The 72,089-nt window shown below is 47.1% G+C and overlaps 2 protein-coding genes across 13 annotated transcripts in view; one reads left to right on the top strand and one right to left on the bottom strand.

Annotated features, from left to right (window-relative positions):
• FAM151A (family with sequence similarity 151 member A) overlaps positions 1–14,395 on the top strand; it is a 15,187-nt gene extending 792 nt beyond the window's left edge. For both annotated transcript variants that reach the window (XM_072126762.1, XM_072126763.1), the window contains exons 2-8: positions 3,905–4,045; positions 5,551–5,700; positions 5,799–5,961; positions 6,210–6,437; positions 7,194–7,333; positions 12,756–12,893; positions 13,587–14,395. In XM_072126762.1, coding sequence (XP_071982863.1) covers positions 3,905–4,045; positions 5,551–5,700; positions 5,799–5,961; positions 6,210–6,437; positions 7,194–7,333; positions 12,756–12,893; positions 13,587–14,254 — 1,628 coding nt within the window. In that variant the 3' untranslated portion in view covers positions 14,255–14,395. The remainder of the gene's footprint in view (positions 1–3,904; positions 4,046–5,550; positions 5,701–5,798; positions 5,962–6,209; positions 6,438–7,193; positions 7,334–12,755; positions 12,894–13,586) is intronic.
• A 1,925-nt stretch (positions 14,396–16,320) lies between these two features.
• Positions 16,321–58,898, bottom strand: ACOT11 (acyl-CoA thioesterase 11). Of its 11 annotated transcripts, none has more exons than XR_011850151.1 (17): positions 46,320–46,583; positions 43,664–43,827; positions 42,391–42,460; positions 41,481–41,541; positions 39,893–39,994; positions 39,651–39,786; positions 39,307–39,466; positions 38,329–38,448; positions 35,058–35,202; positions 22,120–22,175; positions 20,501–20,567; positions 20,288–20,371; positions 19,752–19,885; positions 19,551–19,682; positions 19,356–19,479; positions 17,274–18,900; positions 16,321–17,151 (listed from the first exon to the last, which is right to left on the bottom strand). XR_011850151.1 is itself a non-coding variant. In XM_072126768.1 (17 exons), the coding sequence occupies exons 1-16, from the start codon at positions 46,340–46,342 to the stop codon at positions 18,757–18,759; spliced, it is 1,722 nt and encodes a 573-aa protein (XP_071982869.1). In that variant the 5' UTR covers positions 46,343–46,583; the 3' UTR covers positions 16,321–18,422; positions 18,739–18,756. The 11 variants fall into 11 exon arrangements, 6 of the variants coding, with proteins under 6 accessions (XP_071982869.1, XP_071982872.1, XP_071982868.1 ...); XR_011850152.1 differs by having other exon boundaries at positions 16,321–17,273; positions 17,406–18,900; XR_011850150.1 differs by having other exon boundaries at positions 16,321–17,339; positions 17,646–18,900.
• Positions 58,899–72,089: the final 13,191 nt, after the last annotated feature.

The following is a 72,089-nucleotide window of genomic DNA, read 5'->3' as shown; positions in this document are numbered from 1 at the left end:
AAGTCCTCAGGGGGGGGGGGTCATTACAAGGGAAAAGCCAAGTCCTCAGGGGAAAGGGTCATCCCACGGGAAAAGCCAAGTCCTCGGGGGGGGGGGGGTCATCCCACGGGAAAAGCCAAGTCCTCGGGGGGGGGGGGGGTCATCACAAGGGAAAAGCCAAGTCCTCGGGGGGGGGGTCATCACAAGGGAAAAGCCAAGTCCTCAGGGGGGGAAGGGTCATGACAAGGGAAAAGCCAAGTCCTCAGGGGGGAAGGGTGATCACAAGGGAAAAGCCAAGTCCTCAGGGGGGGAGGGGTCATCACACGGGAAAAGCCAAGTCCTCAGGGGAAAGGGTCATCCCACGGGAAAAGCCAAGTCCTCGGGGGGGGGGGGTCATCACAAGGGAAAAGCCAAGTCCTCGGGGGGGGGGGTCATCACAAGGGAAAAGCCAAGTCCTCGGGGGGGGGGGCGGTCATGACAAGGGAAAAGCCAAGTCCTCAGGGGGGGAAGGGTCATGACAAGGGAAAAGCCAAGTCCTCAGGGGGGGAAGGGTGATCACAAGGGAAAAGCCAAGTCCTCAGGGGGGGGGGGTCATTACAAGGGAAAAGCCAAGTCCTCAGGGGAAAGGGTCATCCCACGGGAAAAGCCAAGTCCTCGGGGGGGGGGGGGTCATCACAAGGGAAAAGCCAAGTCCTCGGGGGGGGGGGGTCATCACAAGGGAAAAGCCAAGTCCTCGGGGGGGGGGGGCGGTCATGACAAGGGAAAAGCCAAGTCCTCAGGGGGGGAAGGGTCATGACAAGGGAAAAGCCAAGTCCTCAGGGGGGGAAGGGTGATCACAAGGGAAAAGCCAAGTCCTCAGGGGGGGAGGGGTCATCACACGGGAAAAGCCAAGTCCTCAGGGGGGAAGGGTCATCACATGGGAAAAGCCAAGTCCTCAGGGGGGGAAGGGTCATCACATGGGAAAAGCCAAGTCCTCAGGGGGGGAAGGGTCATCACCAAGGGAAAAGCCAAGTCCTCAGGGGGGGAAGGGTCATCACAAGGGAAAAGCCAAGTCCTCAGGATGGGGGGTCATCACACGAGAAAAGCCAAGTCCTCGGGGGGGGGGGGTCATCACAAGGGAAAAGCCAAGTCCTCAGGGGGGGAAGGGTCATCACACGGGAAAAGCCAAGTCCTCAGGGGTGGAAGGGTCATCCCACGGGAAAAGCCAAGTCCTCAGGGGGGGAAGGGTCATCCCACGGGAAAAGCCAAGTCCTCAGGGGGAAGGGTCATCACACGGGAAAAGCCAAGTCCTCAGGGGGGGAAGGGTCAGCTTCTTAGTGGGGGCAATTGGGGTAATAGCATCACTTGGAACTGGGGCATTTCTTACACTTTTGCCTGATAACCCGGGACATTCCTCCTGGATCCAGGCACCGGGACTGTGGGACCTTCTTATATTTCTTATTCAAGCAGAAGAATTTTTATTTATTAAATGATTTATTAAAGGAAATCTACCACCAGGATGACGGATCGTACACCCAGCACACGGACAGCCTGGGGTGCGCCCCCTCTGTCACAATCCGCTCTACTTTTAGCTTCTTTTTTATTTTTTTATATTAAAAAAAAGGCTTTAAAAATTATACAAATGAGCCACAGGGGCTCCAGACTCCATTAACATCTATAGATCCCAGAGCCCCTCAGGATCATTTGCATTATTTTAAGGCCTTTTAAAAAAAATAAAATAAAAAATAAGAGCATAAGAAGAAAAAAGAAGATAATGTCCTGACGGGGGCGCACCAGGCTGTCAGTGTTCTTAGTTTACAATCCTTCATCCTGGTGGCAGATGTTCTAAGCTACGGAATAAGATGGTGACATAGAAATATAGATTATTATTGTTATCTGTGGCTTGTTACCCTGCAAAATCTGCTTTTAATATTATGCTAATGCCTATAAACCAGAAGGAGGGGGTACCAGAGCCCCTCTGTGTGCTCTAACTTCACAGGCTGTTACACTGTGCAGGAGCACTTCCACCTCCCACTGTGTGAGATTACAGCAGAGAGAGGGAGAAAGAGTGTGACAACCTGTGAAGCTGCGGCATGGAGGGGCTCTGATGACACCCCCAGAGCCCCACGGGCTCATTAACATAATTATAAAAGTTGATATTAGAAGGAAGGAGGCCACGGATACCACATATAAGAAGATCCCACAGTCTCGGGGCCTGGATCTATGAGTGATGTATCAGGATCTACCTCTATCTAGGGGTAAGTGTCCCGGGTTTATCAGGATGGATTCTGATGGTCCCTGGAGAGAAGTGGCTTCTGTGCTGCCCTCCTGGACACCAGGCCTTGCTCCAGGAGTCTCCGCAGTGTCACAGTGCGTGCAGATGCCTCACACCTGCTGCTGCCATTCCTGAGCTCTGCGATGCTGGGAGCCCCATCCCCAAGCTGAGACACTTGTAAGAGACGCTCCTGGCGCTCGCTGGTCCTTCTTGGGCTCCTGGAGCCTTTTTGGTAACAATGGAGCCTCTCTCCTTGGATTCCTTGATGATGTGATAGATTGGTGACTGAGGTGACATCTTTCTAGCTGTGATACTCTTCCCTGTGGCCAGTTTTGTGCAGAGCAATGATGACTGCACGGGTTTCTTTAGAGATAACCATGGTTAGCAGAAGAGAAACAATGATGCCAAGCACCGGCCTCCTTGTAAAGTGTCCAGGGGTGTGATTGTTACTTAATCCTGACACATTGTCCCCCAGCCCTGTCCCCATCAGCCCCCGCACCTGTGTTACTGGAGACATCACTGACACCATGTTACCTGCTCCTATTATACTGCCCAGTGGTGATTGTTACTTACACATGACACATTGTCCCCAGCCCTGTCCCCATCAGCCCCCGCACCTGTGTTACTGGAGACATCACTGACACCATGGCCGCTGCTCCGCCTAAGGCGCCTGCAATGAAGGTGAAATGTGTTTTGGGGGAAAAAGTTCATTTTCTAGGCAAATACTGACTGTGTAATGAATTGCTGATAAGCTGATCCCTCTTTATAACATTCTGGAGTTTATGCAAATTACCATTATACCACCTGATGCCGGAGACTTTGTAACAATGACCATTTGTATCATTCTCAGACCTTCTGGCCAGGACTGTATGTATATATGGTGGGTGTATACTGTGTGTCTATATGGTGGGTGTATACTGTGTGTCTATATGGTGGGTGTATACTGTGTGTCTATATGGTGGGTGTATACCGTGTGTCTATATGGTGGGTGTATACCGTGTGTATATATGGTGGGTGTATACCGTATGTATATATGGTGGGTGTATACCGTGTGTATATATGGTGGGTGTATACCGTGTGTATATATGGTGGGTGTATACCGTGTGTATATATGGTGGGTGTATACCGTGTGTATATATGGTGGGTATATACTGTATGTATATATGGTGGGTATATACTGTATGTATATATGGTGGGTGTATACTGTATGTATATATGGTGGGTGTATACTGTGTGTATATATGGTGGGTATATACTGTGTGTATATATGGTGGGTGTATACCGTGTGTATATATGGTGGGTGTATACCGTGTGTATATATGGTGGGTGTATACCGTGTGTATATATGGTGGGTATATACCGTGTGTATATATGGTGGGTATATACCGTGTGTATATATGGTGGGTGTATACCGTGTGTATATATGGTGGGTGTATACCGTGTGTATATATGGTGGGTGTATACCGTGTGTATATATGGTGGGTATATACTGTGTGTATATATGGTGGGTATATACTGTGTGTATATATGGTGGGTATATACTGTGTGTATATATGGTGGGTATATACTGTGTGTCTAGGGATGTGCACATCGGGTCAGAAAACATTTGCGATCCATAAACGGAACTTTCCGAGGCTGAATATCTCCCGTTATTATTCTCTTATCTCTTAGATGCAGACGCTGCGTTCAGCACGGGAGGAGACATGTTGGATTATCTGCTGCTAAACAAACAAATCCCCTCCCGGGACGGACTCCTGGTCACATGGTACCACGCGGCCAATAACAGGAGCCAGATGCAGGAGGCGCTGAACAGTGAGTGTCCCCTCCCCCTCACTATTATAATCTCCGAATATGTTATACATAAATGGGGGAAGGGTCAGACGCTGTAAGTGCTGGTCAAAGGGGTGGAGTTTAAATAGAAGAGGTGTGGCCATACGCCTTGTGCCATCTATCCAGATGCCAACGTTGAAAAGCAAAATTCTACAATTCTTTCATATTGGACACATTGTAACATATTCCGGAATATCCGATGCCGAATTACAGGAATGTTACTGATCACACAAGTCCCAGCGTCCGGCAGAGGCTGCACAATCCCAGACACGAAACCTGAAAAGCTCCACAGGTGACGGATGTGATATCGGATTATCCCGGATTACACCGACTGCTGCCGCTCCATGAATCTTAACCCTTCAGTTTCCTGAGCCTTCAGCAGGTTCTTAAACTCCGCTATAACCCCGAGAACATCCATCGCCCTCCGAGATATCCACCTGCACCAATGTCTATTATACTCCAGAGCTGCACTCACTATTCTGCTGCTGGAGCAGTCACTGTGTACATACATGACATTACTTATCCTGTACTGATCCTGAGTTACATCCTGTATTATACCCCAGAGCTGCACTCACTATTCTGCTGCTGGTGCAGTCACTGTACATACATGACATTACTTATCCTGTACTGATCCTGAGTTACATCTTGTATTATACCCCAGAGCTGCACTCACTATTCTGCTGCTGGTGCAGTCACTGTGTACATACATGACATTACTTATCCTGTACTGATCCTGAGTTACATCCTGTATTATACTCCAGAGCTGCACTCACTATTCTGCTGCTGGTGCAGTCACTGTGTACATACATGACATTACTTATCCTGTACTGATCCTGAGTTACATCCTGTATTATACCCAGAGCTGCACTCACTATTCTGCTGCTGGGGCAGTCACTGTGTACATATATGACATTACTTATCCTGTACTGATCCTGAGTTACATCCTGTATTATACCCCAGAGCTGCACTCACTATTCTGCTACTGGTGCAGTCACTGTGTACATACATGACATTACTTATCCTGTACTGATCCTGAGTTACATCCTGTATTATACCCCAGAGCTGCACTCACTATTCTGCTGCTGGTGCAGTCACTGTACATACATGACATTACTTATCCTGTACTGATCCTGAGTTACATCCTATAGTATACTCCAGAGCTGCACTCACTATTCTGCTGCTGGTGCAGTAGAGATATAATGGTGATATGATGGAGATATGATGGCGGTATGATGACAGTATAATGGCGGTATAATGGTGATATGATGGCGGTATAATGGAGATATGATGGAGATATGATGGAGATATGATGGAGATATGGTGGTGATATGATAGAGATACTATGGCAGTATATTGGCAGTATAATGGCGGTATAATGGTGATATGATGGCGGTATAATGGTGATATGATGGCGGTATAATGGTGATATGATGGCGGTATAATGGTGATATGATGGCGGTATGATGAGGGTCTCTGTGATTTCGCAGGTCGTATCATGGTCTTAGAAGCAGATGTCAATGTACAAGGACATGGAACCCCGAATCAGACGGATCTTCCTATCATGGCGCATCCTCCTGATGTGTACAGCGACAACACCCTACAAGCCTGGCTGGACGCCGTGCTCCCTTCCTGTAAAGGTACTGGTTCTCCTGTAGTGTGGGCCGGACCCGGCAGGTGGTGGTCCTCTATATAGGATATTATTGTGATTGGTCTCGTTGTCCTCCGTGCTCTGCAGGCATCAAGTTGGACTTTAAGAGCATCGCGGCCGTGGGCCCCTCACTTGACATTTTACTCGCCACGTCCTCCAGAACCCCCATTAACCGCCCCATATGGCTGAATGCGGACATCGTGGCCGGGCCCAACGTCAACCATGATGTTTTCGGAGTGAATGCGACACAGTAAGTATCTAAGTGGAAACATGATGTAAGATTATTACAAGATTAGAGACTAGCAATAGCGTCTTATGGCCGGTCCCTACATCAGTCCGGAGTGAATGGGGCTCAATAACAAACATCTCACGAGTCCATATAATACATACAAGAAGGTGAGTACATAATCAGAATGAGCTGCAATACCAGCGGCAGCCAGAGGACACCGGTGGCGCTGTCTCACTCTCTTACCTTATCTTATGTAATTTGTATTTTAGGTTCTTAAATCTGATCCAGAATCGTTTCCCGGACATCACCATCTCTCCGGGTTGGGTGACGTTGTACTTACCTCCAATCATCTCCAATAGGACTTACTCTAGAGCAATGGTGGAGAAGATGTACGAGCTGGTGAAGGATCTGCCCCAGAGAATCACCTTCCCAGCTCGGGCAGTACTTACCCGCTCGGCCTGGGAGCATTTCTATTGGCTCCTGGAGCAGTCTGACCGGTAAGTGGACACAGATCCGTGGCGTAACTGGGAGAGACAGGACCCCCTAGGCTACTGCATGGGGCCCCCTGCCCACTTATAATATATACATATTACTATACGCACACATATAGATACACTCATGTGCATATACACACATACATACAGTGCCATATGCAACATACTGACATACCGTGTATACAGACATCATATACATCACAGATACTGCATATATACATCACACTATATGTTATATACATGTTATGCTGGACATGTGCAGTACAATATAGATATAATAGTGCACATCCTCCATTCTTTAGTGTCAGGTCGGATGCCGGGGCCCCCTGACACTGCAGGCCCCATAGCGGCTGCTACCGCTGTAGTTACGCCCCTGACACAGATGTAGATACGTTCTCTTGAGATCTTTGGGAGTCACAATAGATGGCTGTCGGACATGTTGGGGTGGGACCGCAGTATTGGTCCTGGGGATCTGCTTATTCTTAGCTTTTTATGGATTGTTAGTAGCAGCAGGACTGTGAAAATAGTTTTCCAATCTTGGATTGTACTAGCGCATATCCTAACACTGCTGTGCTCTGAGCTCTCACCTTGATTGCTCTGCTTGAATATTACAGCAGGGAGTCAGAGCAGAGGGGAGGGTCCTTGCAAGCAGCTGACTGCAGAGAGCAGAGAGCACAGCAGTGTGAGGACTCCCCAGAATGCACCTGGATAAGCTGTATAACACGGATCAGTGATAATATATCATCATCCTCTGCGCAGGTACAGCCTGACCTTATGGCAGGGCAGTTCTGATCCGCTACAACTGGAAGATCTTCTCTTCATCCGAGATAACAGCCGCCCGGAGAAGGTCTATTACGACATTTATGACCCTCTTCTAACAGAATTTAAAGAGATAGCGTGTAAGTTACCAGCGCACTATGAGTGTATTCATGTATAGGATGACCCCAGCCCTAAGGTCACATGATCCCGCCCCCTTCAAGGTTGAATCCACACACTGTAGATGTGATGATAACGTTTCAGACCCCGCAGATTGGTTCATCATGCGTCCAACTTACATCAAACCCAAACATCCGGCCCCATGCTGAGACACCGGACCTGACCCGAGCCGCTGAGTCCAGTTCTGGTTGTCAGTGCGTGATGTGAGTTGGAGGCTTGTGTGTAAGTGGCCTTAAAGGGATTGTTTTGGCGGATATTCGATCTGTACCGACTTCTCCTGCCCTGATTTTACCCTTCGCAGTACGTATTCATAGCTCCCAACCGTCCCGATTTTGCTGGGAAAGTCCCGTTTTTCTTACCTTTGCCCCGCGTCACGGGCAGCTATGAGATTGTCACGGATTCTCCCCCCAGGTCCCGCTGTGTCCCGGCGCTGTGTCCGCATAGTAAATACTTTGAAAGCCTGAACTCACAGTACAGAATGGCTTCTACAGACATCGGGCAGGGAATCCTTTTCAGAGAAGTGTCGGCTTAGCGGAGAGCAGGGACCACGTCATCAGGTCAGATCAGCATCTGTCCATATATGGTCACTGCATCTCCTAGGGTTCCCCAGAGCAGACATCGGGAGGGAATCCTTTTCTGAGAAGTGTCGGGTTAGCGGAGAGCAGGGACCACGTCATCAGGTCAGATCAGTATCTGTCCATATATGGTCACTGCATCTCCTAGGGTTCCCCAGATCAGACATCGGGCAGGGAATCCTTTTCAGAGAAGTGTCGGGTAGCGGAGAGCAGGGACCACGTCATCAGGTCAGATCAGCATCTGTCCATATATGGTCACTGCATCTCCTAGGGTTCCCCAGTGCAGACATCGGGCAGGGAATCCTTTTCAGAGAAGTGTCGGCTTAGCAGAGAGAGCAGGGACCACGTCATCAGGTCAGATCAGCATCTGTCCATATATGGTCACTGCATCTCCTAGGGTTCCCCAGAGCAGACATCGGGAGGGAATCCTTCTCAGAGAAGTGTCGGGTTAGCGGAGAGCAGGGACCACGTCATCAGCTTCAGATCTCTATCCATATATGGTCACTGCATCTCCTAGGGTTCCCCAGAGCAGACATCGGGCAGGGAATCCTTTTCAGAGAAGTGTCGGGTTAGCAGAGAGCAGGGACCACTTCATCAGGTTCAGATCTCTGTCCATATATGGTCACTGCATCTCCTAGGGTTCCCCAGAGCAGACATCGGGCAGGGAATCCTTTTCAGAGAAGTGTCGGGTTAGCGGAGAGCAGGAACCAAGTCATCAGGTTCAGATCTCTATCCATATATGGTCACTGCATCTCCTAGGGTTCCCCAGAGCAGACATCGGGAGGGAATCCTTTTCAGAGAAGTGTCGGCTTAGCGGAGAGCAGGGACCACGTCATCAGGCTCAGATATCTATCCATATATGGTCACTGCATCTCCTAGGGTTCCCCAGAGCAGAAATCGGGAGGAAATCCTTTTCAGAGAAGTGTCGGCTTAGCGGAGAGCAGGGACCACGTCATCAGCTTCAGATCTCTATCCATATATGGTCACTGCATCTCCTAGGGTTCCCCAGAGCAGACATGGGGCAGGGAATCCTTTTCAGAGAAGTGTCGGCTTAGCCGAGAGCAGGGACCACGTCATCAGGTTCGAAGCTCTATCCATATATGGTCACTGCATCTCCTAGGGTTCCCCAGTGCAGACATCGGGCAGGGAATCCTTTTCAGAGAAGTGTCGGCTTAGCGGAGAGCAGGGACCACGTCATCAGGTCAGATCAGCATCTATCCATATATGGTCACTGCATCTCCTAGGGTTCCCCAGAGCAGACATCAGGAGGGAATCCTTTTCAGAGAAGTGTCAGGCTTAGCGGAGAGCAGGGACCACGTCATCAGCTTCAGATCAGCATCTGTCCATATATGGTCACTGCATCTCCTAGGGTTCCCCAGAGCAGACATCGGGCAGGGAATCCTTTTCAGAGAAGTGTCGGGTTAGCGGAGAGCAGGGACCACGTCATCAACTTCAGATCACCATCTGTCCATATATGGTCACTGCATCTCCTAGGGTTCCCCAGAGCAGACATCGGGCAGGGAATCCTTTTCAGAGAAGTGTCGGGTTAGCAGAGAGCAGAGACCACGTCATCAGGCTCAGATCTCTATCCATATATGGTCACTGCATCTCCTAGGGTTCCCCAGAGCAGAAATCGGGCAGGGAATCCTTTTCAGAGAAGTGTCGGGTTAGCAGAGAGCAGGGACCACGTGATCAGGTTCAGATCTCTGTCCATATATGGTCACTGCATCTCCTAGGGTTCCCCAGAGCAGACATCGGGCAGGGACTCCTTTTCAGAGAAGTGTCGGGTTAGCGGAGAGCAGGGACCACGTCATCAGGTTCAGATCTCTATCCATATATGGTCACTGCATCTCCTAGGGTTCCCCAGAGCAGACATCGGGCAGGGAATCCTTTTCAGAGAAGTGTCGGGTTAGCAGAGAGCAGGGACCACGTCATCAACTTCAGATCACCATCTGTCCATATATGGTCACTGCATCTCCTAGGGTTCCCCAGAGCAGACATCGGGCAGGGAATCCTTTTCAGAGAAGTGTCGGGTTAGCGGAGAGCAGGGACCACGTCATCAGGCTCAGATCTCTATCCATATATGGTCACTGCATCTCCTAGGGTTCCCCAGAGCAGACATCGGGCAGGGAATCCTTTTCAGAAAAGTGTCGGGTTAGCAGAGAGCAGGGACCACGTCATCAGGTTCAGATCTCTGTCCATATATGGTCACTGCATCTCCTAGGGTTCCCCAGAGCAGACATCGGGCAGGGAATCCTTTTCAGAGAAGTGTCGGGTTAGCGGAGAGCAGGGACCACGTCATCAGCTTCAGATCTCTATCCATATATGGTCACTGCATCTCCTAGGGTTCCCCAGAGCAGACATCGGGCAAGAAATCCTTTTCAGAGAAGTGTCGGCTTAGCGGAGAGCAGGGACCACGTCATCAGGCTCAGATCTCTATCCATATATGGTCACTGCATCTCCTAGGGTTCCCCAGAGCAGACATCTGGAGGGAATCCTTTTCTGAGAAGTGTCGGGTTAGCGGAGAGCAGGGACCACGTCATCAGGTTCGAATCTCTATCCATATATGGTCACTGCATCTCCTAGGGTTCCCCAGTGCAGACATCGGGCAGGGAATCCTTTTCAGAGAAGTGTCGGGTTAGCGGAGAGCAGGGACGACGTCATCAGGTTCAGATCTCTATCCATATATGGTCACTGCATCTCCTAGGGTTCCGCAGAGCAGACATCGGGCAGGGAATCCTTTTCAGAGAAGTGTCGGGTTAGCAGAGAGCAGGGACCACGTCATTAGGCTCAGATCACCATCTGTCCATATATGGTCACTGCATCTCCTAGGGTTCCCCAGAGCAGAGATCGGGCAGGGAATCCTTTTCAGAGAAGTGTCGGGTTAGCGGAGAGCAGGGACCACATCATCAGGTGCAGATCTCTATCCATATATGGTCACTGCATCTCCTAGGGTTCCCCAGAGCAGACATCGGGAGGGAATCCTTTTCAGAGAAGTGTCGGGTTAGCAGAGAGCAGGGACCACGTCATCAGGTGCAGATCAGTATCTGTCCATATATGGTCACTGCATCTCCTAGGGTTCCCCAGAGCAGACATCGGGAGGGAATCCTTTTCAGAGAAGTGTCGGGTTAGCAGAGAGCAGGGACCACGTCATCAGGTTCAGATCTCTATCCATATTTGGTCACTGCATCTCCTAGGGTTCCCCAGAGCAGACATCAGGCAGGGAATCCTTTTCAGAGAAGTGTCGGGTTAGCAGAGAGCAGGGACCAAGTCATCAGGTTCAGATCTCTATCCATATATGGTCACTGCATCTCCTAGGGTTCCCCAGAGCAGACATCGGGCAAGGAATCCTTTTCAGAGAAGTGTCGGCTTAGCGGAGAGCAGGGACCACGTCATCAGGCTCAGATATGTATCCATATATGGTCACTGCATCTCCTAGGGTTCCCCAGAGCAGACATCGGGAGGAAATCCTTTTCAGAGAAGTGTCGGGTTAGCGGAGAGCAGGGACCACGTCATCAGCTTTAGATCTCTATCCATATATGTTCACTACATCTCCTAGGGTTCCCCAGAGCAGACATCGGGCAGGGAATCCTTTTCAGAGAAGTGTCGGCTTAGCGGAGAGCAGGGACCACGTCATCAGGTTCGAAGCTCTATCCATATATGGTCACTGCATCTCCTAGGGTTCCCCAGAGCAGACATCGGGCAGGGAATCCTTTTCAGAGAAGTGTCGGGTTAGCGGAGAGCAGGGACCACGTCATCAGCTCTGATCAGCATCTGTCCATATATGGTCACTGCATCTCCTAGGGTTCCCCAGAGCAGACATCGGGAGGGAATCCTTTTCAGAGAAGTGTCGGCTTAGCAGAGAGAGCAGGGACCACGTCATCAGGTCAGATCACCATCTCTCCATATATGGTCTCCAGGGCTTCCCCAGACACAAGCTCTTTATGTAATTAAATTTAATAAAGTTTTGGCCAGGCTGAGATTCGAACCTGGGACCCTCTGCACTGCAGACAGAAGCCTTAACTAACTGAGCTATAAGCCCAGTGATACAGAGCTGAGGATTTCTGGTAACTAAGACATGTTATCTGCCAGTGTTACATTGTGATACAGACTAATGCACTGATATATAGAGAGGGATCTTCTCAGAGATTATTATTGTAATCATTGAGACTATTATTATTATAAATGTTATTATTTTTTATTATTATGGAGATGATTATTAATCATAGTAAAAGTAATAATAATCATCTCAATAATAATAAATAATAATAGTCTCAATAATTACAATAATCTCTGAGAAGATCCCTCCCTATATACTAAGGCAGTATATAGTCATAGTTCTTAGTTACCAAAATTCTCCACCTTGTTAATCACAGAGGTTATAGCTTAGTTGGTTGAGGTGCTGTGTTATTATTGTACATGGACACTGCAGGTTCTGGGTTCAAATCCCAATGAGGATAATTTTTTTTTTTCATTGAGATGATTTTTATTATTATAATATGGCTAAAATTTGGGGCATGGCCAGGGAGTGATTGGGGGTGTGGCTTAGGGGGATCGCCGCGGCACGCTTCTGTCCCTCTTTCCCTTTCACAAATGTTGGGAGGTATGCGCATTCCATGTTTTTTGACTTCCATAAAGGAGAAACTCGGAGAACATATAGAACTATAAGGCAACATTTGAGTTTCTTCCCCTAGTAATTGGCACCAGGACTGCGGCGCCTCCCTGTGGACCATCCTGGAGCTGCAGGTGACGGCGGGTGTTATTTGCACTCACCACAATCTTTACAACTTTCACGTTTCCGTTTTTGTAGTCAATCCAAACAGGAGGCGTCTGTTCTACCCCGGGGGCAGTCTCCAGCTCTACTTTCACCCCGATGATGATGATGGAATATCCGTCAAGTGGTTTGATGCCGAGGGAAACGTCTCCACAGTCCGGAGTCTCTTAGCAAGTAAGAAAAGTCCAACATCCACAGAAACCTCCTGTGTAACTCTCCGATAATTGTATTCACTGACAGCAAGCAGAGATGTACAGATAGTTACCTACCGGGCAGCACCTTGGCTCCACCTTGGCTCTACAACTATGTTAGGTATTGGGTCCCTGGAGAGCCAGGTAGTGATACCTTTACATTGTTAGTAGCAGCAGAACTGTGATTTATATCCCAGCATTATAGCTTCACGGTTGAAGTGTCACACTGCTGTGCTCTGAGCTCTCTGTAGTCAGTGTTAGGTATTGTCCCTGGAGATCTATGTCCTTAGTAGCAGCAGGACTGTGAAATATGGATTTATATTCCGGTATTGAAGCTTCTCCAATCCTGCTGGAAAGATCAGTCCACAGTCGTCTGAGTCGAGTGACTGCTGAACCATAATACTCCTGCAGCACTTACGCAGAGCAGTGAGAGGTCATATCCCCGGTGCAGGTGGAAGAGCTACAATCCTGGGATAGAAATCCATTTTTACAGTCCTGTTGCTACTAACAACATAATGAGTGAGAAGATGATGGTTCAGGGGAGGAGAGGGGAGGAATGTGATGACACAACCTTGGACCACAATGTCGGCCCGTCTATAAGATGAATCCCTCAGCAATAGGAATATTCTAGAAACGTTGGACGATTACGACCTCCTCTTCTTCTCGTCTCCTACAGATAATTTTGGGATGCTCACGCTCCAAGTAGAGGTCCAGCCAGAAAGTCCTCCCGCCCCCGTGGTGATCTTCACCAAGTCTTCGGCATCTTTTCCACTGGAAGATCTTCTCAAGTTGATTCCAGACAGTAATAATCCATGGGGGGTGCTCCTTAAACCCAAAGACCCCGTCTCCCTCAACGAGACCCTCCACGTCCTGAAGAGACTCCACGAGCAGGAGCTCCTGTACCTCCCGGTGTGGGTGGCCATGGACGTGTCTTATGGGAGTTTCCGTACAGCCGGTTATATCCGCGGAGAAGACTTCATCGATAGCATCAGGGACATCTTTTCGGGTGTGACCATGGCTCCAGGTTGGCCCTCAGAGCGGCTGGGAGCCGGTTACACCGAGGCGATGGTGCAGGACATGCTCAGGCTGTGCAGAGGGGTCTGGCAGGAGGTCTCCTTCCAGCTCCGGGCCGTGCCTCTGGGGAAGGCTTGGCTGAGTACCATGAATCTGATGAAGGCTTCTCCTATGTACTCGCTTACTGTGGAGCACAACGCGGATCAGGGGCCGTTCATGGACGGGTATCACGGACTGATGACCATCAGGTCCCACACGGCCAATGGCGTCTACTACAAACTACCCCCAGAGTATCGATACTCACTCATGACGAGTATCTACAGCTCGTAGACCGTAGGAAGGACCAGACTGAAGTCTATGGACTGTTGGAGTGAAATTGATGATAAATTGGTTACTTAGGATATATTATTTATATGTCCGTTCCTCTACAGCTCTGCAATACTGGACTATCAATACTGGACCATGGGGCGATGGTGGGATGTGGCCTGGGGGGGGGGCGATGGTGGGATGTGGCCTGGGGGGGGGCGATGGTGGGATGTGGCCTGGGGGGGGGCCATGGTGGGATGTGGCCTGGGGGGGGGGCCATGGTGGGATGTGGCCTGGGGGGGGGCCATGGTGGGATGTGGCCTGGGGGGGGGCCGATGGTGGGATGTGGCCTGGGGGGGGGCCGATGGTGGGATGTGGCCTGGGGGGGGGGCCATGGTGGGATGTGGCCTGGGGGGGGGGCCATGGTGGGATGTGGCCTGGGGGGGGGCCATGGTGGGATGTGGCCTGGGGGGGGGGCCATGGTGGGATGTGGCCTGGGGGGGGGCCATGGTGGGATGTGGCCTGGGGGGGGCCATGGTGGGATGTGGCCTGGGGGGGCCATGGTGGGATGTGGCCTGGGGGGGGCCATGGTGGGATGTGGCCTGGGGGGGGCCATGGTGGGATGTGGCCTGGGGGGGGGGCCATGGTGGGATGTGGCCTGGGGGGGGGCCGATGGTGGGATGTGGCCTGGGGGGGGGGCCATGGTGGGATGTGGCCTGGGGGGGGGGCCATGGTGGGATGTGGCCTGGGGGGGGGGCCATGGTGGGATGTGGCCTGGGGGGGGGGCCATGGTGGGATGTGGCCTGGGGGGGGGCCATGGTGGGATGTGGCCTGGGGGGGGCCATGGTGGGATGTGGCCTGGGGGGGGCCATGGTGGGATGTGGCCTGGGGGGGGCCATGGTGGGATGTGGCCTGGGGGGGGCCATGGTGGGATGTGGCCTGGGGGGGGCCATGGTGGGATGTGGCCTGGGGGGGGGGCCATGGTGGGATGTGGCCTGGGGGGGGGGGCGATGGTGGGATGTGGCCTGCGGCTTTGGCTACAATCTGGGGAGAAGGTCTAGATGACATTTTTTTTGAGATGTTGACAAATATGTAAATTGGGCTTTGGTAAAAAATCTTCTGATCCATCACTGAACTCAAACTGCATTGATTGGCAATAATAAGAAATAAAGTTCTGTCCCAAATGAGAATCTTTCACATAAATCTGCATATTACAAAGCAATTAGACAAAATGATGCAAAGTCTAAATATTTGGCTCCTCCCTGGTCACAGCATTGTTACGGAGGTTCCTGCTCACTCTGGAAAAGACTTTGTGATCTTCCTCTCTGTAGCTAGCAGGAGAGCCTTGTGTCTGTGGAGCTCTGCAGATGCAGAAAATCCCTGCAATGACTGATTATAAGGGGCTTCCACTACTAGTCATCCATCCCAATCTGTTATCCTGCACCACATACTATTTTACACCCTGCAGCACCTGCTCTCTGGACACTATCTTCACAGCAGGAAAGCTGTTAACCTTTAATGTTCAACCAGCACAGACTACACTTCATGTAACTCTTTCACTGCTTGTTTCTACTACTTATTCCATGCTGCTTCATGTGATGAAAGTTGTCAATCTAGTCACTGTATAGATCTTGTATACAGACTAAGCAGAACTCAGAGGATTTACTTAAAAACTATCAGGACTGAGTGTTTAGCTCCTTCATAAGAGAACACAAGGCACCATGGGAAGTGAGGGTAGTGTGCAGTTGACTCAGTTTTAGGGTAAAGATATGTAGGAGTTAGACAATGTCCAGGGAAATGACCAGAACTCGAAAGAAAGAAGCGAGGAAGAAAGATGTGAGACACAATACGGACAGAACCGGGGGATCGGATCATTATAAAAGTGCAGGTTCAGAATATAGAATGTAACTTGTGTCTCAGTGGATTCGCTGTTGACCTCCTTCATAAGGTGAGTGCGGGCAGTGGACAAGGATTTGTAGCAGTTGGACCCTGATCAAGGAAAATGGCAGAACCAGGGGAAGAACAATGTGAACGACACAAGACGGACAATGTCCTGCCCGGAATCAGGAGAAATCGGATTTATGAATCATTATAAAACTTCCACACGACTTCTGCTACGAGTCTCTTCTTTATTATAAGAATCCCACTAATGACATCACAAATCCCACTAATGACATCACAGATCCCACTAATGACATCACAGATCCCACTAATGACATCACAAAAACCAAAGTGCTTGATGTGCAAAGTGTCTCCTATGTCTAGAATAGTAAAACATCAGTGACAGCCTCCGCCATTAGTGGCCCATACAGGAGGGTGGTTGTACACATTGGGTGGTCCCCTATAGGCTGCAGGGTGATGGGGGGGCTGTGCACTGAGCCCACCTATAGATTCTATACACTTTATGGCTGCAGGGTGATGGGGGCTGTGCACTGAGCCCATCTATAGATACTATACACTTTATGGCTGCAGGGTGATGGGGGCTGTGCACTGAGCCCATCTATAGATTCTATACACTTTATGGCTGCAGGGTGATGGGGGGCTGTGCACTGAGCCCACCTATAGATTCTATACACTTTATGGCTGCAGGGTGATGGGGGCTGTGCACTCAGTCCATTACACACTTATAGATACTATACACTTTATGGCTGCAGGGTGATGGGGGCTGTGCACTGAGCCCACCTATAGATACCATACACTTTATGGGTGATGGGGGCTGTGCACTGAGCCCACCTATAGATTCTATACACTTTATAGGCTGCAGGGTGATGGGGGGGGGCTGTGCACTGAGCCCACCTATAGATTCTATACACTTTATAGGCTGCAGGGTGATGGGGGCTGTGCACTGAGCCCACCTATAGATACTATACACTTTATGGCTGCAGGGTGATGGGGGGCTGTGCACTCAGTCCATTACACACCTATAGATTCTATACACTTTATAGGCTGCAGGGTGATGGGGGGGGGCTGTGCACTGAGCCCACCTATAGATTCTATACACTTTATAGGCTGCAGGGTGATGGGGGCTGTGCACTGAGCCCACCTATAGATACTATACACTTTATGGCTGCAGGGTGATGGGGGGCTGTGCACTCAGTCCATTACACACCTATAGATTCTATACACTTTATGGCTGCAGGGTGATGGGGGGCTGTGCACTCAGTCCATTACACACCTATAGATACTATACACTTTATGGCTGCAGGGTGATGGGGGCTGTGCACTGAGCCCACCTATAGATACTATACACTTTATGGCTGTAGGGTGATGGGGGCTGTGCACTCAGTCCATTACACACTTATAGATACTATACACTTTATGGCTGCAGGGTGATGGGGGCTGTGTACTGAGCCCACCTATATATACTATACACTTTATGGCTGCAGGGTGATGGAGGGCTGTGCACTGAGCCCACCTATAGATTCTATACACTTTATAGGCTGCAGGGTGATGGGGGGGGGGCTGTGCACTGAGCCCACCTATAGATACTATACACTTTATGGCTGCAGGGTGATGGGGGCTGTGCACTGAGCCCACCTATAGATACTATACACTTTATGGCTGTAGGGTGATGGGGGCTGTGCACTGAGCCCACCTATAGATACTATACACTTTATGGCTGCAGGGTGATGGGGGCTGTGCACTGAGCCCACCTATAGATACTATACACTTTATGGCTGCAGGGTGATGGGGGGCTGTGTACTGAGCCCACCTATAGATACTATACACTTTATGGCTGTAGGGTGATGGGGGCTGTGCACTGAGCCCACCTATAGATACTATACACTTTATGGCTGCAGGGTGATGGGGGCTGTGCACTGAGCCCACCTATAGATTCTATACACTTTATGGCTGCAGGGTGATGGGGGGGCTGTGCACTGAGCCCACCTATAGATACTATACACTTTATGGCTGCTGGGTGATAGGGGGCTGTGCACTGAGCCCACCTATAGATTCTATACACTTTATGGCTGCAGGGTGATGGGGGCTGTGCACTGAGCCCACCTATAGATACTATACACTTTATGGCTGCAGGGTGATAGGGGGCTGTGCACTGAGCCCACCTATAGATTCTATACACTTTATGGCTGCAGGGTGATGGGGGCTGTGCACTGAGCCCACCTATAGATACTATACACTTTATGGCTGCTGGGTGATGGGGGGGGGGCTGTGCACTCAGTCCATTACACACCTATAGATACTATACACTTTATGGCTGCAGGGTGATGGGGGCTGTGCACTGAGCCCACCTATAGATTCTATACACTTTATAGGCTGCAGGGTGATGGGGGGCTGTGCACTCAGTCCATTACACACTTATAGATACTATACACTTTATGGCTGCAGGGTGATGGGGGGGGGGGCTGTGCACTGAGCCCACCTATAGATACTATACACTTTATGGCTGCAGGGTGATGGGGGGGGGGGGCTGTGCACTGAGCCCACCTATAGATACTATACACTTTATGGCTGCTGGGTGATGGGGGGGGGCTGTGTACTGAGCCCACCTATAGATACTATACACTTTATGGCTGCTGGGGGTCCTTTATATTTTCAATAAGGAATCTCTCGCAGGCCTGGTAGGTGTTGGCGAAATCAGAGGACAGTCCGGTCATGTTGGTGGTCACCCGAGAGACGATACCCGGGGTAAACTGATTGTAATAGGAGATCTGGAAAAACAAAGATTAAATTATAATGAAATAGAATCAGCATTTTACTGATATTACGGCTGAAATGCAGAACTACACGACCCCTCGTATAAGGCTCAGACCCGTGCAGAGACCCCTGTAGATGCCCATACACCTGCAAGGGAGGTCCTGCTGACTACACAATATACATGCACCCTCGGTGTTAGTGGAAATGCAGCAGCCCTGATGCTTCTCCGACTCTAATCTAAGGACTAGTGGCCAGAAGCTGTAACTACAGGTGCAGCTCCCCCTTCTCTGAGGGCCCCATAGCGCCCGGATTTGTCCCTTCCCTTGGATGTAAGACGTGTAGCAGATTTATTGTCTGCAGCAGATACTGTTATCACTAGGAGCCTTTGTACCCCCCATGATACTTGCACCCCCTGCCCTCCATAGACGTGCACTCTTAGCCCTGGTGTCCCGGCTGTGAGGAGCATTACCTTTGTCTTCGGTCCTTGTGACCAGATACAGAATCCAGAGCAGAGGGTCTCCCCCCGGGTGTACTCCTCACAGGGGGGGTGCGCGGGAAGGGACACAGAGCGAAATGCCACAACATAAGGGTCTCTATAAAGAAGAAGAAGCCATAAGTATTGTGGATGTGAGGATGCGGACACTCCGGGGGTCTGAGCCCGTACCCGGTGTCACAGGGCGGCCGGCGGGAGGCCAGGATGATGAAGTCTTGTAGTTTGCCCTCCGCGCTGCTCACGGTGCTGACCACATGGTAGATGGCGTCGTCCTCATTGACCTTCTGCAGGAGCCGGGATTCCCTGTAGAGAACAGACCGGGGGTGAGACGCAGGGGAAGGACACGAGGATTTCGGGGGCTCATTCACTCACTTGTAATTATTGTCCCACTCGCTGCGGCGGCTCATATCCGACAGGAGGTTGAAGCTTTGTCTCGCGTCCGTGGATACAGTCACTTCCACCTTGAAGGACAGAAACTTTCCGTCTTCCAGCGTGTACAACCGGACCTGAGCAGGAGAGGACGACTACACTTACATCAGGTCACCAGCCCCCGGAACATCCAGGGGTCAGAAATCACAGGAAACTATCATCACAATCCAGCATGATAAACCATAGAGCAAGGCACCGTGAAAAATGAGTTTTTAAATCAACTTTTAAAATTATTCTAATGAGCCTGAAGCCCCTTGTAGTGTAACTTTACAGGATCTCACACCGTGCAGGAGCACTACCCCCCTCCCACTGTGTGAGATTGCAGAAATTAGAGGGAGGGGGAAGAGCATAGGGAGCCAAGAATGCCACAGTGTAACAGTCTGTGAAGCTACAGCATGCAGAGACTCTCTCGCATTGTCCTTCTGACTGGTAGGTTTCCTTTAAGTGAAGTTTGATGGATTATTATTACTGGCTTGTACCTTTTTTATTTCGGATGCCAGGACCCAGTCCGTTTTGGACACCAGCATTTTCAGGGCCGACACGTTGTTGTAGCTGAGATAAACCTGTAGGAGATGGGAAGCAGCGAGATAAAGCGTCTCCTTCCAGGAGGAATAAGGGAGGAGCCGCACAGAATCCCAGCATTCAGACGCGTGCAAAGCATCGGCGCCTGTGTAATAAGCGGAGAGACTTACCTGGTTACAGGGGTCCCAGGGGACGGACAGCGGCACCTCCGACTGCTGACAGGAGATGACGTATTTACTGGCGACACAAGAGAAACCGCGTGACCATCATAACGCAGCGCGATTACACGAAAATCTACAGGACTGGTTGTTTCATTATATGGGGACACACGCAGGTTCAGACACAACAACTGGGAAGACACTTACGATCTGTATAGAAAGTTTTTGTCAAACAGTTGGAAGTTCTGGAAATATAAGAACTTATTTAGCCTTGAAGGGGTTTTCTCTGTCGTCTGGGCAGTCACATTCAGTGTCACTAATCTGCCATATATAAACATTTCTGCAATTAGAGGTCATTAAAAAAAATGTTCCTGTGTGAAGACAATTTCTCATAAATGTAGTCATATAGTCCCTTAGAAACAAGACTGACTCCTTGGATACGACCACCTCTGCAGGAGGGATTGCACAAAGACACAAAGGGTGTTTGTATATGAAATGTCTGGGAGTAACTGTATACACTACATCCACGAGGTCAGGCAGGACTCAATAGTGCATGTCTGGCCACCGCTGCCAGGGTGTGGGGTGGTCGTATCCAAGGAAGCCCTCTCATTTCTAAACGACAACATGACTACATTTATGAGAAATTATCTTCACACCGGAACATCCAATTGAAGAAATGTTTAAATGTGGCAAATTAATTAAATTAAATGTGACTGTCCAGATGGGAATAGCCCTTTAAGGAGAACCTGTCACCAGGGTTTGCCCCATTAAACTACTACCCCCCTCAGGAAGGGGTGAAATGTCCTTTCCAGAATTCCCTCTTTTATGTGAAATCTCACCCGTTTACTATAGCACCTGTACATACTATGTGCTGGAGACCAAAGATAAGGATCTCATCTTTCACATCACATCCGGCTCATGGCTACAGAAACTGAGACACAGCTAAAGGCAGAGTTGTTACTGCAAACTGCAGATAAAGATCCAGTTCCCGCTTATTTTCTAACTCCTCTATGTCCAGTTCTGTAGCTCTCAGAACCTTAAGCTTGATGGGATCTACAAGAGGAGTTTATTATCTTTAATAGAGAACAAAGAGAATGTTTCTAGATAGAAGAGAACCAAAGATAATGAATTGACGATCCCCCAGAAACCACAAAACTTGACTCATCTCATGTGGGACTGAGGGGAGATGAGTCATATTTGCCTGACCTTGGAGGAGATTCTTCATACAGCTGAGATTTCACATAAAAAGGGAATTCTAATAATAAATCATTTCATTTCCTACCTGGGGGCGGATAGTTTGATGGGATAAAACCTAGTAACAGGTTCTCTTTAAGGGTTGGACAATCTCTGAGTGTTTTTGGGGGTCTGACAGTCAGATCAGATATTAGTAGGAGATCAGATATTTTGGCTTCCAATGTCCTATAGGTACTCGCCATCACTTGTAGCAGGTCACTTCCATACCGCATATACATACAAGGGGGATGTAGCCAATCACTGCCCAAAGCAACTAATCAGATACTTTCTATTTTCAATAGTTCCAGAGAGTTTGGCTCTGATTGGTCCCTGCAGCAGTTCTGATGTCTCCCCTGCATAGAGCACAATACAGAACCGCTCCGGGCGCTCGTTATTACCGGTCCAGACGAATTTTCCTGCGAGCGATTGCTTCACGATATCGTCTTTCTCCATCCTATACAAAGAAGCAAATAACCAAGAGTTTGATATAGAAGTACAATAGTACAGAACATACACAGTATACATTACAGCACATACACAGTATACATTACAGCACATACACAGTATACATTACAGCACATACACAGTATACATTACAGCACATACACAGTATACATTACAGCACATACACAGTATACATTACAGCACATACACAGTATACATTACAGCACATACACAGTATACATTACAGCACATACACAGTACACATTACAGCACATACACAGTATACATTACAGCACATACACAGTACACATTACAGCACATACACAGTACACATTACAGCACATACACAGTATACATTACAGCTCTATAGAGATATACATTACAGCACATACACAGTATACAGTACAGCACATACACAGTACACAGTACAGCACATACACAGTACACAGTACAGCACATACACAGTATACAGTACAGCACATACACAGTATACATTACAGCACATACACAGTATACATTACAGCTCTATAGAGATATACATTACAGCACATACACAGTATACATTACAGCACATACACAGTATACATTACAGCACATACACAGTATACATTACAGCACATACACAGTACAGCACATACACAGTATACATTACAGCACATACACAGTATACATTACAGCACATACACAGTATACAGTACAGCACATACACAGTATACATTACAGCACATACACAGTATACATTACAGCACATACACAGTATACATTACAGCACATACACAGTATACATTACAGCACATACACAGTATACATTACAGCACATACACAGTATACAGTACAGCACATACACAGTATACATTACAGCACACACACAGTACAGCACATACACAGTATACATTACAGCACATACACAGTACACAGTACAGCACATACACAGTATACATTACAGCACATACACAGTATACATTACAGCACATACACAGTATACATTACAGCACATACACAGTATACATTACAGCACACACACAGTACAGCACATACACAGTATACATTACAGCACATACACAGTATACATTACAGCACATACACAGTATACATTACAGCACATACACAGTATACATTACAGCACATACACAGTATACATTACAGCACATACACAGTATACATTACAGCACATATACAGTATACATTACAGCACATACACAGTATACATTACAGCACATACACAGTATACATTACAGCACATACACAGTACACAGTATACATTACAGCACATACACAGTACACAGTACAGCACATACACAGTATACATTACAGCACATACACAGTATACATTACAGCACATACACAGTATACAGTACAGCACATACACAGTATACAGTACAGCACATACACAGTATACAGTACAGCACATACACAGTATACATTACAGCACATACACAGTATACAGTACAGCACATACACAGTATACAGTACAGCACATACACAGTACACATTACAGCACATACACAGTACACATTACAGCACATACACAGTACACAGTACAGCACATACACAGTATACATTACAGCACATACACAGTATACATTACAGCACATACACAGTATACATTACAGCACATACACAGTATACAGTACAGCACATACACAGTATACATTACAGCACATACACAGTACACATTACAGCACATACACAGTACACATTACAGCACATACACAGTATACAGTACAGCTCTATAGAGATATACATTACAGCACATACACAGTATACAGTACAGCACATACACAGTATACAGTACAGCACATACACAGTATACATTACAGCACATACACAGTATACATTACAGCACATACACAGTATACATTACAGCACATACACAGTACACATTACAGCACATACACAGTATACATTACAGCACATACACAGTATACATTACAGCACATACACAGTATACATTACAGCACATACACAGTATACATTACAGCACATACACAGTATACATTACAGCACATACACAGTATACATTACAGCACATACACAGTATACAGTACAGCACATACACAGTACACATTACAGCACATACACAGTACACATTACAGCACATACACAGTATACATTACAGCACATACACAGTATACATTACAGCACATACACAGTATACATTACAGCACATACACAGTATACATTACAGCACATACACAGTATACATTACAGCACATACACAGTACACAGTACAGCACATACACAGTATACATTACAGCACATACACAGTATACAGTACAGCACATACACAGTACACATTACAGCACATACACAGTACACATTACAGCACATACACAGTATACAGTACAGCACATACACAGTATACATTACAGCACATACACAGTATACATTACAGCACATACACAGTATACATTACAGCACATACACAGTACACAGTACAGCACATACACAGTATACATTACAGCACATACACAGTATACATTACAGCACATACACAGTATACATTACAGCACATACACAGTACACAGTACAGCACATACACAGTATACATTACAGCACATACACAGTATACATTACAGCACATACACAGTACACAGTACAGCACATACACAGTATACATTACAGCACATACACAGTATACATTACAGCACATACACAGTATACATTACAGCACATACACAGTACACATTACAGCACATACACAGTACACATTACAGCACATACACAGTATACAGTACAGCACATACACAGTACAGCACATACACAGTATACATTACAGCACATACACAGTACACATTACAGCACATACACAGTATACATTACAGCACATACACAGTACAGCACATACACAGTATACATTACAGCACATACACAGTATACAGTACAGCACATACACAGTATACAGTACAGCACATACACAGTACACAGTACAGCACATACACAGTACACAGTACAGCACATACACAGTACACATTACAGCACATACACAGTACACATTACAGCACATACACAGTACACATTACAGCACATACACAGTATACATTACAGCACATACACAGTATACATTACAGCACATACACAGTATACATTACAGCACATACACAGTACACATTACAGCACATACACAGTATACATTACAGCACATACACAGTATACATTACAGCACATACACAGTACACATTACAGCACATACACAGTATACATTACAGCACATACACAGTATACATTACAGCACATACACAGTATACATTACAGCACATACACAGTACACAGTACAGCACATACACAGTATACATTACAGCACATACACAGTATACATTACAGCACATACACAGTACAGCACATACACAGTATACATTACAGCACATACACAGTATACAGTACAGCACATACACAGTATACAGTACAGCACATACACAGTACACAGTACAGCACATACACAGTACACAGTACAGCACATACACAGTACACAGTACAGCACATACACAGTACACATTACAGCACATACACAGTACACATTACAGCACATACACAGTACACATTACAGCACATACACAGTACACATTACAGCACATACACAGTATACATTACAGCACATACACAGTACAGCACATACACAGTATACATTACAGCACATACACAGTACACATTACAGCACATACACAGTATACATTACAGCACATACACAGTATACATTACAGCACATACACAGTATACATTACAGCACATACACAGTACACATTACAGCACATACACAGTATACATTACAGCACATACACAGTATACATTACAGCACATACACAGTATACATTACAGCACATACACAGTATACATTACAGCACATACACAGTATACATTACAGCACATACACAGTATACAGTACAGCACATACACAGTACAGCACATACACAGTACACATTACAGCACATACACAGTACACAGTACAGCACATACACAGTATACATTACAGCACATACACAGTACAGCACACACACAGTATACATTACAGCACACACACAGTATACATTACAGCACACACACAGTATACATTACAGCACATACACAGTATACATTACAGCACATACACAGTATACATTACAGCACATACACAGTACACAGTACAGCACATACACAGTATACATTACAGCACATACACAGTACACATTACAGCACATACACAGTACAGCACATACACAGTATACATTACAGCACATACACAGTATACATTACAGCACATACACAGTACACAGTACAGCACATACACAGTACACAGTACAGCACATACACAGTATACATTACAGCACATACACAGTATACATTACAGCACATACACAGTACACATTACAGCACATACACAGTATACATTACAGCACATACACAGTACAGCACATACACAGTATACATTACAGCACATACACAGTATACATTACAGCACATACACAGTACACAGTACAGCACATACACAGTATACAGTACAGCACATACACAGTACACATTACAGCACATACACAGTATACATTACAGCACATACACAGTATACATTACAGCACATACACAGTATACATTACAGCACATACACAGTATACATTACAGCACATACACAGTACACATTACAGCACATACACAGTACAGCACATACACAGTATACATTACAGCACATACACAGTACACAGTACAGCACATACACAGTATACATTACAGCACATACACAGTACAGCACACACACAGTATACATTACAGCACACACACAGTATACATTACAGCACACACACAGTATACATTACAGCACATACACAGTATACATTACAGCACATACACAGTATACATTACAGCACATACACAGTACACAGTACAGCACATACACAGTATACATTACAGCACATACACAGTACACATTACAGCACATACACAGTACAGCACATACACAGTATACATTACAGCACATACACAGTATACATTACAGCACATACACAGTACACAGTACAGCACATACACAGTACACAGTACAGCACATACACAGTATACATTACAGCACATACACAGTATACATTACAGCACATACACAGTACACATTACAGCACATACACAGTATACATTACAGCACATACACAGTACAGCACATACACAGTATACATTACAGCACATACACAGTATACATTACAGCACATACACAGTACACAGTACAGCACATACACAGTATACAGTACAGCACATACACAGTACACATTACAGCACATACACAGTATACATTACAGCACATACACAGTATACATTACAGCACATACACAGTATACATTACAGCACATACACAGTATACATTACAGCACATACACAGTACACATTACAGCACATACACAGTACAGCACATACACAGTATACATTACAGCACATACACAGTATACATTACAGCACATACACAGTACACATTACAGCACATACACAGTATACATTACAGCACATACACAGTATACAGTACAGAACATACACAGTATACATTACAGCACATACACAGTATACAGTACAGCACATACACAGTATACATTACAGCACATACACAGTATACATTACAGCACATACACAGTATACATTACAGCACATACACAGTATACATTACAGCACATACACAGTACACAGTACAGCACATACACAGTATACATTACAGCACATACACAGTACACATTACAGCACATACACAGTACACATTACAGCACATACACAGTATACATTACAGCACATACACAGTACACATTACAGCACATACACAGTATACATTACAGCACATACACAGTATACATTACAGCACATACACAGTATACATTACAGCACATACACAGTACACATTACAGCACATACACAGTATACATTACAGCACATACACAGTATACATTACAGCACATACACAGTATACATTACAGCACATACACAGTACACAGTACAGCACATACACAGTATACATTACAGCACATACACAGTACACATTACAGCACATACACAGTACACATTACAGCACATACACAGTATACATTACAGCACATACACAGTATACATTACAGCACATACACAGTACACATTACAGCACATACACAGTACACAGTACAGCACATACACAGTATACATTACAGCACATACACAGTATACAGTACAGCACATACACAGTATACATTACAGCACATACACAGTACACATTACAGCACATACACAGTATACATTACAGCACATACACAGTATACATTACAGCACATACACAGTATACATTACAGCACATACACAGTACACATTACAGCACATACACAGTACACATTACAGCACATACACAGTATACATTACAGCACATACACAGTATACATTACAGCACATACACAGTACAGCACATACACAGTATACATTACAGCACATACACAGTACACATTACAGCACATACACAGTACACATTACAGCACATACACAGTACACATTACAGCACATACACAGTATACATTACAGCACATACACAGTATACATTACAGCACATACACAGTATACATTACAGCACATACACAGTACAGCACATACACAGTATACATTACAGCACATACACAGTATACATTACAGCACATACACAGTATACAGTACAGCACATACACAGTATACATTACAGCACATACACAGTACACATTACAGCACATACACAGTATACATTACAGCACATACACAGTATACATTACAGCACATACACAGTATACATTACAGCACATACACAGTATACATTACAGCTCTATAGAGATATACATTACAGCTATACACTCACCGGCCACTTTATTAGGTCCACCTGTCCAACTGCTCGTTAACACTTAATTTCTAATCAGCCAATCACATGGCGGCAGTGCATTTAGGCATGTAGACATGGTCAAGACAATCTCCTGCAGTTCTCCCGAGCATCAGTATGGGGAAGAAAGGTGATTTGTGGCCTGTGAACGTGGCATGGTTGTTGGTGCCAGAAGGGCTGGTCTGAGTATTTCAGAAACTGCTGATCTACTGGGATTTTCACGCACAACCATCTCTAGGGTTTACAGAGAATGGTCCGAAAAAGAAAAAACATCCAGTGAGCGGCAGTTCTGTGGGCGGAAATGCCTTGTTGATGCCAGAGGTCAGAGGAGAATGGGCAGACTGGTTCAAGCTGATAGAAAGGCAACAGTGACTCAAATCGCCACCCGTTACACCCAAGGTAGGCAGAAGAGCATCTCTGAACGCACAGTACGTCCAACTTTGAGGCAGATGGGCTACAGCAGCAGAAGACCACACCGGGTGCCACTCCTTTCAGCTAAGAACAGGAAACTGAGGCTACAATTTGCACAAACTCATGGAAATTGGACAGTAGAAGATTGGAAAAACGTTGCCTGGTCTGATGAGTCTCGATTTCTGCTGCGACATTCGGATGGTAGGGTCAGAATTTGGTACAACAACATGAAAGCATGGATCCATCCTGCCTTGTATCAGCGGGTCAGGCTGGTGGTGGTGTCATGGATCCATCCTGCCTTGTATCAGCGGGTCAGGTTGGTGGTGGTGGTGTCATGGATCCATCCTGCCTTGTATCAGCGGCTCAGGCTGGTGGTGGTGGTGTCATGGATCTATCCTGCCTTGTATCAGCGGGTCAGGCTGGTGGTGTCATGGATCCATCCTGCCTTGTATCAGCGGCTCAGGCTGGTGGTGGTGGTGTCATGGATCCATCCTGCCTTGTATCAGCGGCTCAGGCTGGTGGTGGTGGTGTCATGGATCCATCCTGCCTTGTATCAGCGGCTCAGGCTGGTGGTGGTGGTGTCATGGATCTATCCTGCCTTGTATCAGCGGGTCAGGCTGGTGGTGTCATGGATCCATCCTGCCTTGTATCAGCGGCTCAGGCTGGTGGTGGTGGTGTCATGGATCCATCCTGCCTTGTATCAGCGGCTCAGGCTGGTGGTGGTGGTGTCATGGATCCATCCTGCCTTGTATCAGCGGCTCAGGCTGGTGGTGGTGGTGTCATGGATCCATCCTGCCTTGTATCAGCGGCTCAGGCTGGTGGTGGTGGTGTCATGGATCCATCCTGCCTTGTATCAGCGGGTCAGGCTGGTGGTGGTGGTGTCATGGATCCATCCTGCCTTGTATCAGCGGGTCAGGCTGGTGGTGGTGGTGTCATGGATCCCTCCTGCCTTGTATCAGCGGGTCAGGCTGGTGGTGGTGGTGTCATGGATCCCTCCTGCCTTGTATCAGCGGCTCAGGCTGGTGGTGCTGGTGTCATGGATCCATCCTGCCTTGTATCAGCGGCTCAGGCTGGTGCTGGTGGTGTCATGGATCCATCCTGCCCTGTATCAGCGGCTCAGGCTGGTGGTGGTGGTGTCATGGATCCATCCTGCCTTGTATCAGCGGTTCAGGCTGGTGGTTGTGGTGTCATGGATCCATCCTGCCTTGTATCAGCGGCTCAGGCTGGTGGTGCTGGTGTCATGGATCCATCCTGCCTTGTATCAGCGGCTCAGGCTGGTGGTGCTGGTGTCATGGATCCATCCTGCCTTGTATCAGCGGCTCAGGCTGGTGGTGCTGGTGTCATGGATCCATCCTGCCTTGTATCAGCGGTTCAGGCTGGTGGTGGGGGTGTCATGGATCCATCCTGCCTTGTATCAGCGGCTCAGGCTGGTGGTGGTGGTGTCATGGATCCATCCTGCCTTGTATCAGCGGCTCAGGCTGGGGCTGGTGGTGTCATGGATCCATCCTGCCTTGTATCAGCGGGTCAGGCTGGTGGTGGTGGTGTCATGGATCCATCCTGCCTTGTATCAGCGGCTCAGGCTGGTGGTGGTGGTGTCATGGATCCATCCTGCCTTGTATCAGCGGCTCAGGCTGGTGGTGGTGGTGTCATGGATCCATCCTGCCTTGTATCAGCGGCTCAGGCTGGTGGTGCTGGTGTCATGGATCCATCCTGCCTTGTATCAGCGGGTCAGGCTGGTGGTGCTGGTGTCATGGATCCATCCTGCCTTGTATCAGCGGCTCAGGCTGGTGGTGGTGGTGTCATGGATCCCTCCTGCCTTGTATCAGCGGCTCAGGCTGGTGGTGCTGGTGTCATGGATCCATCCTGCCTTGTATCAGCGGGTCAGGCTGGTGGTGCTGGTGTCATGGATCCATCCTGCCTTGTATCAGCGGCTCAGGCTGGTGGTGGTGGTGTCATGGATCCATCCTGCCTTGTATCAGCGGCTCAGGCTGGTGGTGGTGGTGTCATGGATCCATCCTGCCTTGTATCAGCGGCTCAGGCTGGTGGTGGTGGTGTCATGGATCCATCCTGCCTTGTATCAGCGGGTCAGGCTGGTGGTGGTGGTGTCATGGATCCATCCTGCCTTGTATCAGCGGGTCAGGCTGGTGGTGGTGGTGTCATGGATCCATCCTGCCTTGTATCAGCGGGTCAGGCTGGTGGTGGTGGTGTCATGGATCCATCCTGCCTTGTATCAGCGGCTCAGGCTGGTGGTGGTGGTGTCATGGATCCATCCTGCCTTGTATCAGCGGTTCAGGCTGGTGGTGGTGGTGTCATGGATCCATCCTGCCTTGTATCAGCGGCTCAGGCTGGTGGTGCTGGTGTCATGGATCCATCCTGCCTTGTATCAGCGGTTCAGGCTGGTGGTGCTGGTGTCATGGATCCATCCTGCCTTGTATCAGCGGCTCAGGCTGGTGGTGCTGGTGTCATGGATCCATCCTGCCTTGTATCAGCGGTTCAGGCTGGTGGTGGGGGTGTCATGGATCCATCCTGCCTTGTATCAGCGGCTCAGGCTGGTGGTGGTGGTGTCATGGATCCATCCTGCCTTGTATCAGCGGCTCAGGCTGGTGGTGGTGGTGTCATGGATCCATTCTGCCTTGTATCAGCGGGTCAGGCTGGTGGTGGTGGTGTCATGGATCCATCCTGCCTTGTATCAGCGGCTCAGGCTGGTGGTGGTGGTGTCATGGATCCATCCTGCCTTGTATCAGCGGCTCAGGCTGGTGGTGGTGGTGTCATGGATCCATCCTGCCTTGTATCAGCGGCTCAGGCTGGTGGTGCTGGTGTCATGGATCCATCCTGCCTTGTATCAGCGGCTCAGGCTGGTGGTGCTGGTGTCATGGATCCATCCTGCCTTGTATCAGCGGCTCAGGCTGGTGGTGCTGGTGTCATGGATCCATCCTGCCTTGTATCAGCGGTTCAGGCTGGTGGTGGGGGTGTCATGGATCCATCCTGCCTTGTATCAGCGGCTCAGGCTGGTGGTGGTGGTGTCATGGATCCATCCTGCCTTGTATCAGCGGCTCAGGCTGGTGGTGGTGGTGTCATGGATCCATCCTGCCTTGTATCAGCGGTTCAGGCTGGTGGTGGTGGTGTCATGGATCCATCCTGCCTTGTATCAGCGGCTCAGGCTGGTGGTGCTGGTGTCATGGATCCATCCTGCCTTGTATCAGCGGTTCAGGCTGGTGGTGCTGGTGTCATGGATCCATCCTGCCTTGTATCAGCGGCTCAGGCTGGTGGTGCTGGTGTCATGGATCCATCCTGCCTTGTATCAGCGGTTCAGGCTGGTGGTGGGGGTGTCATGGATCCATCCTGCCTTGTATCAGCGGCTCAGGCTGGTGGTGGTGGTGTCATGGATCCATCCTGCCTTGTATCAGCGGCTCAGGCTGGTGGTGGTGGTGTCATGGATCCATCCTGCCTTGTATCAGCGGCTCAGGCTGGTGGTGGTGGTGTCATGGATCCATCCTGCCTTGTATCAGTGGCTCAGGCTGGTGGTGGTGGTGTCATGGATCCATCCTGCCTTGTATCAGCGGGTCAGGCTGGTGGTGGTGGTGTCATGGATCCATCCTGCCTTGTATCAGCGGCTCAGGCTGGTGGTGGTGGTGTCATGGATCCATCCTGCCTTGTATCAGCGGCTCAGGCTGGTGGTGGTGGTGTCATGGATCCATCCTGCCTTGTATCAGCGGCTCAGGCTGGTGGTGCTGGTGTCATGGATCCATCCTGCCTTGTATCAGCGGGTCAGGCTGGTGGTGCTGGTGTCATGGATCCATCCTGCCTTGTATCAGCGGGTCAGGCTGGTGCTGGTGGTGTCATGGATCCATCCTGCCTTGTATCAGCGGCTCAGGCTGGTGGTGCTGGTGTCATGGATCCATCCTGCCTTGTATCAGCGGGTCAGGCTGGTGGTGGTGGTGTCATGGATCCATCCTGCCTTGTATCAGCGGGTCAGGCTGGTGGTGGTGGTGTCATGGATCCATCCTGCCTTGTATCAGCGGCTCAGGCTGGTGGTGGTGGTGTCATGGATCCATCCTGCCTTGTATCAGCGGTTCAGGCTGGTGGTGGTGGTGTCATGGATCCATCCTGCCTTGTATCAGCGGCTCAGGCTGGTGGTGCTGGTGTCATGGATCCATCCTGCCTTGTATCAGCGGTTCAGGCTGGTGGTGCTGGTGTCATGGATCCATCCTGCCTTGTATCAGCGGCTCAGGCTGGTGGTGCTGGTGTCATGGATCCATCCTGCCTTGTATCAGCGGTTCAGGCTGGTGGTGGGGGTGTCATGGATCCATCCTGCCTTGTATCAGCGGCTCAGGCTGGTGGTGGTGGTGTCATGGATCCATCCTGCCTTGTATCAGCGGCTCAGGCTGGTGGTGGTGGTGTCATGGATCCATCCTGCCTTGTATCAGCGGCTCAGGCTGGTGGTGGTGGTGTCATGGATCCATCCTGCCTTGTATCAGCGGGTCAGGCTGGTGGTGCTGGTGTCATGGATCCATCCTGCCTTGTATCAGCGGCTCAGGCTGGTGGTGGTGGTGTCATGGATCCATCCTGCCTTGTATCAGCGGCTCAGGCTGGTGGTGCTGGTGTCATGGATCCATCCTGCCTTGTATCAGCGGGTCAGGCTGGTGGTGCTGGTGTCATGGATCCATCCTGCCTTGTATCAGCGGGTCAGGCTGGTGCTGGTGGTGTCATGGATCCATCCTGCCTTGTATCAGCGGCTCAGGCTGGTGGTGGTGGTGTCATGGATCCATCCTGCCTTGTATCAGCGGCTCAGGCTGGTGGTGGTGGTGTCATGGATCCATCCTGCCTTGTATCAGCGGCTCAGGCTGGTGGTGGTGGTGTCATGGATCCATCCTGCCTTGTATCAGCGGGTCAGGCTGGTGGTGGTGGTGTCATGGATCCATCCTGCCTTGTATCAGCGGCTCAGGCTGGTGGTGGTGGTGTCATGGATCCATCCTGCCTTGTATCAGCGGGTCAGGCTGGTGGTGGTGGTGTCATGGATCCATCCTGCCTTGTATCAGCGGCTCAGGCTGGTGGTGCTGGTGTCATGGTGTTGTTGCTGCCCATGTCCATCCCTTTATGAGCACAATGTCCCCTGTAACATCTGATGGCTACTTTCAGCAGGATAATGCGCCATGTCATAAAGCTGGAGTCATCTCAGACTGGTTTCTTGAACATGACAATGAGGTCACTGGACACAAATGGCCTCCACAGTCACCAGATCTCAATCCAATAGAGCATCTTTGGGATGTGGTGGAACGGGAGATTCGCATCATGGATGTGCAGCCGACAAATCTGCGGCAACTGTGTGATGCCATCATGTCACTATGGAGCAAAATCTCTGAGGAGCTTCCAGCACCTTGTTGTATCTATGCCACGAAGAATTGAGGCAGTTCTGAAGGCAAAAGGAGGTCCAACCCGATACTAGCATGGTGGACCTAATAAAGTGGCCGGTGAGTGTATATATATATATATTACAGCACATATAGATGTACATTACAGCTATATAGATATATATATAGTACAGCACATATAGATATATATAGTACATCACATATAGAGATACATTACAGCACATACACCGTATATATTACAGCTATGTAGATATATACATTACAGCACATATAGAGAATGTGACCAGCAGGGGGAATCACTTACCCCGGTCTCCGGTTTGATGCGAGGGAGAATACAGCGATGATTGTTTTCATCCAGAACCACGAATGTCATGAATGCGCTGTTTATGTGTCTTCTGGGAACCCCCACATCATGGCAGAAGGCCTCAGCGCAGACCCCGACCTCCATACTGCAACGCAGGGACAAGGACACAGCCCAGGTATTAGCTCATTGGGGATTATAACGTATACCATTCTGTATACCATGCACGTACAGGCGTATGCGTATACCATGCACGTACAGGCGTATGCGTATACCATGCACGTACAGGCGTATGCGTATACCATGCACGTACAGGCGTATGCGTATACCATGCACGTACAGGCGTATGCGTATACCATGCACGTACAGGCGTATGCGTATACCATGCACGTACAGGCGTATGCGTATACCATGCACGTACAGGCGTATGCGTATACCATGCACGTACAGGCGTATGCGTATACCATGCACGTACAGGCGTATCCGCATACCATGCACGTACAGGCGTATCCGCATACCATGCACGTACAGGCGTATCCGCATACCATGCACGTACAGGCGTATCCGCATACCATGCACGTACAGGCGTATGCGTATACCATGCACGTACAGGCGTATGCGTATACCATGCACGTACAGGCGTATGCGTATACCATGCACGTACAGGCGTATGCGTATACCATGCACGTACAGGCGTATGCGTATACCATGCACGTACAGGCGTATCCGCATACCATGCACGTACAGGCGTATCCGCATACCATGCACGTACAGGCGTATCCGCATACCATGCACGTACAGGCGTATCCGCATACCATGCACGTACAGGCGTATCCGCATACCATGCACGTACAGGCGTATGCGTATACCATGCACGTACAGGCGTATGCGTATACCATGCACGTACAGGCGTATGCGTATACCATGCACGTACAGGCGTATGCGTATACCATGCACGTACAGGCGTATGCGTATACCATGCACGTACAGGCGTATCCGCATACTATGCAGTGATTGGACAATCATCCAGTACAGACAGGGCTCTCATTTCCAGGAGGAATAACAGAGGGATGACACAACCAATAATTCACAGAACAAAGAAAACCGAGTCATTGAGCCAATTATCTCAGCATAAATAGCAGATATGGAACCTCCAGATCTAGATGAGATCTCAAAAGCGGCGCAATAAACCCATAAATTCTCTGCTCCGCGGCGTTATCTCACATGACCTTGGTCTTTGCACAAGCTTCAGGATTAAAGGCAAATCTGCTGCAAGATTAAAGTTCACCCACATTTTCCCTGAAGCCGAATTCCAGACACAGCGACTGGCGTTGGGTTCACGCTCTTATTTTTGGGTCTCTCTTTGCATATTACATAAATATTTGGGGTTCACGCTCTTATTTTTGGGTCTCCCTTTACATATTACATAAATATTTGGGGTTCCCACTCTTATTTTTGGGTCTCTCTTTGCATATTACATAAATATTTGGGGTTCCCGCTCTTATTTTTGGGTCTCTCTTTGCATATTACATAAATATTTGGGGTTCCCGCTCTTATTTTTGGGTCTCTCTTTGCATATTACATAAATATTTGGGGTTCACGCTCTTATTTTTGGGTCTCTCTTTGAACATTACATAAATATTTGGGGTTCCCGCTCTTATTTTTGGGTCTCTCTTTGCATATTACATAAATATTTGGGGTTCCCGCTCTTATTTTTGGGTCTCTCTTTGCATATTACATAAATATTTGGGGTTCCCGCTCTTATTTTTGGGTCTCTCTTTGAACATTACATAAATATTTGGGGTTCCCGCTCTTATTTTTGGGTCTCTCTTTGCATATTACATAAATATTTGGGGTTCCCGCTCTTATTTTTGGGTCTCTCTTTGCATATTACATAAATATTTGGGGTTCCCGCTCTTATTTTTGGGTCTCTCTTTGAACATTACATAAATATTTTGGGGTTCCCGCTCTTATTTTTGGGTCTCTCTTTGCATAGTACATAAATATTTGGGGTTCACGCGAGAGATTACACAACCTGCTCCGCGGGTCTATGAGGAAGCCTCACCCTATTCTCCTGCTAGAGAAATAGCAGCAGATCAGGTTCCCTCATGTTCTGCTTCTGATGGACACAAGTGGTTCCTCAGGTTTTGGAAATGAATATGTTCAGTCCTATAGCTATTATGTCTGTGTATAGGTGGATATAGGCACCATCTTATCCAACAATGGGGGACACCCGATAGGTCAGCCGACTGTTACACAACTAGACATGAAATGTTCACATGTCGACCTCAACCCTGCAAAGAAGGTTCCACAAAGGTAATAACCCCACAGACAAATCCCAGAAAGGTAGAACCAGGGCCGCCATCCAGGGGGGGAATAGTGGGAATCCAGTCACGGGCCCAGCCAGTAAGGGGGCCCAGCTTCTGAGAAGAAGGTTCCACAAGGGTTCCCCCCCCTTTCCCCCCCCCCCCCAGACAAAGCGATTGCACAAAAATCCCAGAAATCATATGGAGGTATGTCCAGGGGGAGGAATAGTGGGACTCCAATCACTGTCCCACCAGCTTCTGAGAGGGGGCCCGGGCCCTGGAGTAGCCAGTATTAACCTCCTGGCAGAGTGGACCATTGTCTCGTTAGGATACAATTGATTCCTGTAGCAGCACATTGTATTATTCCTCGCTGGGATCCAGGTAGCTGATGATGATCAAACACTTTCCCCCTAGAACACAGGGGTCCCCAGGACCTCGCCTAACGGGGGTCTGTCTAAAAACAAACAAACCTAGAGAAACCGTCGAGTACATAACCCGGGGACTGTCTGTATAGTCCGAGTGTCGTCCAGCCTGGTCCCATTCCCACCATCGTGTAATTCTCAGGTGTCCTTTGTTCTGCCACCTAAGGGTGATGCCACACATGGTGTTTTGAAACTGTTTTTGGTCCGTTTTTAAGCACTCCATTAAAAAACGCATGCGTTTTTTATAGCGCAAATTCGGAAAACCTGTCAAAAACGCATGCGTTTTTTAATGGAGTGCTTAAAAACGGACCAAAAACAGTTTCAAAACACCATGTGTGGCATCACCCTTAGGGTCACGTCAGATTTCCATCTTGAGGGCATTGATCAGGTCCTTGATACTGTGGACCATAACCATCCATTCCCAATAGTCCAATCCCAACCCCTCCCCCGAGCTCTGGACTAGTAAATGCAGGAATTGGAGGGTCTTTAAAATAGAAGATGACCCCCAATAGCTTCTTATAACACATCCACCCTGTTATCACTGACCTGTCTTTGAAGGCATTATTGACAATGGCCTTCAGGATCAACCGGTCCCCGACTTGTGACGGTCCCCGAAAATGGAACATTTCAATCACTTTCAGAGTTGGGTGAGCGAGACAAAGCCGACTGTGAGGATCAGAGGAACAACTGGTTACCAAGAGCCCTACGTGACGGGAGAGAGCCCCACGTGACGGGAGAGAGCCCCGCGTGACGGGAGAGAGCCCCGCGTGACGGGAGAGAGCCCCGCGTGACGGGAGAGAGCCCCACGTGATGGGAGAGAGCCCCACGTGATGGGAGAGAGCCCCACGTGACGGGAGAGAGCCCCACGTGACGGGAGAGAGCCCCACGTGACGGGAGAGAGCCCCACGTGACGGGAGAGAGCCCCACGTGGTGGGAGAGAGCCCTACGTGGTGGGAGAGAGCCCTACGTGGTGGGAGAGAGCCCCACGTGATGGGAGAGAGCCACACGTGACGGGAGAGAGCCCTACGTGACGGGAGAGAGCCCCACGTGACGGGAGAGAGCCCCACGTGATGGGAGAGAGCCCCACGTGATGGGAGAGAGCCACACGTGGTGGGAGAGAGCCCTACGTGGTGGGAGAGAGCCCTACGTGGTGGGAGAGAGCCCTACGTGGTGGGAGAGAGCCCTACGTGGTGGGAGAGAGCCCTACGTGGTGGGAGAGAGCCCTACGTGGTGGGAGAGAGCCCTACGTGGTGGGAGAGAGCCCTACGTGGTGGGAGAGAGCCCTACGTGGTGGGAGAGAGCCCTACGTGGTGGGAGAGAGCCCTACGTGGTGGGAGAGAGCCCCACGTGATGGAACCAGGTCTTCTAGATGGTAAAAGGATGGTGGATCCCAATAATATGTGTACAGTAGTCAAGGGTGGGGGGTGGGACACTTGTGGGTCCAGTGCACCAACGGGTCTCAACATTTCTGTTAAGGTGACAGAGGGTGCAATTTAGACTAATATATATATATATATTTCCTACCTGGCAGCTATTGTGGCAATATTCTCCATCCAGGCCATTATCTGCCCACCAAAAGTATTGCCCTGATGGTTGGCGTGGGGGGGCAGCACCAGTTCCACACTCTCCACACGGGTCTTCTGGGCCAGAACCTCTCCATTCACCGAACCTTCTCGGCTTCTTTCTACACATTACACATGGAAAGACATTTTATAGTAACCGCTCTTTGAGGGTGAAGGGGGGGGGATACTACATCTAACGATCACAAGCTTTTCCTGCCCCTCTGCGTGATTAGTTATTGGATAGAAAACCCCAAAACATCCAAAAATGTCATAGAAATGAGCAACCATTGGCACTGTAATGCGTACCGTCCTGCTGGGTGCTGCGGGTCAGCAGGTCCTTGATATTGTCAGTATGGACTAATCTCATGCGGCGTCTCTCGGCAGCGATGCTGTGCTCCAGGTGCTCCTCTCCAGTCACCGGGGTCACAGGTTTGAGCTTCACCTGTGGACCAATCATACATCATTGAGACAGAAGCATCTTGTATCGTGTCATTATTTATAAGTGTCATCATTTATTACTGTTACTTGCTGATATCACGATTAATCACCTTTTTATTGCCTTGTGGTTGTGCTACAAAAGTTGCGAACGCCTGGCACACCTTCCATTCCTTTCCATTCGTCAGGTCTTCGGAGGTGACATGGATCCCAACCTAAAGACACAATACTATGTCATACCTTAGACAAACACTGGACTCACCCCTAGTGGTAGTAGTGGATCCTCCTAGTATTGGGTCCATGACCCAATACTACGGCAGGTCTAGGCCTCATTCATGTGTCCATAATCACCTGTGTAATGACCCGCTGGTCGGGGACATTACAAATATTACACTTTATTTAGCCAACTCTTTCCTACATCTAGAAGGTTCTATATGCAGATTTCTATATTGTTCTATTTATTCCTTACTATTTGCCGCCATCTACTTCTCACTTTTGGTATTGCAGCTGTAATTATTATCCGCCTGAGGGGAAGGGTTACAGTTACCAATGCTGATATTATAATGTAATACAATGCTAATCCTATTCTGCACCAATGTCTGCCATTGGTTGGATGCCTGGAATCCCCCAAAGTGGAAGGTTTTTTTAATACTTTATCTGGTTGCAGTTCTTCTGAGAAACTTTTTCCATTGCTCCCTACACAAGGCCTGCAGCTGCCCCCGCACAATAGGGCCAGACCCCGGACGGAGGACGTTGCACCCTTATTTATCCTACTGAAGATGTATCATCAGGATCGACCATCAGCAAGTCATAGACTGACATCCTTGCAAGCCCGGAGGCGTATAGCCGTTGGGCTAATGACTGCACAAAGGGGTCTCAGTTAGCGGGGTTCTAAGTACAGGAATAGGCCCTCTTTGACTGAGGTGGTTTTTCCCTTTCCTTTCTGTCTCCCTGCGTATGCCAGGGAGGTGGGGGCTACGTGACTAGGGGCGGGCTTGTGTCGTGGGTGGTACAGGAAGTGGGCATAGCTTAAATAGGGGCTGCAGACGTCACTCACCCTCTTTCTGGATTGCGTTTCCCACCCACCCTCCCTTTGTTTAATGTATTTTCGGCGTTGCTTTTGTCACAGCTGGCGGTTTGTTGGGTTATTTGGCCTACATGCCCATTGGCTGGCAGGCATACAGGTGGGAGGGGTTTTGTTGCACTTTGTTTGTTGGTATTTAAATTTGTTTACCTGTTCAAATTATGTTTTAAATAATACAAAAATAATATAAAAAATAAGAAATGTTTATTACAATAATATATAAAGCTGTGGCCGACCCTCACGTCAACCCACATATGTTCAACTTTAATACAAGTCTCTGTGTGTTTTTTTATTGGCGAATATTGGTTTTGGGTAAAAGGGGCCTGTGCTCCCGGTGGTTTATGGTTTAACTTTATTTGGGCAGTCAACACCCAGGCTATGTCCATAGGGGGAGAGGCTGCGACCAGAAGGCACCGTCTGCTGTATAATGGTCAGAAACTGCTTCTAAACCAGCAAATAAGAGCTCAGCTGCAGTTCCTGGGACTGACCACTACACAGAAGAGAGCCCCCAGAATCAGCTGAGAACATAGACTTATCCTCAGGACAGGTCATCATTATCTTTAAGGTAGAAAAACCCGTTACCCTTGTGTTTTATCGCCACCATAATCAGTACAAACCTCCATACTGGAATTAAAGGCACGGTTCACTTTAGTCTTCAGGTTAACAACTTGTCCCACACTGAAATTCAGAAAGAAAGTGTCACATAGACTGGTGTATACATGCACTACGCCCGGCCCCCCGTGTATACATGCACTACGCCCGGCCCCCGTGTATACATGCACTACGCCCGGCCCCCGTGTATACATGCACTACGCCCGGCCCCCGTGTATACATGCACTACGCCTGGCCCCCGTGTATACATGCAGTACGCCCGGCCCCCGTGTATACACGCAGTACGCCTGGCCCCGGTGTATACACGCAGTACGCCTGGCCCCGGTGTATACACGCAGTACGCCTGGCCCCGGTGTATACACGCAGTACGCCTGGCCCCGGTGTATACACGCAGTACGCCTGGCCCCGGTGTATACACGCAGTACGCCTGGCCCCGGTGTATACACGCAGTACGCCTGGCCCCGGTGTATACACGCAGTACGCCTGGCCCCGGTGTATACACGCAGTACGCCTGGCCCCGGTGTATACACGCAGTACGCCTGGCCCCGGTGTATACACGCAGTACGCCTGGCCCCGGTGTATACACGCAGTACGCCTGGCCCCGGTGTATACACGCAGTACGCCTGGCCCCGGTGTATACACGCAGTACGCCTGGCCCCGGTGTATACATGCAGTACGCCCGGCCCCGGTGTATACATGCAGTACGCCCGGCCCCCGTGTATACATGCACTACGCCCGGCCCCCGTGTATACATGCAGTACGCCCGGCCCCCGTGTATACATGCACTACGCCTGGCCCCCGGTGTATACACGCAGTACGCCTGGCCCCGGTGTATACATGCAGTACGCCTGGCCCCGGTGTATACATGCAGTATGCCTAGATTTCATTTGGTTACAGAATATTTAAGTTCGGTACCTAATTGTTTGCTCAAAATAGATGTCGTCCATGGAGGCGGTGACACACGGGCAGCCGGCATGTCTCTCCGCTGCAGACAGAAGGAAATAGTAAAGTAAATAGGGAAATCACATCTGCCCACACAGCGCTGTGACCCGGGCCTTACCCATGGGGCTGATGGCTATTATACCAGCATGACCCGAGAAAGCATGTTTAGAGTTAAAGGGGTTTTCCCATCTGGACAATCACATTTTAATTTAATTCATTTGCCACATGTAAACATTTCTTTTATTGAAGATAATTTCTCATAAATGTAGCCATTTTTTCCTGAGAGCTTCCTTGGATATGACCACCCTGCACCCTGGCAGACATGCGCTATTCAGTCCTGCCTGACCCCCTGGATTCAGCGATCATTACCACAGGACGGCTGTGGGACCTGCAGCAACTCCCAGGACATTTCATATACAAAAACTGCAATTTCTCCAGCAATGGTGGTCGTATCCAAGGACATAGTCTTGTTTCTAAGGAACCGTATAACTACATTTATGAGAAATCATCTTCACAAATTTTTTTAATTACATCTACTTGAAGAAATGTATATATAAGGCAGATTAATGAAATTGAATGCGAGTGCCCAGAAGAGAATATCCCTTTAACGTCTTGAAAGGGTTTGAAATGCAAGGCTAACGCTTAGGATATGTCCTTTAAAATCCCTTTTATTAGTCACGTATGGCATAAACCCATCTTCTCTGATGCCCCATTAGATGACAGTATTACACATTTATACACATTTACATAGCATTGTATTAGATACAGATTAGATACACATTAACATAACATTGTATTAGATACACATTTACATAACATAACATTGTATTAGATACACATTAACATAACATTGTATTAGATACACATTTACATAGCATTGTATTAGATACAGATTAGATACACATTAACATAACATTGTATTAGATACACATTTGCATAACATTGTATTAGATACACATTTACATAACATTGTATTAGATACACATTTACATAACATTGTATTAGATACACATTTACATAACATTGTATTAGATACACATTTACATAACATTGTATTGGATACACATTTACATAACATTGTATTAGATACACATTTACATAACATTGTATTAGATACACATTTACATAACATTGTATTAGATACACATTTACATAACATTGTATTAGATACACATTTGCATAACATTGTATTAGATACACATTTGCATTGCATTGTACTGGAGAATAACATGCGGCCCCTTCTCACCTGACAGACAGGCCGCGGTGTCTATCCATTTCAGCAGCTGCCCGGTGCTGAGTTGCCCGCGGTGGTTGGCGTGGCATGGGAGCACCATCTGACTCATACGCACCTCTGTGAGGTTTCGTACATCCCCGTCGCTACCCTCCATGGCACAATGGGACGACCTTGACCTGAGAACAATACAGCATAGTCCAAAATTAAATCTTAACATCCGATTTGATAAGTTCACATGTTGGCGATGGGCAGAGGGCAGAGGGTTTCCACGATTGACTCTGCGCTACGTGCAACGCCTGCAGTCGGGTTATTATCCGTTTTTGTTGCGTAGTGTATTCCTATAGATGGCAGATGTTACACTATGAAAGTCTATACATAACCTCATATATGACCGCAGGCATTATACATAATTCAGACATGGCAAATACACTGAATAATACAATTATAGACCAGCAACGTGCGTCAGCTACCCCCATCATATAATCAGCAATACGTATCACACACTACAGCGCTCCTATACATTGAGCTACATATAGTAATAACACAATGTAAGCGCTGGTTAGAACAATATAGTGACAGGTGGGCAGTTACACACATCATATAATCAGCAATACGTATCACACACTACAGCGCTCCTATACATTGAGCTACATATAGTAATAACACAATGTAAGCGCTGGTTACGTGGAACAATATAGTAACAGGTGGGCAGTTACACACATCATATAATCAGCAATACGTATCACACACTACAGCGCTCCTATACATTGAGCTACATATAGTAATAACACAATGTAAGCGCTGGTTAGAACAATATAGTGACAGGTGGGCAGTTACACACATCATATAATAACCAATACGTATCACATACTACAGCGCTCCTATACATTGAGCTACATATAGTAATAACACAATGTAAGCGCTGGTTACGTAGAACAATATAGTAACAGGTGGGCAGTTACACACATCATATAATGACCAATACGTATCACATACTACAGCGCTCCTATACATTGAGATACATATAGTGATAACACAATGTAAGCGCTGGTTAGAACAATATAGTGACAGGTGGGCAGTTACACACATCATATAATAACCAATACGTATCACATACTACAGCGCTCCTATACATTGAGCTACATATAGTAATAACACAATGTAAGCGCTGGTTACGTAGAACAATATAGTAACAGGTGGGCAGTTACACACATCATATAATGACCAATACGTATCACATACTACAGCGCTCCTATACATTGAGATACATATAGTGATAACACAATGTAAGCGCTGGTTACGTAGAACAATATAGTGACACATGGGCAGTTACACACATCATATAATCAGCAATACGTATCACATACTACAGCGCTCCTATACATTGAGATACATATAGTAATAACACAATGTAAGCGCTGGTTACGTAGAACAATATAGTAACAGGTGGGCAGTTACACACATCATATAATGACCAATACGTATCACATACTACAGCGCTCCTATACATTGAGATACATATAGTGATAACACAATGTAAGCGCTGGTTACGTAGAACAATATAGTGACACATGGGCAGTTACACACATCATATAATCAGCAATACGTATCACACACTACAGCGCTCCTATACATTGAGCTACATATAGTAATAACACAATGTAAGCGCTGGTTAGAACAATATAGTAACAGATGGGCAGTTACACACATCATATAATGACCAATACGTATCACATACTACAGCGCTCCTATACATTGAGCTACATATAGTAATAACACCATGTAAGCGCTGGTTACGTAGAACAATATAGTGACAGGTGGGCAGTTACACACATCATATAATGACCAATACGTATCACATACTACAGCGCTCCTATACATTGAGCTACATATAGTAATAACACCATGTAAGCGCTGGTTACGTAGAACAATATAGTGACAGGTGGGCAGTTACACACATCATATAATCACTAATACGTATCACACACTACAGCGCTCCTATACATTGAGCTACATATAGTAATAACACCATGTAAGCGCTGGTTACGTAGAACAATATAGTGACAGGTGGGCAGTTACACACATCATATAATCACTAATACGTATCACACACTACAGCGCTCCTATACATTGAGCTACATATAGTAATAACACAATGTAAGCGCTGGTTACATAGAACAATATAGTAACAGGTGGGCAGTTACACACATCATATAATGACCAATACGTATCACACACTACAGCGCTCCTATACATTGAGCTACATATAGTAATAACACAATGTAAGCGCTGGTTACGTAGAACAATATAGTGACAGGTGGGCAGTTACACACATCAGAGAGAAGTTACATAACATATAGCAGGCGTGCACAGAGCCGGACAGACATAAGGGAGAGGCAGTGAGAGGGTTAACATTAGGGAACAGATGTTTGGAAAGTTTACGGATATAGAGGAAACTTTACTATGACTTGAGTCGGTGTCCCTCCACCTGCTGCCTGTCCCCAGACGGAGGCATAGTATCCGAGTCCCTCCCCATACACTCCTCCGCCAAGACTTCCTCAATCCAGCAGCTCAGGCGTGGAGCAAGCCTTAAACCGGCAGGACCGGCCTGGGACAGGGCGACAACGCGTCTGTATGTCATGGCCTGAGAAAAGCTGGAATTACGCACCCCTTTCCCAAAAGACAGAACATCTGGAGGCAACTTGTACCGAGCCCAGATCACAGTGCTGTGTATTATCACCGCTGCTCTATAACAACCCTGGGGTCCATCCCCGGGCTATAAAGAGTTAATTATATCAGCTGCTCCTTCCTGTGAGACCCCAAAATGCGAAAAACTGTAAATAAACTCAAGGCCCCCAGGAGGATCTGCCATGAATAGAGGATTTTGGGTTCGCAGACGTTGCCACTTTAAGTAAGTGCAGAGCATGTGGAAGGCTGACAGCACTGAGGAATTCTGGGAAGAGGACCTTTACATCACTGATTGGGGTCATTGGGGGTCAGATGTAGAGGACACCTAATCCCAGAATCATTTTGGATACTGTTGGTTTGTTGTTGCGACGTGTCGCTGTGTCGCTTCCTCTGAGGTTACTAAAGGGCAGATTTTAGCATTCACTACAGACGCCAGAAAACTCCTCACGACTTCCTCATTCAGAACCCAACTTGTTTGGCCGAAATACGTTTTACATCAATCCTAAATGTGATCCATCCGGAGCTACGTGTCCATGCCAAGACTGGGGCGGTCAATGTGCAATTGTGAGATTAGGGGTTTATTCACACGGTGCAGTTTTTGATGCAGTTTATTTTTCAGCCAAAATTGGATGAGAATAGAAATAGACGACTTGTCAGGGAAATTCTGAACATCTAGGAAGATCGCTAGAAAATACCACAAAAGACACGACATCATAAGAAAAAACCTCTGTGGCTTTGGCTCGTGAGAGAATAGAACATGTTTGTCACCAAAAAATCCACCACAAAGTTTGTGTAACGTCCAGTGCCAGACAATATGAATGTAGTGAAGTTTGTAGAAAATGTCTTTATTTTATACTCGGGGATTTTTGTAATGTAATAACTTGTTTGTCTAATGTAAATCACATTAAAGGGATTGTACCAAGTTAACGCCGTTATTCCCTATCCACAGGACAGGAAGTAATCTGAATGCTGGGATCCCCCCTGATCATAAGAATGGGGATCCAGTTCTCACTACTTGATGGATCTGCAGGTGTAGAATGTGTTCGGATCTACATTCAATACCATGGAAGTGCCGGATATTAGTGAACGCTCCTGTAGTATAATATGGAGGAAGGAGTATGATAGATGCTCGGCCCGCCATGGACTGGACCCCCATTACTGTAATTATCAGAGGTCCTAGCAAACGCATCGCAACGGAACATATTGCTATCCTGTGGAAAGGGGATCATCAACGTGGTACAATCCCATCAGGCCGTGGTCATACGTTCCGCTAGTGTTACTGAACTCTTGGTTACTGATCGCATGCGTTTCCCTAAAAACGAATATGCGATTGGGTTGTGGTTTACCCCCCGCGCGCTTTAGTGTTACGTTATGAATGCAACAGTAGAGCACGTGTGACTGCGGCCTAAAAGTCAAGCGCCCAGTGTAACCTCTGAGTGGGGCCTAAGGGTGAAGACACACGTGGCGTTTTTGGGCCGTTTTTAGTTAGCACGTTTTCAGATCGTTAAAAATGCCACGTGTGTCTTCACCCTAAGGCCCCTTCCACACTCGCGTTGCAGATCACGTCAGAGTCTGATCAGGGGGCGATCAGGGTTTGGTCAGTGAAAAACGGACATTTTGCATCCGAGCTCAATCAGTTTTCAGTCAGAGTTTGTTCAGTGTCTCAGTTTTCAACATGCGTTTTCAATGCAATTTCGATGCGTTTTTCGAGTGCAGGTAATGCGCGTGAAAGGACTCAGGGCTGAGGTCTTTTTTTTCTATTGCAATTGATGCATGAAAAACGCATTGAAATTGCATTAAGAACGCATGTTGAAAACAATGGGTCAGAGTGCAATGCAAGTTCTGCGCGTCAAAAGCACCAGCGGAACACGCACGTAAAAAACGCAAGTGTGGATGGGGCCTAAGGCTACATACACACACAGGTGTGCCCGCCATACCGTAGCACAGCGGGCATACGTCGATGCCGGGGAGAGGAGGAGGGGGTGAACGCCGCTCACCCCCGCCCCTCTCCATGGAGTAACATGGGGAAAGGCGCTGTATGGCGGGAAAAGATAGGACATGTCCAATCTTTCCACAGGGTACAGAATGGTATGGCGCCCATTGGCGTCTATGGGGTTACGTATACAGGACGTATATACGTACGTACACTGCCCGTACGGCAGTGTGAATGCAGCCTTAGTCTGGATAATGGCTGCTTTATAACAATGGCATTAAAACCCCACTACAGACAATCGGCCTTTGTAAAGTATTGTTACTCTGGTGTTACTCTGATGTGGGGTGACTATGTCGGAAACTATCGGGCAGAATTTCGTTGACAGTCACCTCAGCACATGATATCTGGGAGGTAACAATGCGGACAGTAATAGCAGAAGAGGCCTGAGGTAGTCGTAGGCCGGGATCTTACATGGTGTCTGAGGGCAGAACCAATCATAGCTCAGCTTTCATTTTCCCACATCTGTTTATAAAGTGAAAGCTGAACTCTGATTGGACAGAACAGTTTTACCTCAGACACTTGCATAAATCCCCCATCATTGTGTTTTGGGTGTTCAGTATCCACAGACGGTGACCAAAGCAACCAATCAGAGCTCAGCTTTCATTTTTCAAGGCCATTTTAAGCTATGAGAGATGAACTGTGATTGGTTGCTATGAAAAATAAATTTTGTATTATACAGTTTTAGAAATCATTTGGGAATCAGACAAAAAAACGTATAAGAGGTTTGTAGGGTTAATGTTCTCAATGATCGGTTAAGGTGCAACTGCAAATATCTGTGCTAATAAGATATTGGGTTTGGCAGATTATTCAGGTGGAGAAATTCCAGGTAGTCACAGAAATACAACTGCTCAATAATATATATATACAGCATATACCCTACTGCAGGAGAGAGAGAGAATATTATACTGTGACATCACTGTGTGTATTATACCTGTACTGTGACATCACTGTGTATTATCCCTGTACTGTGACATCACTGTGTGTATTATCCCCGTACTGTGACATCACTGTGTATTATCCCTGTACTGTGACATCACTGTGTGTATTATCTCTGTACTGTGACATCACTGTGTGTATTATCCCCGTACTGTGACATCACTGTGTATTATCCCTGTACTGTGACATCACTGTGTGTATTATCTCTGTACTGTGACATCACTGTGTGTATTATCCCTGTACTGTGACAGCACTGTGTGTATTATCTCTGTACTGTGACATCACTGTGTGTATTATCCCTGTACTGTGACAGCACTGTGTGTATTATCCCTGTACTGTGACATCGCTGTGTGTATTATCCCTGTACTGTGACATCACTGTGTGTATTATCTCTGTACTGTGACATCGCTGTGTGTATTATCCCTGTACTGTGACATCGCTGTGTGTATTATCCCTGTACTGTGACATCGCTGTGTGTATTATTCCTGTACTGTGACATCACTGTGTGTATTATCCCTGTACTGTGACATCACTGTGTATTATCCCTGTACTGTGACATCACTGTGTGTATTATCCCTGTACTGTGACATCACTGTGTGTATTATCCCTGTACTGTGACATCACTGTGTGTATTATCCCTGTACTGTGACATCACTGTGTATTATCCCTGTACTGTGACATCACTGTGTGTATTATCCCTGTACTGTGACATCCCTGTACTGTGACATCACTGTGTGTATTATCCTGTACTGTGACATCACTGTGTGTATTATCCCTGTACTGTGACATCACTGTGTGTATTATCCCTGTACTGTGACATCACTGTGTGTATTATCCCTGTACTGTGACATCACTGTGTGTATTATCTCTGTACTGTGACATCGCTGTGTGTATTATCCCCTGTACTGTGACATCGCTGTGTGTATTATCCCTGTACTGTGACATCACTGTGTGTATTATCCTGTACTGTGACATCACTGTGTATTATCCCTGTACTGTGACATCACTGTGTATTATCCCTGTACTGTGACATCCCTGTACTGTGACATCACTGTGTGTATTATCCCTGTACTGTGACATCGCTGTGTGTATTATCCCTGTACTGTGACATCACTGTGTGTATTATCCTGTACTGTGACATCACTGTGTGTATTATCCCTGTACTGTGACATCGCTGTGTGTATTATCCCTGTACTGTGACATCACTGTGTGTATTATCCCTGTACTGTGACATCACTGTGTGTATTATCCCTGTACTGTGACATCACTGTGTGTATTATCTCTGTACTGTGACATCACTGTGTGTATTATCCTGTACTGTGACATCACTGTGTGTATTATCCCCTGTACTGTGACATCGCTGTGTGTATTATCTCTGTACTGTGACATCGCTGTGTGTATTATCCCTGTACTGTGACATCACTGTGTGTATTATCCCTGTACTGTGACATCACTGTGTGTATTATCCTGTACTGTGACATCACTGTGTGTATTATCCCTGTACTGTGACATCGCTGTGTGTATTATCTCTGTACTGTGACATCGCTGTGTGTATTATCTCTGTACTGTGACATCACTGTGTGTATTATCCCTGTACTGTGACATCACTGTGTATTATCCCTGTACTGTGACATCACTGTGTGTATTATCCCTGTACTGTGACATCACTGTGTGTATTATCTCTGTACTGTGACATCACTGTGTGTATTATCCCTGTACTGTGACATCGCTGTATGTATTATCTCTGTACTGTGACATCACTGTGTGTATTACCCCTGTACTGTGACATCACTGTGTGTATTATCCTCTGTACTGTGACATCGCTGTGTGTATTATCCCTGTACTGTGACAGCGCTGTGTGTATTATCCCTGTACTGTGACATCGCTGTGTGTATTATCCCTGTACTGTGACATCGCTGTGTGTATTATCCCTGTACTGTGACATCGCTGTGTGTATTATCCCTGTACTGTGACATCACTGTGTGTATTATCCTGTACTGTGACATCACTGTGTGTATTATCCCTGTACTGTGACATCGCTGTGTGTATTATCCCTGTACTGTGACATCACTGTGTGTATTATCCCTGTACTGTGACATCACTGTGTGTATTATCTCTGTACTGTGACATCACTGTGTGTATTATCCCTGTACTGTGACATCACTGTGTATTATCCCTGTACTGTGACATCACTGTGTGTATTATCCCTGTACTGTGACATCACTGTGTGTATTATCCCTGTACTGTGACATCACTGTGTGTATTATCCCTGTACTGTGACATCACTGTGTATTATCCCTGTACTGTGACATCACTGTGTGTATTATCCCTGTACTGTGACATCACTGTGTGTATTATCCCTGTACTGTGACATCACTGTGTGTATTATCCCTGTACTGTGACATCACTGTGTATTATCCCTGTACTGTGACATCACTGTGTGTATTATCCCTGTACTGTGACATCCCTGTACTGTGACATCACTGTGTGTATTATCCTGTACTGTGACATCACTGTGTGTATTATCCCTGTACTGTGACATCACTGTGTGTATTATCCCTGTACTGTGACATCACTGTGTGTATTATCCCTGTACTGTGACATCACTGTGTGTATTATCTCTGTACTGTGACATCGCTGTGTGTATTATCCCCTGTACTGTGACATCGCTGTGTGTATTATCCCTGTACTGTGACATCACTGTGTGTATTATCCTGTACTGTGACATCACTGTGTATTATCCCTGTACTGTGACATCACTGTGTATTATCCCTGTACTGTGACATCCCTGTACTGTGACATCACTGTGTGTATTATCCCTGTACTGTGACATCGCTGTGTGTATTATCCCTGTACTGTGACATCACTGTGTGTATTATCCTGTACTGTGACATCACTGTGTGTATTATCCCTGTACTGTGACATCGCTGTGTGTATTATCCCTGTACTGTGACATCACTGTGTGTATTATCCCTGTACTGTGACATCACTGTGTGTATTATCCCTGTACTGTGACATCACTGTGTGTATTATCTCTGTACTGTGACATCACTGTGTGTATTATCCTGTACTGTGACATCACTGTGTGTATTATCCCCTGTACTGTGACATCGCTGTGTGTATTATCTCTGTACTGTGACATCGCTGTGTGTATTATCCCTGTACTGTGACATCACTGTGTGTATTATCCCTGTACTGTGACATCACTGTGTGTATTATCCTGTACTGTGACATCACTGTGTGTATTATCCCTGTACTGTGACATCGCTGTGTGTATTATCTCTGTACTGTGACATCGCTGTGTGTATTATCTCTGTACTGTGACATCACTGTGTGTATTATCCCTGTACTGTGACATCACTGTGTATTATCCCTGTACTGTGACATCACTGTGTGTATTATCCCTGTACTGTGACATCACTGTGTGTATTATCTCTGTACTGTGACATCACTGTGTGTATTATCCCTGTACTGTGACATCGCTGTATGTATTATCTCTGTACTGTGACATCACTGTGTGTATTACCCCTGTACTGTGACATCACTGTGTGTATTATCCTCTGTACTGTGACATCGCTGTGTGTATTATCCCTGTACTGTGACAGCGCTGTGTGTATTATCCCTGTACTGTGACATCGCTGTGTGTATTATCCCTGTACTGTGACATCGCTGTGTGTATTATCCCTGTACTGTGACATCGCTGTGTGTATTATCCCTGTACTGTGACATCACTGTGTGTATTATCCTGTACTGTGACATCACTGTGTGTATTATCCCTGTACTGTGACATCGCTGTGTGTATTATCCCTGTACTGTGACATCACTGTGTGTATTATCCCTGTACTGTGACATCACTGTGTGTATTATCTCTGTACTGTGACATCACTGTGTGTATTATCCCTGTACTGTGACATCACTGTGTATTATCCCTGTACTGTGACATCACTGTGTGTATTATCCCTGTACTGTGACATCACTGTGTGTATTATCCCTGTACTGTGACATCACTGTGTGTATTATCTCTGTACTGTGACATCGCTGTGTGTATTATCCCTGTACTGTGACATCGCTGTGTGTATTATCCCTGTACTGTGACATCGCTGTGTGTATTATCCCTGTACTGTGACATCACTGTGTGTATTATCCCTGTACTGTGACATCGCTGTGTGTATTATCCCTGTACTGTGACATCACTGTGTGTATTATCCCCTGTACTGTGACATCACTGTGTGTATTATCCCCTGTACTGTGACATCACTGTGTGTATTATCCCTGTACTGTGACATCACTGTGTGTATTATCCCTGTACTGTGACATCACTGTGTGTATTATCCCTGTACTGTGACATCGCTGTGTGTATTATCCCTGTACTGTGACATCACTGTGTGTATTATCCCCTGTACTGTGACATCACTGTGTGTATTATCCCCTGTACTGTGACATCACTGTGTGTATTATCCTGTACTGTGACATCACTGTGTATTATCCCTGCACTGTGACATCACTGTGTATTATCCCTGTACTGTGACATCACTGTGTGTATTATCCCTGTACTGTGACATCGCTGTGTGTATTATCCCTGTACTGTGACATCGCTGTGTGTATTACCTCTGTACTGTGACATCGCTGTGTGTATTATCCCTGTACTGTGACATCGCTGTGTGTATTATCCCTGTACTGTGACATCGCTGTGTGTATTATCCTGTACTGTGACATCGCTGTGTGTATTATCCCTGTACTGTGACATCGCTGTGTGTATTATCCTGTACTGTGACATCACTGTGTGTATTATCCCTGTACTGTGACATCACTGTGTATTATCCCTGTACTGTGACATCGCTGTGTGTATTATCCCTGTACTGTGACATCGCTGTGTGTATTATTCCTGTACTGTGACATCACTGTGTGTATTATCCCTGTACTGTGACATCACTGTGTGTATTATCTCTGTACTGTGACATCACTGTGTGTATTATCCCTGTACTGTGACAGCACTGTGTGTATTATCTCTGTACTGTGACATCACTGTGTGTATTATCCCTGTACTGTGACAGCACTGTGTGTATTATCCCTGTACTGTGACATCGCTGTGTGTATTATCCCTGTACTGTGACATCACTGTGTGTATTATCTCTGTACTGTGACATCGCTGTGTGTATTATCCCTGTACTGTGACATCGCTGTGTGTATTATCCCTGTACTGTGACATCGCTGTGTGTATTATTCCTGTACTGTGACATCACTGTGTGTATTATCCCTGTACTGTGACATCACTGTGTGTATTATCTCTGTACTGTGACATCACTGTGTGTATTATCCCTGTACTGTGACAGCACTGTGTGTATTATCTCTGTACTGTGACATCACTGTGTGTATTATCCCTGTACTGTGACAGCACTGTGTGTATTATCCCTGTACTGTGACATCGCTGTGTGTATTATCCCTGTACTGTGACATCACTGTGTGTATTATCTCTGTACTTTGACAGTACTGTGTGTATTATCCCTGTACTGTGACATCACTGTGTGTATTATACCTGTACTGTGACATCGCTGTGTGTATTATCCCTGTACTGTGACATCGCTGTGTGTATTATCTCTGTACTGTGACATCGCTGTGTGTATTATCTCTGCACTGTGACATCACTGTGTGTATTATCTCTGTACTGTGACATCGCTGTGTGTATTATCCTTGTACTGTGACATCGCTGTGTGTATTATCCCTGTACTGTGACATCGCTGTGTGTATTATCTCTGTACTGTGACATCACTGTGTGTATTATCTCTGTACTGTGACATCACTGTGTGTATTATCTCTGTACTGTGACCTCGCTGTGTGTATTATCCCCTGTACTGTGACATCGCTGTGTGTATTATCTCTGTCCTGTGACATTGCTGTGTGTATTATCCCTGTACTGTGACATCACTGTGTGTATTATCTCTGCACTGTGACATCGCTGTGTGTATTATCTCTGTACTGTGACATCACTGTGTGTATTATCCCTGTACTGTGACATCACTGTGTGTATTATCCCTGTACTGTGACATCGCTGTGTGTATTATCCCTGTACTGTGACATCACTGTGTGTATTATCCCTGTACTGTGACATCACTGTGTGTATTATCCCTGTACTGTGACATCACTGTGTGTATTATCCTGTACTGTGACATCGCTGTGTGTATTATCCCTGTACTGTGACATCACTGTGTGTATTATCCCTGTACTGTGACATCACTGTGTGTATTATCCTGTACTGTGACATCACTGTGTGTATTATCTCTGTCCTGTGACATCACTGTGTGTATTATCCCTGTACTGTGACATCACTGTGTGTATTATCTCTGCACTGTGACATCGCTGTGTGTATTATCCCTGTACTGTGACATCACTGTGTGTATTATCCCTGTACTGTGACATCACTGTGTGTATTATCCTGTACTGTGACATCACTGTGTGTATTATCTCTGTACTGTGACATCACTGTGTGTATTATCCCCTGTACTGTGACATCACTGTGTGTATTATCTCTGTACTGTGACATCACTGTGTGTATTATCCCTGTACTGTGACATCACTGTGTGTATTATCCCTGTACTGTGACATCGCTGTGTGTATAATCCCTGTACTGTGACATCACTGTGTGTATTATCCTCAGTTGTATAAATATGTCGGGACTCTTAACCTATAGAATAATCTTATTCCAGAAGGTAAGAAATCCCAATCTGCTCCAGGACGTTCCTCAGGCTGGGGCAGTTCCTCAGGCTGGGGCAGTTGTCTGGAGCCTCCGTCTCCCTTATAGTCAGTTGGGTAAAAGTCCTTTGGATTCCCCATTATATCGGACTATATGGCGGCTTTATATGGTCTGTTACTATTATTTATAATCCATCATCTCTCCATTCCCCCCCCCCCCCCCGCCCCCCAGTCTCTCCCCCACTTTATTACCCCTGCACTCCCCACAACTTACCTCCATAGTCTCTTTATTACCCCTGCACCCCTCCCCCCCCTTGCCTCCATAGTCTCTCTATTGCCCCAGTCTCCCCTCCATAGTCTCTCTATTGCCCCAGTCTCCCCTCTATAGTCTCTCTATTGCCCCAGTCTCCCCTCTATAGTCTCTCTATTGCCCCAGTCTCCCCCCTATAATCTCTCTATTGCCCCAGTCTCCCCTCTATAGTCTCTCTATTGCCCCAGTCTCCCCTCTATAGTCTCTCTATTGCCCCAGTCTCCCCTCTATAGTCTCTCTATTGCCCCAGTCTCCCCTCTATAGTCTCTCTATTGCCCCAGTCTCCCCTCCATAGTCTCTCTATTGCCCCAGTCTCCCCTCTATAGTCTCTCTATTGCCCCAGTCTCCCCTCTATAGTCTCTCTATTGCCCCAGTCTCCCCTCTATAGTCTCTCTATTGCCCCAGTCTCCCCTCTATAGTCTCTCTATTGCCCCAGTCTCCCCTCTATAGTCTCTCTATTGCCCCAGTCTCCCCTCTATAGTCTCTCTATTGCCCCAGTCTCCCCTCCATAGTCTCTCTATTGCCCCAGTCTCCCCTCCATAGTCTCTCTATTGCCCCAGTCTCCCCTCCATAGTCTCTCTATTGCCCCAGTCTCCCCTCCATAGTCTCTCTATTGCCCCAGTCTCCCCTCCATAGTCTCTCTATTGCCCCAGTCTCCCCTCTATAGTCTCTCTATTGCCCCAGTCTCCCCTCCATAGTCTCTCTATTGCTCCACTCTCCCCTCCATAGTCTCTCGATTGCCCCAGTCTCCCCTCCATAGTCTCTCGATTGCCCCAGTCTCCCCTCCATAGTCTCTCGATTGCCCCAGTCTCCCCTCCATAGTCTCTCGATTGCCCCAGTCTCCCCTCCATAGTCTCTCGATTGCCCCAGTCTCCCCTCCATAGTCTGTCGATTGCCCCAGTCTCCCCTCCATAGTCTCTCGATTGCCCCAGTCTCCCCTCCATAGTCTCTCGATTGCCCCAGTCTCCCCTCCATAGTCTCTCGATTGCCCCAGTCTCCCCTCCATAGTCTCTCGATTGCCCCAGTCTCCCCTCCATAGTCTGTCGATTGCCCCAGTCTCCCCTCCATAGTCTGTCGATTGCCCCAGTCTCCCCTCCATAGTCTCTCGATTGCCCCAGTCTCCCCTCCATAGTCTCTCGATTGCCCCAGTCTCCCCTCCATAGTCTGTCGATTGCCCCAGTCTCCCCTCCATAGTCTCTCGATTGCCCCAGTCTCCCCTCCATTGTTTGCCCGGTTAGACCTCACAGTTGGTGTCATCCCCGCATCCTCCTCTAGGGGGCAGTTGTGTCTTTCCCAAATTTAAATCAAAAACAGCAAAACAAGGAAACGCGTTTTCTGTTCTATTCCTGATGATGACAAAAGATCCTGCAGCCCCGTCCCCCGCAGCCGGACCCCCAGACTCACAAAATCCTCCCTGAATGTAGGCACCGCCATATAAAAATGTAGACAAGGAAACAGAGAAAACTTCGGATTATGTATTTATTTAGGAATAACCTGCACCTTCATAAACCTGTAGCCTGGTGTGACCCGGCGCCCTGTTATCCATCTCACGTCTAGTCCTCCACGTGTGGGACCTGGAAGTGGCGCAGCGGTTACATTGTCGCTGGGAGGAAGGGGTCGTCTCCTGCTACAAAGACGTAACAATAAGGAGCAGAGCAATAATGGACCTGCCAATAGGTCATCCACGCCAGCCGCCCCTCCCCCGCCCCTGTGCGTCTGCAGAGTATCACCAGTCCAATGTGATCACCGCCTTAATGGGTTAATTTTATTCTACCCCCTATATAAATCAAATTCCCCTCCGCACAGATCGGATCAGCGCCTCGAGATCGGATCAGCGCCTCCAGATCCGTCCATCTATTATCTGATGCTGGATATTCCGTACCCCACGCGTCTTCACACAGCGGAGGACGATGGGATATTCTATGGAAAATCCTTCTCTAGGTGTAGAATTTGTTATTGGAAACTCCTGATTTCATCTTTGTAACATGAGTTTCCGTCTTCTTCATTTAGGAACCACTTTAGGAAGGTTTCTCTCCCCAGGACCCGATATCATCAGGTAGGGAGAATCTGTGTCATGTATGGATGCGTATGGTCCCTAAAAGCAGCAGTTTGGATCCACTGAGGGTCCGTACGGATCTTATAGCTGTTATCTGACACATCACATGGCTGAGCATGCACCTGGCCGAGCATGCACGTCTTTCCCATGCACAGCGAGTAATGAGCCCCTGGCTGACATCTCCGGTGTCTACACGACGTCCGTCATCTGAAGCCTGTCGCCCAGAAGTGAGTTCAGTCTGATGGATTCTTCAGACCAAACCTGTGATCTCTGACGTCCCCATCTCTGGCCAGTGATTTTAGGTTCTGCAAATGCCACTGGGAAGGACTCGGCCAAAAGGCAAAACGCAACTACATTCCTACTGAATTACAGGCGTTTTGGAATGTTTTGCGTTTCCTTTTGGTGAAAATTTTGGCCAAGCTCCTCCTTCTTGTATTTAAAAATGCAGCTGAAAAATACCTTGTGTGAATGTGGTCTGTGGATCCTGGAGCTCGGGTAGGGGGCGGGAGACTTGCGGTCTCCAGTTTTCCCAATTACCAGGGGTCTGGATGATCAGACATTTCACCTCTCAGCCCTCGTCTCTTCTCCGCTGCAGCTGTGAGCAGCCTGATGATGTCATCACACGGCGCCTGGCGACCTGAGAGCTGCACGAGAAGAGATGTGCACAGGATCAGGGAATGCTGAGTATATACAGTAAAATGAAAGGAGGGTAAGTACAGAACCAGAGGCTTTATAGATGAGTGTGACAGGAAATGGGGAATAATTGGGGGCGTTATAAATGGGCGGTGTGGAAGGAAGAGGACATGATAATAATAATTCCATTATATAGCGCACACAGATACCGCAGCGCTGCACAGAGCTGCCAGATCAGTCCCAGTCCCCAATGTGGCTCACAATCTAATCACCTACCAGGATGTTTTTGGAGCGTGGGAGTAAACCGGAGGAAAGCCACGCAAACACGGAGAGAACATACAAACTCTTTGCGGATGTTGACCCTAGCGCGAGGGTCATGTACCGGGTGAGCTCAGAATTGAGAACAGGAGATTTTTGCTGCCGGATCATGGGGCAAACATTGGTCCCTGGTATAAAACAAACCCCATGTGACCCCTGCTCTATACCGACCAGAGCAAAGTCTATGGGGACAATCGTATCAGCGACTTGTGGTCCACATACGGTCTGCGCTAAACGGCTGACAAACACAGATGGAGACGTGAGACCGGGAATACATAATATAAAAATTGGGATAAATCATTCCCGTCTTACAGGATATAACGTGTGACCGGGAATATATAATATAAGGATTGGGATAAATCATTCCCGTCTTACAGGATATAACGTGTGACCGGGAATATATAATATAAGGATTGGGATAAATCATTCCCGTCTTACAGGATATAACGTGTGACCGGGAATATATAATATAAGGATTGGGATAAATCATTCCCGTCTTACAGGATATAACGTGTGACCGGGAATATATAATATAAGGATTGGGATAAATCATTCCCGTCTTACAGGATATAACGTGTGACCGGGAATATATAATATAAGGATTGGGATAAATCATTCCCGTCTTACAGGATATAACGTGTGACCGGGAATATATAATATAAGGATTGGGATAAATCATTCCCGTCTTACAGCATATAACGTGTGACCGGGAATATATAATATAAGGATTGGGATAAATCATTCCCGTCTTACAGGATATAACGTGTGACCGGGAATATATAATATAAGGATTGGGATAAATCATTCCCGTCTTACAGGATATAACGTGTGACCGGGAATATATAATATAAGGATTGGGATAAATCATTCCCGTCTTACAGGATATAACGTGTGACCGGGAATATATAATATAAGGATTGGGATAAATCATTCCCGTCTTACAGCATATAACGTGTGACCGGGAATATATAATATAAGGATTGGGATAAATCATTCCCGTCTTACAGCATATAACGTGTGACCGGGAATATATAATATAAGGATTGGGATAAATCATTCCCGTCTTACAGGATATAACGTGTGACCGGGAATATATAATATAAGGATTGGGATAAATCATTCCCGTCTTACAGCATATAACGTGTGACCGGGAATATATAATATAAGGATTGGGATAAATCATTCCCGTCTTACAGCATATAACGTGTGACCGGGAATATATAATATAAGGATTGGGATAAATCATTCCCGTCTTACAGGATATAACGTGTGACCGGGAATATATAATATAAGGATTGGGATAAATCATTCCCGTCTTACAGGATATAACGTGTGACCGGGAATATATAATATAAGGATTGGGATAAATCATTCCCGTCTTACAGCATATAACGTGTGACCGGGAATATATAATATAAGGATTGGGATAAATCATTCCCGTCTTACAGGATATAACGTGTGACCGGGAATATATAATATAAGGATTGGGATAAATCATTCCCGTCTTACAGGATATAACGTGTGACCGGGAATATATAATATAAGGATTGGGATAAATCATTCCCGTCTTACAGGATATAACGTGTGACCGGGAATATATAATATAAGGATTGGGATAAATCATTCCCGTCTTACAGGATATAACATGTGACCGGGAATATATAATATAAGGATTGGGATAAATCATTCCCGTCTTACAGGATATAACGTGTGACCGGGAATATATAATATAAGGATTGGGATAAATCATTCCCGTCTTACAGGATATAACGTGTGACCGGGAATATATAATATAAGGATTGGGATAAATCATTCCCGTCTTACAGGATATAACGTGTGACCGGGAATATATAATATAAGGATTGGGATAAATCATTCCCGTCTTGTGGCATATAATGTGTGACCGGGAATATATAATATAAGGATTGGGATAAATCATTCCCGTCTTACAGGATATAACGTGTGACCGGGAATATATAATATAAGGATTGGGATAAATCATTCCCATCTTACAGGATATAACGTGTGACCGGGAATATATAATATAAGGATTGGGATAAATCATTCCCGTCTTACAGGATATAACGTGTGACCGGGAATATATAATATAAGGATTGGGATAAATCATTCCCGTCTTGTGGCATATAATGTGTGACCGGGAATATATAATATAAGGATTGGGATAAATCATTCCCGTCTTACAGCATATAACGTGTGACCGGGAATATATAATATAAGGATTGGGATAAATCATTCCCGTCTTACAGGATATAACGTGTGACCGGGAACATATAATATAAGGATTGGGATAAATCATTCCCGTCTTACAGGATATAACGTGTGACCGGGAATATATAATATAAGGATTGGGATAAATCATTCCCGTCTTACAGGATATAACGTGTGACCGGGAATATATTATATAAGGATTGGGATAAATCATTCCCGTCTTACAGGATATAACGTGAGACCGGGAATATATAATATAAGGATTGGGATAAATCATTCCCGTCTTGTGGCATATAACATGTGACCGGGAATATATAATATAAGGATTGGGATAAATCATTCCCGTCTTACAGGTTATAACGTGTGACCGGGAATATATAATATAAGGATTGGGATAAATCATTCCCGTCTTACAGGATATAACGTGTGACCGGGAATATATAATATAAGGATTGGGATAAATCATTCCCGTCTTACGGCATATAACGTGTGACCGGGAATATATAATATAAGGATTGGGATAAATCATTCCCGTCTTACAGGTTATAACATGTGACCGGGAATATATAATATAAGGATTGGGATAAATCATTCCCGTCTTACAGGATATAACGTGTGACCGGGAATATATAATATAAGGATTGGGATAAATCATTCCCGTCTTACGGCATATAACGTGTGACCGGGAATATATAATATAAGGATTGGGATAAATCATTCCCGTCTTATGGCATATAACGTGTGACCGGGAATATATAATATAAGGATTGGGATAAATCATTCCCGTCTTACAGGATATAACGTGTGACCGGGAATATATAATATAAGGATTGGGATAAATCATTCCCGTCTTACAGGATATAACGTGTGACCGGGAATATATAATATAAGGATTGGGATAAATCATTCCCGTCTTACAGCATATAACGTGTGACCGGGAATATATAATATAAGGATTGGGATAAATCATTCCCGTCTTACAGGATATAACATGTGACCGGGAATATATAATATAAGGATTGGGATAAATCATTCCCGTCTTACAGGATATAACGTGTGACCGGGAATATATAATATAAGGATTGGGATAAATCATTCCCGTCTTGTGGCATATAACGTGTGACCGGGAATATATAATATAAGGATTGGGATAAATCATTCCCGTCTTACAGCATATAACGTGTGACCGGGAATATATAATATAAGGATTGGGATAAATCATTCCCGTCTTACAGGATATAACGTGTGACCGGGAATATATAATATAAGGATTGGGATAAATCATTCCCGTCTTACAGGATATAACGTGTGACCGGGAATATATAATATAAGGATTGGGATAAATCATTCCCGTCTTACAGGATATAACGTGTGACCGGGAATATATAATATAAGGATTGGGATAAATCATTCCCGTCTTACAGGATATAACGTGTGACCGGGAATATATAATATAAGGATTGGGATAAATCATTCCCGTCTTGGGGCATATAACGTGTGGATGTCGGAGGTTTTGGTGATGTCTGGTACATGAGCAGGGAGGAGAATAGGGCCACACGTGGAGCGCAGGGGGTGGGGGAGCGGGATAATGTTACAGGAGGAGGGGGAGATGCGTCCTCCTGGGATCCTGCTCTCAATCTCCTTCCTGGTGATGGGGGAGCTCGCGGCGTCACACGCACGCCTCCACCAATCACAGGCCGGCGAGGGCAGTTTCAAGGCGCCCTGGTTAGCGCTGTAGTCAGTGAGACAAGTGTGTGACACAGTAACAGCTGGCGTCATGGTGACACCGCGAGGTGCTCTGCGCCCATCGCCAGGCCCCGCAACATCTGGCGTCACACACACCCGCCAATGACGTACGTGGGGCCATCCGCATTGTTTCCGTAGCATCTTCTCCGCATTGTGCCGCTCCTCTGTTATTCCTCCTGGAAATCCGGGAAATACATCAATAACCAGAGAATCTGCGCAGTCACACAATGTCCAGTCTGTCTGTACGGTCACATCTATCACTACCCACTGATTCCCAGGAGGAATAACAGAGGACCAGAGGAGAGGACACCGTATACAATGTATATACTCATATATAAGGGGCGGCTTGTCCTCTCACCAATGACACGTATCCCTTTATTACAGGATGGGGGCACTAGTGGGCATGCTCATCCGCTGCGTATGGAGCTCTTGGAAACACTTGCCCAGGGGTTGTCCGGAGGTTGAAAAACACAATCACTTTCTTACACAAACTGCGCCACACCCGGCCAGGGGTTGTGCTGTTATTGCAGCTCAGCTGTATAGAAATGAACGGAGCTTAACTGCAATACCACACAATACCCATGGTCAGGTGCGGCGCTGTTTTAGAACAACCGCTGTACAACCCCTTTAAAGGGAACCTGTCACCAGGGACCTCATTTTCACTAAAGACAGGTTACAGGAGCCCATGACACCTGCAGTGCACATCGGCCTCTCTGCCTTCTCTAAGCATTTGCATTACAATATAATTGTGTTTTATAACTTACCTTGCTCCCTGACAGAATCCTCTGTGTAGTCACAGGGGTTGGGCTTTGGTTCGGATGCATTTCAAAAAACAACATGTGACTTGTCTGTGCTCAAGAATCCTCAGCTATCAGCCCCCACCTTTGTGCTCCTGTACAGCTCCTCCCTCCCCCACTGATGTCACCTCACCAGACTATGACCTCTGTGAAGTAGCAGAAGGGAGGAGCTGTATGAGAGCACAAAGATGGGGGCTGAGAGCTGAGGAGTCTGTTGCACGGACAAGTTACATGTTTGATTTTTGAAAGGCATCCAAACCAAAGGCCAACCCCTGGGACTATACAGAGGATTCTGTCGGGTGCAAGGTAAGTTATAACACACAATTATATTGTAATGCAGATGCTTAGAGAAGGCAGAAAGGTAGATGTGCTCTGCGGGGGTGATGGGGTCCTGCAACCTGTCTCTAGTGAAAATGAGGCCCCTGATGACAGGTTCCCTTTAGCACCTACCGCCTGTGTAGCATGTTCTGTTTCTTGTTTTTCGAGAGATATGTCTGCACTCCTAGAAATTATTGGACAGGCAATATGCTAATTAGATCCTTTACTGTTACGTGGGTGGAGCCTATTTAGTATATTGGGTGACATAATGGTGTTAATAATGGTGGGGACTAGAGGAAAAAAGAATATTATGATGTCTGCAGTGTGATCCCTGTGTAGACCCTTCCATGGGGGTACTAGGGGATGTCCCCTGGGCGGGCTCTGCAACGAGTTTATTTAAAGGGATTGGCTGGAGGTTTTCTTCCAAAATCAGCAGCACCCCTGACCATGGTGTCTGTGGTTACTGCATCTCCGCTTCATAGCTATAGAGCCGAGCTGCAATACCGGCACAGACCATGGTCGGGGGGGGGGGGGGGGGGGGGCTGTTTTGGAAGAAGCAGATGTGTCTCTCAATCCCTTTAAGCTGAGGGTCCACATCTTCTAAGAGGTTTTACAAGCATCGTCTCCTCTGGTGGGCTCGGGGACCCCCAGGCTGTTCTCAGGTGGGGATCTCTCTGCACATGGCTCCCAGGACGTATCTGCCGTACAATCTCCGCGCCATAAAGTAATCACTCATCTTAATTATTAATTAGGGAAGTAGTGAGGGTCCCTCCCGGGAGACCCCTTACCATTGCCCAGCACTCAGCGCGGCTCCTGCAGTCCACGTGCCCAATTAAAGGGGCTTTCAGGATCTGACACTGTGACGGCTGCGGAATCTGCTCGGATACAGGACAAGTCCATCTGGGAGTCACTGGAGACCCCATTCCCCAAGAAGCTGATTCTAGTCCCAGATGTAGGAAGTGACTCCAGACATGTAGGGGCAATAATATTCCTACAGCCCTGGACCCAGGGCAGTCTACATCTACCCCTGCCAGTAAACCCCCAGTCCCTTCATGTAGGGGAGGAAATGCTCTTTCTATAAATTCCCTCTTCGATGTGAAATCTTGTTCACTTAAAAATTAAATTTCTTCCAAATTCATGTAAAAATGAGCAGAGAAGAGTCACTTTTTGACTTAGATGAGTCACTTTTAGAGGCTGCAGTAGGACATGAGTACAGACGCCCCTATCTTATGCTAGAAACCCTTTTTCTTGGGGCTTATTTAGACGAGTTTGTTGAGGGTCCAAAAAAAATGTGGACATGTGATATCCATGTTCAAAAAAACTGATGGTTCTCTGAAGTATATTTTTGCCCAACTAGTTTCCTGGTAACATTTGAGAAAAAACGGACTGAATCCGAATCTCATCCGTGTGCTGTCCGTTTTTTTGCGCACCCATTGGCTTCTATGGAGGTCCGTGGTTTGCGTGGGAGAAAAAAATGAGACGCGCTGCAATTTTATGTCTCGCTGTCTGCACATCCGTGAAAACAAATGTGAACAGACCCATAAAAATCAATGGGTCAGTAAAAGAACGGATAGCGCACTGACGTCCAATGAGACCTAAAGGATAAGAATCTTTCACATCACTTGTGAGCTAATTACATGCACATTTATGTCTTTACCTGTCTGCTCTGTAGATCCCTGAGACACAATCCTGATACCATCTAAAAGATGAGAATCTGATCGAATATGACACCAGCACCACGGCCGGTGCTACAGAACTGAAGACAGAGGTGTATGAAGTGATCAGCCTCCTGCAGCCTCTAAAAGTGACTCGTCTCAGGCAGCAAGTGACTCTTTACAGCTCATTTTCACATAAATTAGGTTATAGGTAAATGAGGGAATTCTACAAAGAATATTTCATCTCCTTCCTGAGGGAATAAGTTCTAGAGCCGCTATAATATCACATGTGGGGGGGGGGGCATAGAGGGGGTGGGGCATATTCTGGACAATTCCTTTAATTCTGAACCCGGTTTACAAGTCATTTCTCCTTACTTCTTACTATCAGTTCCCCCGATCCCCTGGCAGGGAACCATCACTTCATCGGAAGAACCGGACAGATCCAGAACCAGGGGGGGGGGCCTGGGCATTGGTAGTAGCTGCTCTGGGCCAGTTTGGTGAACACAGAGAGATCGGGTCAGAACCGGCCATTAGATTCCCTCTACATTAGGGAGGGCAGAGGATTGCATGTTCCCTGGTGTCCCTACTGCCCCCCGGATATTCCCTACATGTCATCTCACCAGTCTAGGGGGGGCTGTGGCCATATACAGACCTGTAGCAGGGCCTGGTGCTGTGCAAGTGCTGGAGGGCCCCTGATTCTCCAGGGCCCATTACATACCTGCTACCACTGCAGCCCTATAGCCCCCCCCCCCCCACCCCCACACGCCCCCCCAGTGCAGATCATTCCTCAGGTTGTTAAACTTTTTGTGGGTTTGTGGACTCCAGTACAACATAACACAGGTTACCAATACTCCTCTGCACGTGGCCCCACTGACCCCCTGGGCCCCACTGATGCTCCAGGCCCCACCGATGCTCCGGGCCCCACTGACCCTCCAGGCCCCACTAATCCTCTGGGCCCCACTGACCCCCTGGGCCCCACTGACCCCCTGGGTCCCCCTGATCCTCTGGGCCCCACTGATCCTCCGGGCCCCACTGATCCTCTAGGCCCCACTAACGCCCGGGTCCCTGTGAGTTAGATCTGTTATGATTCTTTACAGATGGGACCATATACAGTGACCCGGATGTGGAGGACAGGAGACTGGTGAGGAGCGATGACAGATGGTGACGTGACAGATGCTGCATCTACTCACTTTTCATTCAAAAACTGCATCAAAATACCTGAAGGTGTGAACACTCCCTGAGGCCGGGGACACATCGTGAGCACAAACTGAAAGCCCAACAGGGAAAAGAAGTTCTCTAGTCTCATAGCAAAGCGAAAAGAACACATTGGGTACATACTGGGCACCCTATGCCCTTATATACCGCGCCAACTATATACTGGGCACCCTTACATTACCACCCTAACTATATACTGGGCACCCTATGCCCTTATATACCGCGCCAACTATATACTGGGCACCCTTACATTACCACCCTAACTATATACTGGGCACCCTATGCCCTTATATACCGCGCCAACTATATACTGGGCACCCTTACATTACCACCCTAACTATATACTGGGCACCCTAAGCACCCTTATATACAGCCCCAACTATATGCTGGGCACCCTTACATTACCACCCTAACTATATACTGGGCACCCTATGCACCCTTACATTACCACTCTAACCATATACTGGGCATCCTATGCACCCTTATATACCGCGCCAACTATATACTGGGCACCCTATGCACCCTTACATTACCACTCTAACTATATACTGGGCACCCTATGCACCCTTAGATACCGCGCCAACTATATACTGGGCACCCTATGCACCCTTACATTACCACTCTAACTATATACTGGGCACCCTATGCACCCTTACATTACCACTCTAACTATATACTGGGCACCCTATGCACCCTTACATTACCACTCTAACTATATACTGGGCACCCTATGCACCCTTACATTACCACTCTAACTATATACTGGGCACCCTATGCACCCTTACATTACCACTCTAACTATATACTGGGCACCCTATGCACCCTTACATTACCACTCTAACTATATACTGGGCACCCTATGCACCCTTACATTACCACTCTAACTATATACTGGGCACCCTATGCACCCTTACATTACCACTCTAACTATATACTGGGCACCCTATGCACCCTTATATACCGCGCCAACTATATACTGGGCATCCTATGCACCCTTATATACTGCGCCAACTATATACTGGGCATCCTATGCACCCTTATATACCGCGCCAACTATATACTGGGCATCCTATGCACCCTTATATACCGCGCCAACTATATGCTGGGCACCCTTACATTACCACTCTAACTATATACTGGGCACCCTATGCACCCTTACATTACCACTCTACCTATATACTGGGCACCCTATGCACCCTTATATACCGCGCCAACTATATACTGGGCATCCTATGCACCCTTATATACCGCGCCAACTATATACTGGGCATCCTATGCACCCTTATATACCGCGCCAACTATATACTGGGCATCCTATGCACCCTTATATACCGCGCCAACTATATACTGGGCATCCTATGCACCCTTATATACCGCGCCAACTATATACTGGGCACCCTATGCACCCTTATATACTGCCAACTACATACTGGGCACCCTGTGCACCCTTATATACCACGCCAACGATATACTGGGTACCCTATGCACCCTTATATACCGCCAACTACATACTTGGCACCCTGTGCACCCTTAGATACCGCCAACTACATACTGGGCACCCTATGCACCCTTATATACCGCCAACTACATACTGGGCACCCTATGCACCCTTAGATACCGCCAACTACATACTGGGCACCCTGTGCACCCTTAGATACCGCCAACTACATACTGGGCACCCTATGCACCCTTATATACCGCCAACTACATACCGGGCACCCTATGCACCCTTAGATACCGCCAACTACATACTGGGCACCCTATGCACCCTTAGATACCGCCAACTACATACTGGGCACCCTGTGCACCCTTAGATACCGCCAACTACATACTTGGCACCCTGGGCACCCTTATATACCGCGCCAACTATATACTGGGCACCCTATGCACCCTTATATACCGCCAACTACATACTGGGCACCCTATGCACCCTTAGATACCGCCAACTACATACTTGGCACCCTGTGCACCCTTATATACCGCGCCAACTATATACTGGGCACCCTATGCACCCTTATATACCGCCAACTACATACTGGGCACCCTATGCACCCTTAGATACCGCCAACTACATACTTGGCACCCTGTGCACCCTTAGATACCGCCAACTACATACTGGGCACCCTATGCACCCTTAGATACCGCGCCAACTACATACTGGGCACCCTATGCACCCTTATATACCGCCAACTACATACTTGGCACCCTGTGCACCCTTAGATACCGCCAACTAAATACTGGGCACCCTCTGCACCCTTATATACCGCCAACTACATACTGGGCACCCTATGCACCCTTATATACCGCGCCAACTACATACTGGGCACCCTATGCACCCTTAGATACCGCCAACTACATACTTGGCACCCTGTGCACCCTTAGATACCGCCAACTACATACTGGGCACCCTGTGCACCCTTACATTACTGGGCTTTCTTAGTTTATGACTTTCGCTATATACCAGGCTCGATGTGGATGTGTTCACACAGTCAGTTTTCCAGATGCAGTATTTGAAGCCAGTTGCAGGTGCGGATGATAATGACGGAGAGAAGCTGCACATCCTCTGTCTTCACTCCACTCCTGGTTTGGGAGTCTGAAAACCTGAGCATGTGAACGCAGCCTTAGCAGCCCCAGGTTATGACTCTCATCATCTCCTGACACATCGTCCGTTGGGTGCAGCAGCGTCCATACATTACAGTAACAGAAATCTCTGACTCATGACTTCTGTTATTTTTCTAAGTGTTTCTCTTTCCCAACATCACGTTACATTATTAGACAATGTGCAAACAGCCGCTCACTTCCCTGAACCGCCGCCGCCGCTACGTGGAATCTCATCAGCTCCGATCAATAGACCGCGACAATTATTGGGGAAATCTGTGTTATAATTCTGGATACTTAATAACAAAAAGTGACGCAGAGCGAGTCGCATGAACGCTGCACATCCTCAGGCGCAGGACCACATCCCAGGCAGGAGGGTTCATCTGTTATACCAGGCACAACCTCTGGGCATGGGGGGCGCTGCTTCTAGAGGCAAATACATGATCATTGGAAGAGTTTGAATCATTAGTTCTTGTTTGTTCAGCTGATACATAATATGGAGGTGATTACTTCTCCTTGTACATTAGCATAGAGACAACAGGTACAGTATACAGAAGGGAGACTCTTACTGGTGACAGATGGGACTCCCCATCCCCCAAATCCCCAAAAACCTACTCCTCTTACTGGGGGCTGTAGTCCTGTAGAATGGCTTTTGGTGCCCCCCTTGCATCCAGCCCTGAGGACACCTGATTCCCCTGGTGACATCTGGGGGTGCTCAGAACTTGGGGCTTGTTGTGTAATAATATAATAATCTCCTCCTCTTCCTGCGCTCATTTATCATCATGTGGCCCCAACAACACGTCCTGTGCACATTACATACAGACCAACAATCTACACACATGGAAGCCGTCTGATCACCGCTGACTGCAGATCGTGGGGCACATAGGATCAGGCATGTTGTATATTAATATGCCTGATCTTTAAAAGCTACAGAGGAGTCTACCAGAGACTTATCCCCTCTCCCCATTGAAAATGCATGCTGGGCCAAGAGTGCACGACTATGGGGGAGTCAGGGAGAATGACTGGAAGCCGAGCCATCCACAGCTACCCCGAGGGGTCACAAGGTCCCCAAAAACAGACCCCAGGAATAAAATAGGAGCAAGTCATCTTTTAGATCATTGAGGACTTTAGGGCAGATCCGTGCAGCATAAAAACCTATTCACAAACAAATCGTCTCTATTGTGGGACGTCTTGGGAGTCTTTCCCTGGAGGCCATAGATTTAGGTGTAAGAACTCTCCCCCATCCAGGAGCCTGTTCACACCACGAGCTGGCGCAGACAGACACGACTTTAGACATTTACCACACGTCACTTTTATTTGGTCCGGATAATTCTGTTTGAACTTTGCAAAATGTAGTTTTAATTGAATCTTGTCCGTAAGTGGATTTCCTCTGCCTCCTCTGGGATCCGGATCAGGGGAGAAGTGCGGTAAGTGAGTTACAGGTCCGGGAGACTCGTCAGTCATCCTGTCAGGAGCAGAGACCGGACCCCATGGATGGACCCAGGGACCAGGGGAATCGTCTGCACAATGAGCATTAACCCAATAATTCATCCATTCAGACAGGACAGAGCTGTGTGTGCAGCAGGATGTCCCCAAAATCTGACAGAAAGCCTCATATCTGCAGATCAGGACCCCGATACCTGTGCACCACACGGCCCAGCACTGCCCCGCACACAGTGACTGACACCCGCCAGAACATAACAAGTGCACCAGCAAGTCTAGCCCCGCCCCAGGTGCACCAGCCATATAAATCATCTGTGCCCAAAAGTGCACCCCCACCACTGCCCTAAACTGAGGCCCAAATAACGAGGTTAATAAAGCAACAGGGGCAGCGGAACAGAGGATATTGGGTTTGATGTTTACTTCCTACAGACAATAAAAAGCTTTTGGGAAAGGATGACAGGACCCGCCAGGTTCCGCTACAATATCGAGGACCTTCATATGTTCTGAGAGCAGAAACAATATCAAGCTTGGTGTATGGTTTCGGTGGTCCGAAGACTGGGGACCTAGGCTGCTGCCCAAACTGCCCATATAACAAACTGGAGTCTGATTAGAAACCTTTGGATATGAGGAGCCACATATAAGAAAGAAAGTCAGTCCTATAAAATCCCCTGGGTTTTGTGAAGTGAACGGCTTTGGGTCCTTGCATAGAATAATTGCAGGTCCTATGTGATATGCAGGACTGTAATGGTCCTCATATGCAGCATCAGCCACTGATCCGCATCATTTACCTTCTCAATGTACAGAATTATCTTC

The sequence above is a fragment of the Engystomops pustulosus genome, chromosome 10 (genome assembly GCF_040894005.1).
Source record: "Engystomops pustulosus chromosome 10, aEngPut4.maternal, whole genome shotgun sequence".
Classification (NCBI taxonomy): Eukaryota; Metazoa; Chordata; class Amphibia; order Anura; family Leptodactylidae; genus Engystomops; species Engystomops pustulosus.
The sequence above is the reverse complement of the archived record's forward strand: the minus strand, read 5'-3'. Positions and strand labels throughout refer to the sequence as shown.

Bases quoted from the DNA above. Each gene is read 5' to 3' on its own strand.
- ACOT11 (XM_072126767.1), bottom strand. From the start codon at position 46,342: ATGTTCTGTCTTTTGGGAAAGGG. The intron at 42,461-43,663 runs GTGAGAAGGGGC...TTCTGTCTGCAG, and splicing joins CACCGCGGCCTGTCTGTCAG to CGGAGAGACATGCCGGCTGC. The intron at 20,568-22,119 runs GTAATAACGAGC...TTGTGTCGCCAG, and splicing joins AGGAAAATTCGTCTGGACCG to TAAATACGTCATCTCCTGTC.